The sequence below is a fragment of the Phyllostomus hastatus genome, unplaced genomic scaffold, assembly GCF_019186645.2.
Source record: "Phyllostomus hastatus isolate PE091 unplaced genomic scaffold, TTU_PhHast_1.1 phas_scaffold_129, whole genome shotgun sequence".
NCBI classification, from domain to species: Eukaryota; Metazoa; Chordata; class Mammalia; order Chiroptera; family Phyllostomidae; genus Phyllostomus; species Phyllostomus hastatus.
The window spans coordinates 10091204-10156192 of NW_025334009.1; the positions used below are offsets into that span (position 1 = coordinate 10091204).

The 64989-nt window shown below is 45.4% G+C and overlaps 1 protein-coding gene across 3 annotated transcripts; it reads right to left on the minus strand.

Moving 5' to 3' along the window:
* Nucleotides 1-23080: 23080 nt before the first annotated feature.
* LOC123830872 (myelin associated oligodendrocyte basic protein) lies at nucleotides 23081-55573 on the minus strand. 3 transcript variants are annotated; one of them, XM_045857550.1, is made up of 6 exons: nucleotides 55491-55573; nucleotides 40267-40476; nucleotides 39721-39990; nucleotides 30930-31137; nucleotides 23283-23365; nucleotides 23081-23163 (listed from the first exon to the last, which is right to left on the minus strand). In XM_045857550.1, the coding sequence occupies exons 2-4, from the start codon at nucleotides 40470-40472 to the stop codon at nucleotides 31098-31100; spliced, it is 516 nt and encodes a 171-aa protein (XP_045713506.1). In that variant the 5' UTR covers nucleotides 40473-40476; nucleotides 55491-55573; the 3' UTR covers nucleotides 23081-23163; nucleotides 23283-23365; nucleotides 30930-31097. The 3 variants fall into 3 exon arrangements, with proteins under 3 accessions (XP_045713506.1, XP_045713507.1, XP_045713508.1); XM_045857551.1 differs by having other exon boundaries at nucleotides 39676-39990; XM_045857552.1 differs by lacking the exon at nucleotides 39721-39990.
* Between the last annotated feature and the right edge of the window lie 9416 nt (nucleotides 55574-64989).

Genomic DNA, 64989 nt, shown 5'->3' on the forward strand with positions numbered 1-64989 from the left:
AAGTTAGTACACAGTAAAATGCTCAGAGTATAAATAAGTAAACCTATGAGTTTTGCCACAGGTCCATGCTCATGCCACTAACAGCTAAAAAGTTTTGGTTATTTAATGCTGAAGGTCTTGGGACTTCCTACACAGACAATCAAGTCATCTGTAAATAGGGGCATTTTTATTCTTTTTTTTTCCTATCTGCATGCTTTTCACTTATTTTCCTTGCCTTGATGAGCCAGCTAAGACTTCCAGTGTGATGATGAGTAGAAGCAGTAAGAATAGACATATTTGCATTGCTCCTAATCTTGTGGGGAAAGCATCCAGTCTTTCACTATTAAGTGTTAGGTGTAGCTGTTGGGTAGATGCCCTTTATTAGGTTAATAAAACTCCTTCTAATAAAAGTCCCTGAGAGTTTGTATAGTGAATAGACATTTATTTTGTGAAATGCTTTTTGCACTAATTGCTATGATTTTGTGCTTTTTCTTCTTTAGACTATTAATATGGTAGAACATATTGATTTTCAAATATTGAACCAGGCTGGAAATCCCAGCCTGATTTGTTAACGTTTTATTAAGAATCTTGGCATGTCTGATCACAAGAGATATTGGTCAACAGATTTTTCATACTATTTGCTTTGGTTTTGGTTCCAGAATAATGCTGTATCTCATGGGATGAGTGAAAATTGTTTCTTCCTCTTGGGTGAGTTTGATAATTTGTGGCTTTTGACTAAAGGCTCATTTTCATCTAGGTTGCCAAATTTATGTGCGTGACATTTTTCATAATATTTCCTTAGCATTATTCTCATAGCTATAGGATCTTTAATGAAATCTTACCTTTCAGTTTTCCTAAAGGTTTATTGATTTTATTGACTTTTCAAAGAATCAGCTTTTGGTTTCATTGGTCTTTCTGGGTTTTTTTATTGTTTATCTTTTTCAAATTTCATTGATTTGAACTTTTATCTTTATTTTTTTCCTAATTTTTTAACTTGATTTCATTTTGTTCTTTGTCTCCTAATTCTTTCAGCTAGACCCTTAAATTGTTGTTCTTAGCTTTCCTTCTTTTTTTAAGATTTTAATTTATCTTTAGACAGAAGGAAAGGGAGGGAGAAAAAGAGGGAGAGAAACATCAGTGTGTGGTTTCCTCTCACGCGCCCCCTACTGGAGGCCTGGCCCACAGCCTAGGCATGTGCCCTGACTGGGAATTGAACCAGTGGCCCTTTAGTTCACAGTCTGGCACTCAATCCACTGAGCAAGACTAGCCAGGGCATCTTCTTTTCTAATATAAGTAATTTAATGCTATAAATTTTCCTGTAAGCACTGCATTAGCTGTTTCCTACAAATTTTGACATGTTGTATTTTCATTTCTATTTAGTTCAAGGGATGGTCTAAACATGCTAGTTAAAAGAGATTACCGGGTTGAATAAAAAAGCAAGACTAGACTATATGCTGTCTATAAGAAAACCCACTTTAAATATGAGAGTGACATTGTGAGACATAAATAGATTAAAAGTAAAAGGGTGGAGAAATATACACTTTTTGTATGAACAAAAGAAAGCTAGAGTAGTTTTACTGATTTCAGACAAAGTAGATTTTAAATCAAGAAAGATTATCAGCAATTATATGAAACAAAATAATCAATGTTAAGCCTAATATTAAAATATATTAACAATATCACAGAAGAAAAAAAAAACATTAGTTTCAGGGAATCAATATTCAACTGAACTTTAATTTCATATATGCCTGGTACTTAGATTTTCTTACTATGTGCATACATTTATTAAATAATTACTGACATTTTGTCATCTAGAAATATTGACCAAGGTCGCATATCTTTTCAATTCCCACCAATAATTTGTCACTTTGCATAAAGACTTTGTCCTTGTAGGCAGACTGGTAGGGAAACACAGCACTACACTGAGAATGCTTTGGACTGTAGGCATCAATAGTGCTCTCTTTTCATTGATGCCTGAGAGAAGCACCAGTGGAAATCTAAGTAGAGCTGAACTCAATTACATTCTTTGGCTATTGGGAAAGCTGTTCATGCTTGTCTGAAGGCAGATAAGAGAAAAACCTCTAAGTGTGTGTCATTCTCACAGTGTTTTCTCCTGGGAGAGATATTAAACCTGGTGCAGGGGCATCGGGCCTATTTGTCAGTAGATTTCAAGTCCTTTGAGTCAGAGGGCAATACCACTTCATGAGCTTGTGTGGTATCAACTGACTAGAGTAAGCCTTGACTTCAAGGTTGGATTAATGATATATTTATAAGTATCTGTTATTGCCAATGTATACTAATATTCAAAGGGCTTGTGAATAATAAACAGACATTTGCAACCTAGGGCTATTATAATGCCTCAGCAACCACTTTTAACAATATGATTTAATTGCCTTTATGTTAAAAGTTTTAACATCCTTAATAAAGGGTCAAGAATAAAGGGTTCCCAAGGGTGGTAATGATTCTAATACGCTCACTAATCCATTTATAATGAAATAGTTATTGACTTGGCCTTATGAATGATTCAAGTACCTCAAGGCAAATAATGCATGTGGGCAGTCTGTTACTTTGAAGCACCTTAAAATAGACTTATGGTGCTGATAACATTAATATTAATGAGATTCATACAGGACCATATGCAAATACTACAAGTGGCACAGCATTTAATGGGTGTCCAGCCCCTCTGGGGAGGAGAAAAGCCACAGTGGCACTGGAGGGCCACGGGTTCTGGTTTTGCTGTTATCATATGGTACAACTGCGGGCAAGACACGACAGCTCCGCATGTGTGCCTCGGTGTCCTCAACTATAAACAGGTCTCAGACGGTTTCCCAAAGTGGTCTGTACGGTCAGATGAAATGAGGTGACTGATCAAAGAGTAACATTGCAAATGGGGGTGAAGGACATGGGGAAGTCACCTCATAATTCAGGAGCACGGATGCCTTAGCTTCCTTTATCTCACTGCTTGCCTAGGCAACATGGCTGTTCGGATGTCAGGTTTTTAAATAACCAATTGTCTTTTTCCCAAACCAGAAAAGACTTGACAAATGTCAATACACGATAGTGGTGCTCACGTCAATCCTTCCTCAACATAAGGTAACTTCTCTTGTTATTGCTGGGACTATGAGTAGACTATGAGTGAATCCAAAAGGGCGCCACTTGAGAAAGAAGAGTTGCAATGACACTGCAAAAATCAAAGAACTAAAGGGATTATTTTGTGTTTTTTTAAATAGATTTTACTTTAAATATAAAAGAAGATAAAGAAGCTGCCAAGGAAGAAATGAACATTCACTGACAACTTTGTGCTCGTCACCCTGGACTCCTACCATTGTTACCACCATTTTTACCATCCAGCAAAGTAAAATTCAAAGAGGGTAAAATCCATTTGTCTGAACTCCCTTGATTGGATCTCCCACTTGTTTTGACCAGCTCCAAGCTCATTCTTTTTCCAACATATCACAGCCTGCAAGAGAACCTAAAAAGACAACCAGAAACCCAGATTCCTTCAAAACCCATTTTTTTGGGCTTCAGAATTTCCTCTCCACGGCAGAGATTTGTCACTGAAAGTCAGATTCGGGCTCTGATTGGGGCTTGTCCCTCAGGTAACTCTGCTCCGTGGAAAAAGTTGACTTTGCCTCCAACAGTTGGCTTATGCCTCTGTTGGGTTCCCCAGAAGCAAACCCTAGTATGAGAACTGAAGTGAAAGCAGTTAGGAAGTGTCTCCAGGAAAAGCCTGCAGAGATGAAGGGCGAGTGCGATCAGAAAAGGAAAGGGCCAAGCAAAGTGTGATATCAAGCAAAGTCCTGCGGAGGGAACTCTGGCTCAACCTTGCAGGGGCTCTGGAGGCAGCTCAGGCGCACCTCTAGGACAGGGAGAGCGGAGTATTTACGCTGTTCCTCCTACCAACCATTGGTCAAGGGCTGACCCGAGGGGACAAAATTCTTAGGCAGTTCTGGCTCTTTACATGCACAGCCAAGCAGAACCCACAGCCCAGGCACAGACTGACTCTGGCTGCTGTGAGGGAAAGCACAAGGCAGCCAGTGCCCACACACAAATGCTGAGATCCAGCGGATCCAGACAGAGTGCACTAAGCGAGTCTGCCACAACCTTCCTGCAGAGCACTTCCAGCAGGAAGTGACGGGATTTCATGCGCAGAAGATCAACCCTGGCAGAATTATTCCTGGGGCAACTAACAAGCTGGGGACCCAGTAGCTCCAGAATCATGCAGAGATACAAACTGTTAGCCCCGCCACGACCTGGGCTGGGATTAAACTTCATAGAAGCAAAAGGGAAGACTGAATTGCCTGGCATTGCAGGGCCCCCAGAGTTTCAAGGAGCCTTTCGCAGGCAGACTCCCCACCACAAATCCTAGCCCTTGCTTTTGTGAATGTGACTCTTTCAGTTGGCAATGTTCTCATTCTCTGTTTACCCAAATCCCTACACATTTGTCTGGGCCCTGTTCAAATGCCTCCTCCCTCATGGAGCAAGCCCTTGTTCTGCCAGCTCTGGATGCCCCAGGACCTTGTCAAAATCTCTTCTGTGAAGCACATGGCTTTGTATTTTGCATGATGCTATTTATGTCCACGTCTCACCTACCTGGCTACACGAAGCTGCGAGGGAGCAGGAGCTGTGCTGCGTCAGCTCCGTGCCCAGCACCTGGCACGGGGCCTGAACGCAGTGGTGCTCAGTAGGCACCGCCTGACGGTCACCTGAGAGAAGCCTCCCCGCTCCCCGTCAGCACTTACACGGGGTTCGGGTGGGAAGATGTGAGCCCGCACCAGGCCTCAGGTCCCCATAGTGCCACTGGGATACACCCAGCTGTCTCCCTCTACCATCCTACCCATTGACAGCCTCGGTCCTGGCAGCAAAGCTGACTGTAGCAATTTGTCTGGCTTCCTGTGATTACTCATAATTCTGGATTTTCTGCCCCGACCAACTAAATTTCATCAACTGCATTTCTACATTTCCAGCAGTTTTGGTTTCCAGAAAGCAAACTAAGGACACAGCAGAGAAGTGTTTCGTGTCTCTAACATCCTCAGCAGCATCTGGAAGGGGCAGCCCTCTTTCACTGTCAAGTACTGTTGACAGAGTGAGGCCAGGGCACACCTCACACCCAAGTTCCAGGCTCTCCTTCACTCTCCCACTCCCCAGGCCCCCTAGGCTATGAGCATGAGCATCGGGCAGCAGAGGCTCCCCTGGCCTTCCATATCCTGTTGCCTGAGCTACTCTGAGGAGCAAGCATTCCACTGAGCAAGGGAACCGAACCCGTCCTACTTTGTCTGAGGCCAAATTGAGCCAAACTGGGCTGGGTGGACTTCGAAGTCCTCACTCTCCTGCCTCAGCTCTGCCTGTGTTCCTGTCCACCTTGGTAACTCTGGGAGAATTACTTAGCTTCTCTACGTCTGCAAAAAAAAGAGACTCAGCTGCCAAAAGGAAGTTCTCGAGGGTGTTCATTCATCTGGGGCAATGGGAGGCTCAGCTGAAATATCTGATATATGCACGTGTTGAAAGCTGTTGGTACGGCACATGTTAAGAAAGTTATTCCAGCCTCAAGTTCAAAGAGAAACAGCCCTAGAGTCATTTCCTGGATCCCTGGACCTGAATGGGGTGGTAGTTGGGGGAGATGGGGAGGCAGAGCAGAGGAATAGGGGAAGGGCAATATTCAAACAGAGGAGATTCCTTTCAACGTGGCTGAGTTGCACACTCACTCATTTATGTACACTCATCGATTCACTCACCCAGTCTGCAATTATTGAGCGCTTGCTGCATGCCAGACACTTTTCTAGGTGCCAGGGGCAAATCTGAAGGTAGAAAAACTCCAAAGGATGTGACTTCTGTAGTTCAGGCAAGACATGATGATACCCTGAGGTAGGGGCAGCAGAAATGAAAAGTGCACAGATTTCATTGATATTTGGGAAGTTGAAGTAACAGAATACAATATTTTGGATACATGAGGGGGACTGTGTAACAGAGGAGATGAAGTGGAGGATAATGCCCATTTTTTGACTTGAGCAAAGGAGCAGGTGATGAGGTAGGGACCCTGGAAGAGGAGCAGTTGCGGGGAGGGGACATGGTAAGTTAAAGTTCGGTCACATTGAGCTGAAGTCCCTATGAGACATCAGGTGAAACACAGTCATTACACACTACTGGAAAAGAAAGCTGCGTTCAGCAGACAGACTTGGGGAACACCAACACACAGAGCAGAATGGATGGAGCCATCCACTGAGCATCTACCACACATCGAGGTACAGAGCTGGAGGGGGTCTGCCCTCCGGAAGTTCCCGGTCCAAAGGAGACAGACGCCACAGAGTTGATTCTGACATGATAACTGCATCGTGCACAGAGAGTGGGCAAAGGACTGTGGAAACCCAGAGGAGGGTGATATTGGCTCTGCCTGGAAAAGCTGCAGAACGCTTCCAACAGAGCCGACACGGGCTCTGGATCCAAAGGGTGTGCAGGAGACGCAGAGTCCAGGAGGTGGTGTAGAAGTGGGGCAAAGAGCTGAAGGAGGGTCTGAGAACACAAGATGGAAGGAGGGAAGGAGCGCTGAGCTGTGATGGGGTCTGTGGGGGGTGTCGGGGAGGTTGCCCAGCGGGGAAGGGAGAAAAGAGGCTGGAAGGTGTAGGGAAGCCCAGTCAGAGGGCAAAGGGGCCCTCTGTGACCACTGGAGACTTTGCTAACTTCTTTGTATTTGTTCGTTTGTCTGTTTTATAGAAAATAAACACACGGAGTCTGCATTTTCAAAGTGGTGACCTACTTCCTTCCAAGCAATCACTGTTTCTGGGAATTGTCATTAGTGTGATTGGAAAATGCTGTATCTTATTTCCTACTTAAAGCACACCTCATGCAGGTATTTGGAAGATAAGCGGGAAATTGCTCTTCTAGCACAGAGAAGTCAGTTCACGTATATTTATTTCAGGAACTAGAAACTGCTGCGTCAGCAGCTGGAGAAAGTGCTGGGAGGGTCTCACCCAACACCACTTCGGCTCACAGGCTGAACTAGTTACAGATCTGGGGAACTCCGGTAACACATAATTAGCCATGCCGCAACCAGCCAGAACAGCCCCCATTTCACAGACAGGGGACTGGAGAATATGGGGGAGCTGCGGATACTGGATGAGCGGCAAACATTTCAGCCACAACTTTCAATCAGTGATAACCCATCAACTCTTGTTTTTATATATAATAAAACGCTCTGGAGAAGGTTAACAGGAAAACTGGAAATAGCACTAGGACCTAGCCTTGGTATTATAGATGCAAAACATTTCATACCTCGTATTCAGTTTGTTACCACACCTAACCTGCCCTTTTCCTTTCCGTATTGTAAATTTTAAGCTTCTTGGGTCTGTTTTTATTTTTGCTTTTCTTGCTACAAACTAATGGAATTCTAGCATGTGGCCTTGGTATTTACAAGCTTTTCTAACAACTAGTGGAACAAATCTCAATGAGAAGGAAAACATGACCATCGCATTTTAAAGCTGCCGAAAAGCAACAGCGCCTTGCTTCATGGGTCTTGCAGACGCTTTTTCTGACAAAGGAGACTTGTACATTTTTGACCTTTAGTACTTTGGTCTATGAAAACTGTCTCTCACCTCTGAAAAGTCTGCAAGTAGGATGTATGGGCTTAATATTTGTTGCCTTGATAGGAATATTTAAGTTGACATGTTGGGGGAGAGGGGTTTCTTACAAAGATGTCGCCCAGGGAACACTTTAGAGTATATGGTATGGCGCTGGTCCAGAGACCTAGACTGTGATTTGAACCACAGGAAGGTGGTAGGTTTATCACTGAACAAATAAAAAAATAAATAAAAGTCCGTATTGACTCAGAAGTGGAAGCAGAAGTCATGCCAATAGGCCATTCAGCCCTGTGCGGAGGGAAGTAGCCACGAAGAGGTTTCCCTAAACAAGGTAAGAAGGACTGAGCAGTGCCATCGGTAAACATACCTGAATCTTACAAAACAAAGCAACAAAAGCAGGAATGTGTGAAATTCCCTTTTCTAAGAAAATACGTGATAACTGGATTTTACCTGCATATACTGTGAACTTAACATCGCAACTAACTCCTAGCAGAGTGCTTCTGGAGACAGAACTCAAGTTCACAGACCGGGGGCCCATATCTGGGGGCCAACAAGGAGACAGAAAAAAACAGAGAAAAGAAATCTCTCTGCTCTTCAGTCTCGCTGGGATACCAGGCCATCTCGCATCCTTTAAAATAGAATAGAGACAGCCCTGGCTGGCGTAGCTCAGTGGATTGAGGACGGGCTGCAAGCCAAGGCATCCGAGGTTCGATTCCCAGTCAGGGCACATGTCTGGGTTGCAGACCACAGCCCCCAGCAACCACACATTGATGTTTCTCTCTTTCTTTCTCCCTCCCTTCCCTCTCTAAAAAATAAAATAAAAATAAAATCTTTAAAAAAAATAGAATAGATACTAATATAACCATCTCTTATTCCCTTCACTCATCATTATGTTGGTGATAATCAACCACCATTGATCAACCCACAGTTAATTTATTCTTACTTCTGCTGCGGAGTAACCGTCAACTTATTTCCAGTTTGGGGCTATCGCGAGCAATACTGTTCACGCGCATTCTGCTACTTGTCTCTTGGCACATCATGTTTTCGAGGATAGGTACTGACTTGTGACATTGCTGAGTCACAGCGTTTGTCCCTCTTCACGTCCACCCGAGAATGCCACACTGCTGCGAAGGGGTGGTGTCAACTCGCACTCCCTTCCACAGCAAGTCCTCCCTGCTGCACACTGACGCCAGCGCTGGATACTGTCCTGTCACCAGTCTGCCGCCTATGTGATGGGCAACTGCATGGTTGACGGTACCTATGACAGTTTCATGTGTCATAGAACTAGTTTAAGGTTGAGAGACTTCTCATACGTTTATTGGCCATTTTCATTGCCTCTTTTTGGAAGTGTCTATCTAAGACTTCTGCCCGTTCTTTATTAGGCCATCTGGTTTGCGACAGGCCTTTATACATCTCTGAGAGCAGCCCTTTTTAGTCACATGCCTCTCTTACTCGGTGTCTCAAACATGCTCACTCTTTAGAGTGACTGGTGAACAGAAGCTCGGTAGTTTAAATGTAGTCAAATGTATGAATCATTACATGGTTGGATCGCACTTTTGTATTTTGTATCGCACTCATATTAAAATCTTTCTTTATACAAGGCCATTAAAATATTCTCATATGTTATCTTATAAAATCATCACAGTTTGCACTGTAATCCATTTGGAATTGACTTTTGTATATGGTATCAAATGTATCAGACTCCTTTTTATTTGATTATATGAATGAGACACTATGTATTGAAAAGTCTTTTTTCGCCGTGATCTTCAGTGCCTCCTTCCTTATAAATAAAAGGTTCATATAGGAATGGGTCTGCCTTCGGACTCTCTGTTCAGTTCCAGTAGAATGAGTTTCTAACCTTGTTCCAGTACCAAACTGTCTTGACTGCTAAAGCCTTGTATCAATCATGACATCCGGGAGGGCAACTCCTGTACCTCATTCCTCTCCTTCGAGACTGTCTCGACTATTCTAAGCCCTTTGGAATGCCATATGAACTTGGAAGTCAGTTTGTCAAGTGTCACTGAATAGATCTGTTGGAATGTGTGTGTGTGTGTGTGTGTGTGTGTGTGTGTATAAAAATCTCCAGCAAATTGCAATGCTTGCTTATTAATTCTAATCTATCTATAGAGTCCTCAGGGAACATATCTTTTAAAATGTCAATGTTACTTCTTTATTTTCATTTTTGGCTAAGACCTCCGAAATACTGTCAGAGTACAATGATGATGGGCGGGGCGGGGGGGGCCTCCTTGTCTTGTTCTGGGCCTCACAGGTAAAGCTTTTAGCCTTTCACCATTGATATAAGCATTTGCTGTGGGTTATTCATAGATACCTTTTATCAGATTAAGAAAGTTATTTCTAGTAAGGATTTGCTAATTCTCAAGTCACAAGTCAATGCTGAATTTCATCAGATGCTTGTTCTGTATTAAATAAAACAATCTTATGATTATTCTTCTTTAATCTACTCATGGGGTGGAACACACGTGAATGTTCTTGTGTTAAACCAACATTTCCCTCCTGATTTAACCCTAAATTGTTATGTCTCGAGCCTTTCATACATTGCTGGATTTAGTTTGCTAATAATTTCAATCCATGGTCATGAGTGATACTTAGGCTGAAATTGTCCTTTCCATTGCTGGACTGAGAGATACTGAGGTTAAGCTACCTCCTTAAAATGAGTTGGGAAGTAAGTCCTTTTTATAGAGATTTTATCTCAAAGAGATTTTATAGACTGGAAGTATTCATTCCTTGACTGGTAGAAGCTATTGAAGGAGTCCTTTGAACACCTACTTTCTGTCGTTATAGGACTATCTGTGGGTATTTGCTACCATATTTGAATAATGTATCTACCCTACCGATTCTTCATATATCCATCTTGAGTGCCATGCTCTAACTTCCTTTTAAGGAATTTGAGGCCTTAGTACTTCCATGCCTCAATCTCACCCCCACCACACTCTTCTGTCTTCCCAAAACAATTCTATTACAAATTGTTCATGTTTTTATAAAAACAAATTTCTCAAATACATTATTATTTCTGCAGCAAAAGACATGAACATGCACATTTAATGAAAAAACTAAAGGCTGTAAATAGCCTTATGTCATTTCAAGTCAGGTTCCTCCCAAATGAGTTTGGTCAGACCATGTTATGCAGCTAAATGAGCATGCAAAAAAATTTTTTTCAGCTTTCCAACCTTTATGGATTTTTTCATTACAGGTATCCCCAAGTGTTAAACCCCCAGAGGGGATCTGATGTCAGTCTGGCTTACCTTTAACAGTAGCTACCCTATGCATCTTGCCCACCCCCAAGGTCTCAGTGCTATGGATAGAGTGAATGGTATAGTAGAAAAGTGAAGGAAGACCCAGAGTAGGTTGATTCTGCACAGAGAAATGAGTGTGTTGAGGTGTTCCTGCATGCAAGTTTTTGAGTTGGCTTTTTTTCCCAAGTTTATGAGGAGAATTGTGATTAACCCTTTATGGATTAAAGTCTTATTTCCCATCAATTTCTTGGTAGGTTCTCAGGAAATGGCAGCTAGATTTATCTATGAGAAAGCAGGGTTCAACCCAATTCAATTTCAGCAAATGTTGGTTGTTCGCACAGAATGTGCACAGTTCTGGGTTTGATCGGTGGGGAATTAAGAAGTGAACCTCATATGAGTCTTGCCCTTTGTCCTGGAGCTCGGTCTAAATAGGGAGAGACATGCAGGAATATTTGACCTAGTTGACCAAGGGGTCTGCACCCATCTGGCCAGATGATCTGGAAGCCTAGGACAGGGCAATTATGCAAAACACAAGGAAATGGGATCTACCTTGGCAATCCCCCTTATACGGGGTCACCCCAATTGTACAAGTATGGGGGAAAAGTAAAGACAAACCATCTTTATGGGGTCACCTCTAATTTGAAATTTCTCACTCTAGCCCCACCCCATCTGCCAAGAAGGGCAAATTCAAAGTAAGCAAAAGTGAAGAAGATTTGGGAGTCCATGAATGCTGCCTTTAAAATGTGCAATTTTACCCTGGCTGGTGTGGCTCAGTGGACTGAGTGCCAGCCTGTGAAACTAAAAGTCACCAGTTAGATTCCCAGTCAGGGCACATGCCTCAGTTGCCAGGTCCCCAGATAGGAGCATGTGAGGAGCAATCAATTAATGTATCTCTTGCATGTCAATGTTTCTTTCCCTTTTTGACTCCCTCCCTTTCCCCTCTCTATTAATTAATTAATTAATTAATATTTTAAAATAAAATGTGCATTTTATGATGGTGGAAAGTCCTCCCAGGTGCAAATGTTTTAAAGTGAATAAAATCAGAATTCATGTTGTAGATAACTTTTGAGTAATACATAGTTGGGTTCATTTTTTTAATTTTTATTTATTGATTTTAGAGAGAGGAAAAAGGAGAGAGAGCAACATCAATCTGTTTTTCCACTTGTCTGTGCATTCATTGGTTGACTCTTATATGTGCCCTGACTGGGGATCGACCCCAGAACCTTGGCATATCAGGATGATGCTCTAACCATCTTTATACTAGGAAAGACACCGAAACACCCCAACCTCTGTTTTTTTATCTGTAAAATGGGGGAAATAAAAATGAATCTCACAAGATTAAATGAGAATTAAGTCATTAAATGAATTAAATAAGACCTTGTGTCTGTAACCTAAGTGTCTAGAAGTCTTCCAGCCACAAACTTACACAGTAAAGGTGGATGAGAACTACCACTTATTTCAAATTTTTCCTATTGATAACCTTGTTTTCTTGCCTCCTCTCTCCACCTCTTTACCCCTAACAAGGGATAGCTATTCATAGGATCGTTAGCCCAAACAGGTGTGTATAATGGGTCTTTACTACCTTACTGAAGATTCTGGAGTTACGGTGGGTAAGGAGTCAGAGAGAGAAAGTTTACCGCAGAGCCTGTTCTGTTGACTCATCGTCACCCTGCCTCCTCCCCACTTGTGGCCTCTCCTCCCTGCTTTGTTCTTAGTGTGGAAAAGCCCCTACCCCTTCCTTTCCCCAAGGGCCAAGAACAACCTAATATGTATTTCAGACTTTAAGAGGTTAATTGGGAAAAATGAAAGATGACTCAAGCAGGGGACAGGAAACATCAAAAATAAAATATTTGACCTTGCACTGTCCTCACTCATCCCCCCACAGAGATTCCCCTGACTCATGCCTTTTGCCTGAGGCAGTACTTACCAGTGTCCTTCTTGTCAATATTTTCTCTATCCACTTCCGGCCAAGACGGAGGCGTAGGTGGATGCACTGTGCCTCCTCACACAACCAAAAGAAGGACAATAACAAATTTAAAAACAAAAAACAATCAGAACTGCCAGAAAATTGAACTCTATGGAAGTCCGACAACCAAGAATTTAAAGAAACATTCATCCAGACTGGTAGAAGGGGCAGAGATGGGCAGCCGAGGTGGAGAGGACTCCTGGCAAGGTGGCAGCTGGATGACCTGGGCAGACGAGGTGGTGGCTGGCAGACCAGGCAGTCCCATATTTGCATGTCGATAAATCAGGAAGAACAACAGGGGAGTGAGACAGACCGCACAATCCCAGGTTCCATTGCAGGGAAATAAAGCCTCAAAACCTCTGACTGAAAACACCTGTGGGGGTTGTAGCAGTGGGAGAAACTCCCAGCCTCACAGGAGAGATGATTGGAGAGATCCACAGGGTCCTAGAATGTGTACAAACCCACCCACCTGGGAATCAGCACCAGAAGGGCCCAATTTGCTTATGGGTAGGGGAGGAAATTACTGAAAGCCGGTTGACAGCCAAGCAAGCATCATAGTTCCCTCTCAGACCCCTCTTCCACATACAGCACCACAACGCAGTGACGTGGGTTGTTCCACCCTGGTGAATACCTAAGATTCTGCCCCTTACTATGTAACAGCCTGCCAGGACAAAAACGCATGGCCCAAATGAAAAAACAGATTAAAGTTCTAGAAAAAAATGCAACTAAATGATGAAGAGAGAGCCAACCTATCAGATGCACAGTTGAAAACACTGGTAATCAGGATGCTCACCGAAATGGCTGAATATGGTCACAAAATAGAGGAAAAAGTGTAGGCTATGAAAAGTGAAATAAAGGAAAATGTAGAGAGAACCAATAGTGAAGGGAAGGAAACTGGGACTCAAATCAACAATCTGAAGCAAAAGGAAGAAATAAACATTCAATCAAACAAGAAGGAAGAAACAAGAATTCAGAAAAATGAGGAGAGGCTTAGGAACCTCCAGGACATCTTTAAACATTCCAACATCTGAATCATAGAGGCACCAAAAGGAGAAGAGGAAGAGGAAGAAATTGAAAACTCATTTGAACAAATAATGAAGGAGACCTTCCCCAATCTGGTAAAGGAAATAGACTTCCAGGAAGTCCAGGAAGCTCAGAGAGTCCCAAAAAAGTTGGACCCAAGGAAGCACACACCAAGGCACATCATCATTACATTACCCAAGATTAAAGAGAAAGAGAGAATCTTAAAAGCAGCAAGAGGAAAGGAAAGAGTTACCTACAAAGGAGTTCCCATAAGTCTATCAGCTGATTTCTTGAAAGAAACCTTGCAGGCAAGAAGGTGCTGGAAAGAAGTATTCCAAGTCATGAAAGGCAAGGACCTACATCCAAGATTATTCTATTCAGCAAAGCTATCATTTAGAATGGAAAAGCAGATAAACTGCTTCCCAGATAAGGTCAAGTTAAAGGAGTTCATCATTACCAAGCCCTTATTATATGAAATGTTAAAGCAACCTATCTAAGAAAGAGAAGATCAAAAATATGAACAGTAAAATGACAACAAACTCACAACTATCAACAACCAAACCTTAAAAAAAAATAAGCAAGAACAAAAACAAACTAAGCAAACAACTAGAACAGGAACAGAATCACAGAAATGGAGATCACATGGAGGGTTATCAGCGGGAAAGGAGAGTGGGGGGAAAGGGGAAAAAGGTACAGGGAATAAGTAGTATAGATGGTAGGTACAAAATAGATGGGGGGAGCTAAGAATAGAATAGGAAATGTAGAAGCCAAGGAACTTATATGTGCGCCCATGGACATAAACTAAGGGGAGGTGGAATGCAGGTGGGAGGGGGGCTCAGGGTGGAAGGAAATAAAGGGGGGGAAATGGGACAACTGTAATAGCATAATCAATAAAATATATTTTAAAAAAATAAAATAAAATAAAAGATTTTATCTATCCCAGCACTTCCTGTCTGCAGGAGCCCCCATCCTCCCTGTCAGAGGTCAGTTCCTAAATCTGTTGCTGTATTTTTCAGAGCAATTAATTTTCCTTCTGTTTTATTTATCCTGTTTCACAACCCTAAAAATCATCTAGACAGTTTTTAAACGTTTTTTTGTTTGTTTGTTTTTAAAGATTTTATTTATTTATTTTTAGAGGGGGAAGGGAGGGAGAAAGAGAGAGAGAGAGAGAGAAACATCAATGTACGGTTGCTGGGGGCCATGGCCTGCAACCCAGGCATGTGCCCTGACTGGGAATCGAACCTGCAACACTTTGGTTCGCAGCCCACGCTCAATCCACTGAGCTACGCCAGCCAGGGCTCAACATTTTTTTTCTAAACATAGGAGTTGCTTCGTTTATACGCATTTTATTAATTATTCTTTTATAGTCCTTTTCCTAGGGCTTCCTGGGGGAATGGAGCTAAACACGTGTGTTCGGTCTGCCATATTTCACCAAAAGCCTTCAACTTCATTTTTCTAGATCCCTTGTATATTACCAGAAATCTGAAATAATATTTGATCACCTCCTGGAAGTCCTAAAGGCTTTGGCGATCCCAGCATATTTGATGTCATTGAGACACAGAAGAATCTACTTTATTCCTCTATGCAGACATCTCCAAATCATATTATAAGACAGAGTGGCTTTCCCCTGCCCGGGGGGGCTCTGGCTCTTGTCAGCTCAGCCACAGAGTCCGCTGCTTGCTTCCCTGCCATGTGACATGGGGCGAGCTTCATTTCTGAGCCTGGGAGCCTGTGATTCCTGCTTCCTGCCAGTCAGCAGCAGTTAGGGGCATTGCCGTTCCCGTCTTCTCTGGGATGAACTTCCACGAGGACCTGCCCACTAGTATGAAGAGGGCCGGCCTGAAGCCGAAAGACTGGGGTTCAAGTTCCAGCCTTGGCACCCACCACGTGTGGGGACTGAAGCAAGTCGCTTTGCTTCTCTCTGCTTTGGTTTCCTTATTGCCAACAGAGGCTTATGGGTCTCACAAGGATTGCGTGAGGGATACATGAGATGACATGTGTGCCCGGCAACTAGAAGGCGTTCAATGAATAGTTATCTAAGCATTCTGTATGCAAGGCTGCTAAAACCCGCAACAGCCTTGAGCCCTTTGATGAAAACGAATCCACTCCATTGTACTCCTTAATTGATATGGTAAGCTTGTTCGTGGATGGTCTTTTTTATTCTTCAAATAAGTTGATGTTAGAAGCCTAAAATGTGTATCACCCCAGAATAGGTTACCTGAGTAGGTGTGAACAGACTTCTCAAATTTTAATGCTCAGACCATCCACCCAGGGACCTTGCTAACAAGAAGATTCTGATTCGTAGGCGTGGGGCGGGGCTGAACATGGCACTGTAGATGGGCAGGCATGGCATCATCTCCCAGGCACAGAGTTTCAGGCTGTGCCCAACCTCTGCCTTTCTTACATGGGCCCCGTCCATCAGAATGAATCCACGTGACCGGGAGTGGGGCGGGGGGAGGCAGATAGAGAGCTCAGAGTCACAGGTAGAGGAGAGAAAAGGCAGGGTGGTCCAGTGAAAAGAGCAACAGCTCAGGTGACAGACAGATTTGGGACTGAAGTCTAGCCCTGTCACTGCTAGCTGTGGGACCCTTGGCAAATCACCCAGCTTCTTCGAGGCTCAGTTTCCTCAGCTCTAGAGTGAGCACGACCATCCCCACCTCACAGCTGCTGGGAAACGGACGTAACTCCACATTCCCACAACTCTGTCACCGGGTCCCAAGAGTTCCACTCTCACGCGAATGCCCTCAGCGTCCGGAAGATGGAGCAAGGCGTTCTTTACTGTTCTCTCCTGGCCACGTTCAATTCATCCAGAGCCCGTCTCAGATGGGTACCCAAAGTCTCTTCTTCCTTGGTTTCCTCCTACTTTCCTTATCGTTATTTTTTTTAATTTTTTTATTGACTATATTGGGATGACATTGACTAATAAAATTGTATAGTTATACAATTCAACGATATGTCATCTGAGCATTACCACCCCACATCAAGTCCCCTTCCATCACCATTCATCCCCCCTTCACCCTCTTCTACCTCCCCCCAAACCCCTTTCCTGTGGCAAACACCGTACTCATGTCTGTATCCATGAGTCTTTCTTTTTTTTTCTTTGCTTAATCCCTTCACCCTTCTAACCCAGCCCCAAACCCCTTCCCCTCTGACCACTGTCAGTCTATTCTCTGTATCCATGAGTCTGTCTCCACTTTGTTAGTTTATTTTGTTCATTAGATTCCACATATCAGTTTTCCTACTTTTTTTTTACTACCTAGCTGCTCCCTCCCCGGGGACCCAGTTCCATCCTCCCCCCACCCCCCCAGTGCTTGGTGCGGGCTGGGAAGACAGACTCTCAACTTCTTTCTGTGAGGGGTAGAGTCTAGATTCCGTGAGACAAATAAAAAGTCTTCATAAGACTGACTGCCTCTCTTACCAGGAGCTCAATATAAGGGTTTTCAACAAGGGTTAGAATGGGAAGGGATAGTGGTGGCGAGAGGCAGGAGACGCAAATGCCACTGCACACGGGAAGCCCCAGTAGACGGTGGCCCCTGGGCTTGTCTTCTCTTAGTCCCAAACCATGAACACACTTAACAACGTGGCATGCAAACCTCTTTCTGTAATTCTAAGGTTTGCTTCACACCTTCCTGAATATCCTCTCCTTGGCATGTTTTTGCGAGTCCTGACTCGGTTGAGTTAGGGCCAAGCTAGCAAAAGGAGCTCAACGCTGTGCTACTTGCCAGCCAGCCTCCTTCGGAGGCCGTCTCTGGAATCCTGCGCTTCAGCGGGAGCTACCAGAATGCCAGCTTAGCACAGTGCCGTGCATTCCCAGTGATGTGTGAATGGATGAACCGCTTGGTGTTCAGTAGAACTTCCCTGCTGGGCCCAGTGCTTCCTCTTCTCCCACGGTCCAGCCAGGTTCTCGGACTGGCAGGGACAAGGAGAGCGCTAAGACCAGGGAGCAGGGGCTGCCCAAGGTCTTGCCTAGTGGACTCTCAAAGGGCAACAAAAGGAGACCTGACATGTGAAAATATGAAAATAAAGATCTGATTCACACTCGCCTTTTGACAGGATGCACTTTCTGGATCACTCTAGAAGCAAAACCCCAAAAGTGCTTTCATTCAACGTAACATGCTTAATATCACGGATGATGCTGTTTTGCTAAACTAAAACATTTACACGGGCTTCATAACTGAGAGATGTGTTTAGAGATTGTTTAGGGATGCTTTTTATTTGTTGATGTACTTTCATTTTATTTTCGAGCATGCTGACTCATTGCTATTATTTCATTTAACAATGACCCATTATTATAATGGACCAATTAATAAAATTATGCAGTCAAAATAATGAGAATGTACTGACAATCTTCACAGCGACTGCCACTAAACCATTTTGAGTTAATGGCACAGAAACGACGAGATCCACGCGAGGCATTTACTTTCCGTGAGTGTATTCAGCACTTCTGCCTGCCGGGACCTAAGGCCTTTTGACCCCAGTTTGACTATCACACAGGTGTCGAGTGAGGACTCAATTCTCCCACCTCTCTTCCTTCTGCAAACCACCACACAACGCTTTACTGTATGCGGCTTCCTCAGCCCAATGTACTGCCATGCAGCTGCCACTTGCATGGATGTGTTGGTTATGTAATATCGTTCTGTTCTCTCCTCATTAGCCTGAGAAGTGAAAGAAATGAAATGAGAGTAGTAAGCCCCTTCCTGTTTTGCAGCAATTTTTAGGATGCCAGATCAGAATCTCAGTTTGCAGAATGACCTGGGACTCCAAAGCCTTCTCCTGTGACAATGCTTTCAGCGCATACTCTCTCTGCTGAGGAGAAAATGAGTCTTTAACGCAACGTGAGTACAATGGCAATTAGAAGTCAACAGTTGTCATTCTGACACCACCACCCTCAAGTCATCCGGAGAGGCTCAGCTTCACATTCAAAGCCCAGCACCGTCACTGCAAGGCTGGGATCACTCAGTACCTACATCCCTGTTCACGCAGGGATGCGAAACTGCGCGGCGGAAGCTGATTTTGAGTGTGAGCGTCTCACCCACGTGACCGAGAATATGGTTAAAATAATCCTTTTAAGACCATATCAGCTTCTGAGAATGTAACATTTGCAGGAAGGTTGCCTTTGGAAAAAAAGAAAAACATTTAAATTTGTCTAGAATTCTCCCACCCACAGACACCAGTGTGTGATAAACACTCGTCTGTCATCTTCTTCAATGTTCAGAAGAGGAGCGAGGCGGGGAGAGACGGGGAGCCGCTGATCCCAGGGCGCGCAGCTGGGTCAGGACGCGGCTGGACCACAAACCCGGCGCCTTTCCCGTTCCCAGTGTAGCGTCTCGGCTCTGGCAGCCCACGAAGCAACTTCAGATACACCAAATGCTGATGTTAAAGGAGGCTTATTGTTTTTTAGTTTATTTTCTTCCTTTTTCATTGTGCTTTTTCCATTACCATCTATCTCCCCATACCCTCTTCCACTTCTCACCCCCAATCACCACACTGTTGTCTGTCCGTGTCCATGAGTTCTTTCTCTTTTTTGCCTTTTCTGCTCCATCCCTCCAGCCCCCCAACCCCCGCCACCCTCCCAGACCTGCCAACCTGCTCTCTATCCATGATTCTGTAAATATATATTCTCTGTGTCTCCATTAAAAGATAGAAACTTGGAGGTCCGAGTTCATGTTATCAATTCCTGAAAAACACGATAATTTTGTTTCTTAGCTGGAGCAAGGGCTCCCCCTAATGGCTGCCGACAGCACTTCGGAAAGACTACAATTGACCGCTGGGAAGATGAGAAAAGCAACTCCTAAGGGTCACCCCTGGCATCACCAAAAACCCTGATTCTCTCCCATCTGCGAGCATCCTTTTCTCTCCAATAAGGCACATCCCAGGGATCTTTGGAGTATCAATAATGTCCTGTGATACCCCTTCCGACAGCGCCCTGCTACGGATCCACCCCCTGACAGGCAATGACAGCACCTGCATTTTCCAACTGTAGGTTCTAAAAACTCCAGCGTGGGCCTCATGTGACTTGTGTTATTCAATCTGCAGTCTTCTCAGTAAACAGTTGCAGAAATCAGGTGTGTTTTGCAGGCAATTCTGTTTTATCTTCTTGTTTCCATCATGGCTTCACGTGACGGAAATATCTCTTCTGATACCCTAATGCAATCGCATTTCCTTTCAACACCTGGAATTCACAAACTGATCCTGAGCTTTCTCCCTGCCCAGAAAGGGGGGACCAACTGTCCGCCGAGGGGCTGTGTCCCTTTCCTAGGAGAATAGTTTTAGAAGCCACAGGTGCTCATTCTACAAATAAGCTTTTCTGCGTTTTGACTGGAATTTGATGGCACAAAATCTCTAATAGTATAAATCACAGAGGGGCAGAACAGATAACACCCCCTTTAAAAAATATCCGTGGGTCCTTGCAATTTCCAGTTCGCCTCTATTGTAATGACTTCTTCTTGACTTACTCAGATGGAACAGTTAATGAATCCATTTTTTTCCAGTTTTTGAACAACTACTTTTTCTTGTTCTCATTAATGTCGGTGTTAAAAGCTTTATATTCCCGTACCAAACCGCAGTTCTACATTTCATCGCTGCCTCCCCAATATTCAGGAGACCCCATATCTTTTTTTTCCCTTGACCCTCGCGTCAGCCACCCCGAAACTGGCTTCACAGTGTGCAAGTCCCATTGATTCTCCGGTGGGCATCGCCTCAGCACCGGCATCTGACCAGGAAGAAGCCACAGCACTCTTCTGGGTGGAGCTGGTGAGCAGTGGGGGGGTGGGGGGCACCGAAGAAACGAAGAGCTCAGTACGCTCAGTGGGATAGCATGTTTGTGGAGTGAAACAGGAAAATGAAATGTACCTTACAGACAAATATCCCTTCCCAAAGTTTTAAAAAAAAAACCTACCCATTTTCTACATTTGAACTCCCCAATCTGAATTGATTTTATTTCCCCTTCATATTTTTTTCTTTCACTGATGCCTTTGTGTCTTGATAGCACAGAACTTTAAGTAGAAAACTGTAATTTCGCAGAGGCCCATAGGTATACACGGTGGCCTGTCCCAACTCAAAAGAGTCAACTATGTACATCTCTTCCCAGGTCTGCACTCAGTCGTGTCGTGTTCGTAGCTTGCAGTCAGCCACCGTGGGAGTATTGACACCATGGAAATTGGCCAACACTAGAAATCAGGACTTTGCACCCAGAGGGCCAATTATTAAGCATTTAAAACAACTCTGGGCACACACCTCCGTTTTCCCAGAGCCAGTCACTATGTCAGAACATAAAGTCAATTAACATCCAGGACTATCAGAGCCATCTGCCAAACACCATGGTTGAGAATTCCCACTCAAGAAGTTTACACAGAATAGCTTTTGCAGCTTTATGTAATTTCTGCAACATTCACTTCATTACGCTCCCCAGAACCAACCCTTATAAGACAAAAAAAAAAAACACAGTTAGATTATAGTACGTTTTAGTTATAATATCCGAGGCACATTACATTTAGTTATTTACCAGTTTCCAGAGGGTTTTATTCCACAACAGACAAACAGAGAATTCAGTAATTTCTAGTTATTAACAGTTCTGTGCTGACACCCCATTTTTACATGAATTAATACGCACTGTGCTCTCCCCTCCCCAGTTTTGCTCTCTGCCGTAACTGTGTGTCTCTGGATGACATGGAGGACAGAGCCCAGCAAGCTCTGAGTACGAGGTCTGCCTTTGCCCAAATCTAAAGTGGACTGAAGAAATATTCAGTTTCCCTACTGGGTCTGAGTGGGGTTAGCCCACTAATTTCTTCTCTCTAGGAGTCTGTCATGGCGCCCCTGGTGTCACTCCCAGGAATGTTAATGGCCTCAGATAACTCATCGCTGGAAATTGTTCATCGTAGAGGTTCTCACTTTGTTGTTCATTTAGCACCTGAATGGAGGCAGGGGAAACATTTCTACCTGGAGGCTCTGTGTATCTGAGTTCCCCTGCCTTTTTGTTGCCACTGCCACAGACAGTGACGGCCTCCCCACGCGAGGAGGCCAGGACACTCGGGCCTCGCCCTCCGGCTGCCATGGGACAGCGCTTGGCCCGAGTCCTCTTTCTGGGGGCTGGTGTTCTGAGCTGTGTCTCGTATGAGTCTAGTACCCTTCCTCCCCACTCCCCAGCGTTTCTTCTCACCCCAGCCACACACCTTGAATGAGACTTCTTCCTCTGGCATTGGCTTCATAGTCTTACTTGCCACTTACACTTGGCTGGGTCTGGCTGTGCTCGCTCAAGGACACAGAGCCTTGCCTCGGTAGGGCTGCAGGCACCCGCCTGCGCCGGGCCACCCAGGCTCCCAGCACAGGCCTGCTCTGAATGCCCCCTTTACTCTGAGTTCCCCTCTACCTGACATCCCTCAACATTCTACAACATTCTATTATCTTCTGTGTTTTCCTACCTATTCCTAAAGAAGGGTTGGGAGAGGGGGGGGGTATTCTAATTTTTCCCCTTTTTCCCCATGTCAGAAACCTGCAGGAGTCACAATACAGTCAACATCCAAAAGTGACTCAGACCAGATGGGTTTGTTTTCTGAGACTTGTAACCTTGGAGAGACCCCAGGCTTCTTAGTCACCCATTATCTCTCCAAAAACATTTGTGTAGGGCTAATGCTGTTGACCATTTCTAGACAGCTTTTAATTTTTATTATTTCTTCAAACCAGGAATTATTTCAAATCGTTTTGATTTCCAAAAGGATTGACATTTCTTGGATAGCCTTTTATTTTGTTATCATTTTAAGAATTCTGTTGCATCAGAGAGAAAGTGCGAGATCTTATGGTTTCTGTTTATTGGGCAATTATAGTATTGCAGGTTGTTCAAATTTTTGCAGCATCATAGTGCACTTACCATCTGCCATTTGATTTTTTTATTTTGTTTTCCAAATTTATTTACCTGGTATAGGTATATAGGATGCACTTGTTTTAACTGCTGTTTAGGATTTTATTTATGAATATACTATTATTGACTTGTTCCTTCTTTTATTGGTGGATATTGGGATCAATTTCTTTCTATGTCTCTCTCTTCCTCTTTCTTTTCCAATGGCCTCACTAAACAGATTTATACGTACCTCCTTTTTCTATGGACACAAGTGTTCTCTAGGATGGATGCCTAAATCATAATTGTTTGATCATAGTCTATACAATATGCTGCTTTGCTAGGATCCCCAAATTTTACACCAAAGATGTTGTAGTCGTTTACAAATTCTCATTAGTAGTTTATGAGAATTTCCCCCACATCCTTGCCAACACTTGATAATTTTTACTTGTTGCCATTACGATGGTTGTACAATATCTTTTTTGCATATCCCTGAAGAAAGATATACGTCTTCATTCTGAAGAAACTTGAGTCCTAAGAAAAATAAATAAAAATAAGCCTGTGCTTAGTCATATCATACTGAAACTTTAGAATTCCAAAGCCAAAGGAAAACAACTTAAAAAACAACCAAAGGGAAGATACAATTTACTTACAATGGAAGGCAAGTAGAATGACAGCGGATTTCTCACTGACAATTACAGAGGTCAGAAGATAACAGGATGATATCTTCAAAATGCTGTGGGGAGGGAAAAAAACCTGTCAAACTAGAATTCTGTGTTATTCTCCCAGTGGTTTTATCTGTGAACTCTCAGTTGGCCTCCCCCACCTTCCTTAGAAATAGATACTGTCCCCTGACATAAGGGGTGGGTAGGTGTCCGAAGCTGGGCAAGTCCTAGAAATCTGTGCCCTCGGGTCACAGGATCAGCACATGAAGGCGCATAAACCAAGAGCTCTGGACACTCAGCCCTTCCATATACATGCTTTGAATATGTATTTTCTTTGCATTGGCCCCCTGCATCTGAGAGTCCCGGGAGGAAGCTTTTCGTGCAAGAAAGAAAAATGTTGGTGCTCAAGGCCCCCAGCTCTTCCTTTGGACTCCAGCTATTCTATTATCAGGACGCCAGTAGCTCTCCAAAGGGACACTGACACCAGAAAAACAAGGAAGGTGTCACATGAGAAGCTAGATTCGAGTATTTGGCTGAGGACTTTTGGAGACCTGAGACAATGCAAGTAACAGCAAATTAACACTGTAGGTTGAAAGCAAGTTAAGGAGGTAGATTCAGCAATGATACAACCATCCTAAGGCAGGTGAACATATTGGCAAGGCATAAGGGTATCTTGGCACCAGGCCATTTGGGGAAGTGAAGAAAACCAGGATTGGAAAGAGCTGGAGTCAGAATGCATCTGGCTGGGGGTCAGCAGCCCTATCAGGGGCCAGTCTTAGTCACCTGTCCGTGGGTTCTGCATGAGTCAAAGTGGAGCTGGCTTGAGCAGAATCTGTTAGCACCTGGGGATAAGATCTGGAGAAGGCAGTGAAGATGCTGTGAAGCCCAGAGCAATGAAAGTGCAGAAAGATTGATAGTAGCTGTACCAGAAATCTGAAAACCAAGATCTTCTGTGAATTTAAACTGTATAAGTACAGATGAGTGAGGGAAAGGGATCGAAGACCAGGGCTGAAAGAAGGGTGGCAGCTGGAGGGCACCCAGGAGCCTGGAGTGAAGAGAGAGCTGTGGTGTCCTTCCGCCCCTAGCTCTTCCTGTCCTCCCAGCACTTCCTGCTGAGATCAGTGAGCAAATCGGAAAAGATCTCAAGGCTCAGAAGATGTGGCTTAGAAAAATAATGAAGTTGACATTCTGAATAAGTATGTTATGCAGCTGAAACCACTTGATCTTGATCTTTGCATTAGAGGAGGAAAATTTTAGAAGGAAAAATGGACAGGATTGTTTTAAAAATAGTTAGTTGGCAGATCAGCATAGTAAGAAGATGAGAAAGCAGAGAAGTCAGATGGTAGCAAAATCCTCATCACCAAGAGTTAAAGAGAATACGTAGACGTCATTTACATTCCAAGCCTTCCAAGCCAGATAATGAGGTGTCAGCAAGACATCAGCTGGGGGAAGCGGGGTGGAGTTGGGAAATGATTCTTTTTTTTTTTTTACTGTTTGCAGCCAAAGCTCTGGTTGAAAGTAAATGTAAAACCTTGCAGCTGGCAGTAAAGATCCTTAATGATCTCCATCAGTTGAAAACTAAGACTATTAAAGGGCCAGACTCAGAAAGCTTACAAGACAGAAGAGAAAGAATAAAAGCTGTCGGCTGCAGAAGGCGCTGTTCACAGAGAACTTAAGAAATTGGGGGCAAATTATAGTGAAAACAGATTATGTAAAACTCTGTTGCATCACCGTGCTGAAAAAAGAAATCCCAGAACACCAGGCTTTATCTTGTTGATGCATCAAGATTTCTTCCTACAGAGAAGAGAGATGCAGCCTTCCTGAGACAGAAATTGCAGGTAGCAAGCTCGAAGAGTACTGTATTTCAGAGATCTTAGAAATAAAGCCAAACCCAGAGAGATGTACTAAATAACTCCCATCGGTAAGACGTCCTGGAAGTCAGACTGGCTCCCATGGAATACTCCTGGTGCATGCTGGACACTGGACCTATCACCTTTCTTCTATGAAAGAGGCATGCTTAGCAGTGAATTAGTTGTCAGTGGGCTTGCACATAGGTACAGAGACATATGGGGTATCAGAAAAAAAAACCTTACTCTCTAATCTGCATGCAAACTTGATTTAATTGAGGAAAAGTTGCCAGAATGTCTTTTGGGTCCCCTAGCCTCTGATGACAGACTACCCAACCCTCTTTGATGGTGGACCCAAGAAGGGTATCTCCATTTTATCATTAATCAAATAAATTTTCCTGGAGGTTAACGTAGGGCTGTTCATGGACCACCAACTGGGCCAAGGGACTTTTTCAATCTGATAAAATTATCTGCCTCTAATATTGGCCCCCATGTGGTTTCATTAATAAAGAATGGCCCAGCCCTGGCCAGGTGGCTCAGTTCGTTGGAGTGTCATCCTGGTACACCAAAAGGTTGCAGATTGGATTGCTGGTCAGGGCACATACCTAGGTTATGATTTCAGTACCCGGTCAGGGGCGTGCAGGATACAGCCGATTGGTGTTTCCCTATTACATGAATGTTTCTCTCTCCCTTCCCCTCTCCCTATAATCAACAAGCATATCCTCAGGTGAGGAATTTTTTTTAAATGGCCTGAAAAGCTTGCTTGCCCTTTCTGCAGCAAGGGCCGGTTTGGCTAATGCTGATGCCAACAGCTTCCTCTTTATCAGGAACACCTGTCATCAGCTCTGCACAGAAAGGACCCCTATTATAGCCATCAGTCACTTCTGAAACATGGACCCAGACACTCCACCCCACTGCTCCTTCCTGGTGAACTCACATCTCCTCTAAAGAGGAAACTTTAGAAACATAGACCCTCTTCCCATAAGAGAGTACCTTTCTCCTGGATTAGTTGAGATCATCTTTCTTTCTACAAAACACTTCCATCTTCGGGGTCTAGAGAGAAGGCCTCCAGCCTCTGGAGGTGCCACCCCTAGGTCCCACTGGCCCCCAGCCGCGGGTTATAAGGAAGCTGCTGGGACAGTTTATGTGCTTCAAAATCCAATGTGAATGTTACTTTGGTCATTAGATTTAACACTTTTTTAGAACTTAGTTTTATTGGTTAAGAGATCTTTTTTTTTTGAGCCAAATGGTTCAAATCTGCTACTTTATTTGCTATGAAGTCTACCACTTTAGCTGTGGTCTTGCATTTTCTCCACTCTCCTCAAACCTATTGTATGCATTATCAATGTAGCTCATATAGTTAATGTAGCATAAGCAACAGGAATGGATTTTTAGTAGCATGTTGAGTGTGGTATACTTTTATGTAAATTTGTTTAAAAGTAAAAGTATAAATGTACTTATCAGGAGTGATTGTTAATCTATGCTCTTTTGCTCAGTCGTACTTTGAATAAACCTAGCTGGTGAATTGAAAATCAAAACACCCACTTTGTGGCAGGCGAATTGTTTCCTAAGAGGAAAATAAGTACTCAGTGAAGAATTACCAATCAACGAAACCCAGATGTGTGACGTAACGCCAAATAGCATGCTCTTCAATGCAATAAGTCACTTAGAAGATCACTAACGTGTTCTATTGGTATTTGCTTCCAGCCATGAAGGTGCAGACTATCAGATTCTCCTCCCCCCGCGGAACCGCTGATCTCTACTAAACTAGAGATTAACGCAGACCCTAAAAACTGCCTTAGATGGTGTGAAATTGCGGCCAGGGGCCTGCTGGCTTCTCCTCCCTCTCCTATCATAAGGTGGCATCTCCAAGTATTCCAGAGCTCCACCAGTTCTGATTGGAAACTTCTAGATCACAACATTATGGCAACAAGGTCAAGGTCATGGTTTCCATGGCCATGGGAGCCATGACCAACCTCTCCCATTTACAAATGGGAAACAGTCTGTGGTATAGGATGGACGCACAGTTCATGCTCCATAAAAAAGAAGCTATTGTTATCACTCTCCTTACTCAACAACCCCACAGGTGTGTACCTGTTGTACAAACAAGAAGAGTGAGTATGAAAAACCCCTAAAAATCACAACGCTATACCCTACTGTTGGGTTGACAGAATCGTCCTGGTCCATCAAGAACACTTCATTGTGTTCAAGCAGAAGTAGTTAAGTACCATTTAATGGTGTTATTAATGGGACTGAGACATGTGCTGTGGAGTCAGGGAAGGCGCCCTTCCAGGACCTTCCAGGACTGAGTCTGCCCATCTCCCTAACGTTAGAACAGCAGCTCAGATGACGTTCTGCAAACGACTCTCTCAGCACAGCCCCGCCTCTCAGTGAACGGTTGGAAATTTTGCAGCTTCCCATAGTGAAAGCTTCCTCGTGATTCTTTATTCCCTGGGAATGTTAGATTCTGCCTTTCTTTCTCCAACTCTTTCATCTTCCGTCTGAGTGAGCACATATGTGTCTCAAGTTAAATCTGATATTTACATCTAAATATGAAGTTGCAGACAAGGACTTAGTGGCAAAATATTGCCTCAAATTGTACATGCATTAATTAGCTACTTAATTAAATTCCTCTGGAAAAGGTTTTTTTAAGTAGATTTCAAAGACCTGGGAGGAAGCAATTTCCCTATAATCCTCTCCACCGTTCTCATCTCTGACCCCAGCACCCATGGCCCCCATCGTGAACCGGCCACTCTCCCACTTCAAGAGAAAATCAAAGCCCCAGGTAGGGATGGACTCAAGTTCCTGCCGCTGACCCTGCAAACCCCCCTGAGTCCACGCTCCTTTTCTTCTTCCCTTTTTTTCCAATGAAAAGCGACTCCCCCGATCCATGCCAAATCCGCTCATCTGTTCCCTGGATGCCCCTTCCACATCCTCGGTTCTTGACTCCATCAGAGAATCTCCCCCTCATTCTTTTTTTTTTTTAGTAAAGATTTTATTTATTTCTTTTTAGAGGAGAAGGGAGAGAGAAAGAGAGGGAAACATCAATGTGTGGCTGTCTCTCACACGCCCCCTACTGGGGACCTGGCCCGCAACCCAGGCATGTGCCCTGACTGGGAACTGAACCGGTGACCCTTTGGTTCGCAAGCCCGCGCTCAATCCACTGAGCCACACCAGCCGGAGCTCTTTTTCCTTCTTTATCCACCTTCTCTGCTGCCTTCTTCCCAGCAGCCTTCACCACGCTCAAGTGTCTCCTGAGCTCATGGAAAACTCCAGCTCTTGCCATAGTCTCAGCTTCCCTTCACAGCCAGCCTTAGTTGAAGGGGTTGCATCAACCTTCAGGAATTCCTGTTCCTCGCCTTCCATTTGCTCCATGCAGAGGGCGGCCTACAACGTCACTAAATGTCCCTTACTACTAAATAAAGTAGATACGTTTGACTCTCTAAAAGTCTCTCAATGTCTGAAAAATTACTTCTATTTTTTTAAAAAACAACAAACAAGCATCTCTTCAGTCAACAAGTATTTATTGAGGTCTTACTAGTGCCGGGAACTGAGGGTGTAACAGGAAACAGATGTTGGCCATTCTGACGTTCACATTAGGGGGGGAAGGGGAGACAAGCAATAAACGAGGGCGGAACCAAACAAGAGAGTTCCAGAGGGTGATCAGTGCTGTGACGATAAACAAACTAGAGTGATGGGCTTGAGAGTAACCATGGAAACCACTCTGGGTTTCCAAGGGAAGCGGCTCTGAGGTGATACATGAGCTGAAGGCACCGATGCAAAGATCTCAGGCCGGACCGTGACAGGCAGAATGAACAACAGCAGAGCCCCGAGGCGGGCACAAGCACCAAGTAGACACGACAACATCTTGTTTGCAAGCACGAAAGGAGAGAACAGAAAGAAGGCAAGAAAGTGTGGCCTCGCTGGGTAGGGAAAGGGCACCTGGGTCACAAGAGAGTGAACCAAGCCTGCGAGAACTCCATGCGCCTTTTACCCTCACGGCCCCGCATCCCCTCCAGCCCTGAGTAGGAAAGCGTTGGAGGAGGTGGGAAGGAGTAGGGGAAGTAGCAGTTGCCTGCATCTTTCACCCTTCAACCCCAACAAACACATCAGCCACGCTTGAGCTTACGTAAGCTGGGACGGCTTCTGGGAGGGGCCCTGCCGCAGCCTGAAGAGAGATGGATTCACTCCAACCCCTCTCCTTCCAGCCCCTGCCTCTGCGCTGAATAAGGAAAAGGGGCTCCCACAAGGCTACTGCTGGGCACATAATGCAACCCTAAGTCAAGGGCGGGCCCAGAGGGGAGTGTGTTAGAGTTCAGTTTTTTCTGGTGGCCAGCTGAAGTGCTCAGGGTTCTCGGCGGGCAGGGAACTGACATGGGACTTGGCGGGACTCTCCAGTATTCGTGTGTGGCAGAGAAAACTGAAACAGCGAAGATGTTCTCCCAAAGCCAAGTTTCATAACCTAGTACACAGCTAACACACACACACACACACATCGATCCACAAGACGACCTGAGAGTCCTCCTTTCACCTGTGGGCAAACTCCCTCCCTGCCGCATGTCTATCTGTGTAGGGGGTGGGGGAACCAGGGTAGACAGGAGGTGGGAAAGGAGTTTCTATGCGGTGATAGAGAGCCTATACCAAGACCAAAGTCCTTCCCAGGAGTCCAGGGCTCCTATAGTGGGAGTACAACAGGGGGCAGAGATGGGAAGCCATCCCCCAATCCTGTACCATAATGATGGCGACCAGTCCTGCATACACCCTTGAAAGGCCTCCTACCCAGAGAGAGAAGTCTTGGGCTGCGTAATCTCCCCTAACTCACCCCTCCCGCCCACTTAATCCTCCTCTCCCCAAGGCCAGGCTCTGCTTACTTTCCTTCCCGATCCCACTACTGTATCAGAAGGCGATGTGAAGGGGTCCAGCAGGGGAGAGCATGGAGCGGCCAGGCCTCCATCCTCCCCGAGGGACTGGCTACTGTGGCTTGGAAACAGCCATTCTCTGAGCTCGCCTTCAGGTCCCGTGAGAGAGCCCAGGGGCCATCTGCCCGCTTAGCGGAGTGAGGAGGGGGGAAAGCGGTATGTCCTGCTTCGTGGAGGGCCCATCTCCACAGCCCTGTTTCCAGGACCCCCCGGGAGAGTGGGTGGGGGCAGGGCATCACGACTGAGGCCAATAACCTGCCCAAAGCAATGAATTCTGGAGCTGAGACCATCCACATGGGCTGGACAAGCTCAAAAGCAGAGCCTTACTTAGAGTATCTGCTGTCTGTCACTCAGGCTGAGACGACAAGGAGACAGTCACAAATCCCTGTGAGAGGCTGGAGACAGGGGCCTGGGGAGTGGGACAGGGCTGCTTGCTCATGCATTTTCTCCTAGCCTCTGACACAGTCCACTGGCTACATCTGACATGTGGATTTAAACAATGCTGACCCTCCCTGGGAATATCTTCGCATTTCTGGATCATGTGACAGCCTATTATCTTGCTCAGAAAAGAACATGGGTCTTCTCCAGAGCCAAGCGTGCCTCAGACCGTGGGCTAGTACAGGGAACTCATTACAAAGAAGAAGGTCAAGGATCTAAACGATGTGGAGGGTCTGCAACAGGAAGCCAGGGACAGAAAGGAAGAGAGCTCGGGGAACACGGAGGCTGGCGGTGGGGCCACCCTGATCCAAAGACTCGGGAAGAGGAAGGGCTGCAGGTGACTTGGAACAAGCCACGCGCTGAGTTCTGGAGCCCGAGGGGCGCTGCTGGGACCCACCAGCTGAAGCCTAACACAGAGATGCCCCTCTCACCTCCAGGCAGGCTGCCCGGCGGCCCCCATGCCGTGGAGACCTTGGGCATCAGCGGGCATCTGCCTCTGCACCATGTTGGAAACCGGACAGCTCGCCCAAGGGCGCAGGGGTCAGGAAGCAGGGGGTCCAGGAGCTGAGGCCATCCACTCAGTTGAAACTCCTCCTCGGTTACTTCTTCCGTGGGGTTGGCTTGATCCTCCTTTTCAATCTGGTTTGCAAAGAGAAACATAAACATCCGTGACACTGGTAAGTGATGCGCTCTCTCTTCTTGCTGAGTTAGTATTAACTGTGCACGTGTGAACTGCCTTTGAGGTTATCCTTCTTCTGGGAAGTCCTTAGGATTCCTCTCTTTCATTTCTCAATGCTGGCAGTATCTGGCCAAAATAATATCATATTTTCCTGACCTGTTCCTAGCAAACATATTCTTTAAAAGTCCATCTATTTTTATGTGCATTAATTTGTGCTTTTCTCTTTCATCATTGTAGATAATTTTTAAACACAGGAAAACACACAGGAAATCGAAGTACCACCTCCATTCTTATTTTTTTAAAAAACTAGTCATACTGCCCATGAATGTAAAGACACAGACGTACACACATATACGTATAGGTTTGCACCCGCATTATGAAACTGACCATATTGACAAGTTCCCCTTTTGACAGAGAGCAGACTGTATTCAGAAAGGAAATAAACACCACCCAGGAAAGATGTTATAAAAAGGTGGCCCCGAATGGACATTGCTTGCAAGGTTATTCTCCATATTATATTAACTGCAATTTATTTAGACAGCAGAACTTTATGTGGCCACCTTTGAAATGAGGTTCTGTCAAGTAGTTTCAGACATCATCAAAGTTCTTAATTTTAAAAAAATAAGGAAAAAAAAGCCAAAGATGCATATATTAAAAATGTGCCATATTTTATACTAAGGACTGAACTTATGGGCATCACAGCTTTTCCTATAATTAGCAGAGAAGAGTAAAAATTAGCAATAAAAATTCATATTCAGGTATTAACAACAGCATTTTCCAAAACCCCAAATCATACACCAAGCTAACAATGCGGGCGTCCTTCAGAGGGGATCGAGGATAAATGAAGAAACAATTTAGTGACATTTGCAGAGTGAACTGTAGCCTGGAAGGTTGGAGCGCACCCCCATCCTGTCCTGGATTGTCTCTGTGACCTCCCGACATGAGGCAGCCTGTTCCTATTAGAGCCCCACGTAGATCCTGCTGGATACAAAACCCTGGGTGGTGACAGTCACACAGAAGCCACTGGTTCCAGGCCTCACCCTGTGTCAGGCACCACTGCCATCAGCCACTGCGGCATCTAAGATAACATGAGCACCTAGTTAACTAATCATCACTTCGAGGGCCATGGCAGCCACATTGATGGCCCTGGGGACGGCCGGCCACGTGGTGCAGCAACAGCCCCCAAATTCCATTTCGACAAGTGGAAGCAACTGCCTTGGGGAGACTCTGCCAGTCATTAGGGTTAGACGGCACAGTGAACCCATTAAATAACAGTTCCAATAACATCCACTTACCTAGAATGATAAAATGATAAACTAAGTACTTCACAATGGTAAATAATGAGGTACATAACATCCTTATTTTACAGATGGGAAAAAGTACGGTTTGGAGAGAATAAGTAACTAGGACTGGCAGAGCTCAGACTCCAACCTGAAGCCAGAGTCCTTGCCCTTCCCACCTGGCCAGACTAGGTGTATTGATAGGTCTCATCCAGCCAGTAACATCGGCCAAGCCCAGAGTCAGGCCCTGGAGACGGGAGCATAAGACAGAGTTCCTGCTCCTGACTCGTGTGCACTCCAACAAGGTGTCTGCAACGTAGCAGTGGAGACACCCAAGGAGTGCTGGGAGGAGGTGGGCATGTGCTCAGCAAGAAGGATGAAGGCTCCTAAGTCACAGAGCTATGCCAGAGCTCTGAACCACTGACAATAATGATGAATCTGAGGGCACAGGAGAGAAGTTCTCTGCTTACATGAAATATTCCGCACATCATCCCCACTGACCCACTCACATAGGAAAATAAGTCAGTATGATGCGAAAATCAAGCCCTGTATAAAACATGCTCATCATCTTCTCATAGCGCATCTCGGAAGGGTGGAAGTTTTAAAGACTGCCCACATGGCAGAGCAGACGAGACAAACAGCGCAGACCCATGTGGGGTCGGGAGAGGAAGCGGCAGGAGTCTGCAGCCCACATACGGCAGCCGCAGCCGGCAGCCGTCTCAAGATGGCTCTTCAGGGCCCTAGTTCCCTTCCAGAAGAGCGTGGCCCTGACTGTAAATCCAGTCCCTAGAGTGTCCGTAATAATCACCTATAAGCCTCAGGGAGACACCAGTACCTGGTGATCTTGGCAATTACCACCATAGTAATTCTAGTAGTGATGAGAACTTCAATTTTTTAAAATCCAGAATGCATTCATGCCCGTTCATTAGTTTAAAGATAGAGCATGTCCATCAGTGAACCAGAAGGAAAGATGAACCACATCTTGAAATATGAATTTGAAGAAAGCACAGGTATAAACCCACAACCCAACCCAAAGGTCCTCCCCCTTTTAGTGATCCAGAAAACCAGTTTATCAAGGACTTAATTTGTTGAAACATTTCTCTAAGAAGCAAATGTTCTAAGTGAAATAGGTTTTTAAACCACATGCAAACCTAAGCATACAGATTAAAAGTAAAAAAATTAAATTGCCTCTATTCTTAGATGACATGAATGTCAATGTAGAAAATCCCAGTCTACCCCCCAAAAAATGGTAGAATAAGTGAACATGATCTTTAGCAAGATCACAGGACACATGAGCACTATACGAAAATCAATTGTTTTCACATACTAACAATGAACAATGAAAAATTAGGAGTGTGCTATTTCAATAGCATTTTTATAGAATACTGAGGTATAAAGCAAACAAAATATGTGCAAGATCTATGTAATGAAAATTACAAAACAAACAAAAAAGAACTAAATGAATAAAGAGATATACTACATTAATAGACTCAACAGTGTTACAGTTCTTCCCCAAAATTATCTATAAAATCAATACAACCTCATTCCAAACCCTATCAAAGATAATGTAGAAATTGACACACTGACACTACAATTTATAAGGAAAAATAGAGGAACTAGAATAGCCAAAAATAATTTCAAATATAAGGAACAATGCCGGGGCCCTGGCTGGTGTGGCTCAGTGGACTGAGCACCAGCCTGCGATCCAAAAGGTCGCCAGTTTGATTCCCAGTCAGGGCACATGGCTGGGTTGTGGGCCAGGTCCATGATTGGCTGCGTGAGAGAGTCAACCATCTACCTTTTTGTCCCTCTCTTTCTCCTTCCCTCCCACCCTCTCTAGAAATAAATAAATAAATAAATAAATAAATAAATAAATAAATAAATAAAACCTTTTTTAAAAAAAGGACAATGCGCCTGGCTGGCGTAGCTCAGTGGATTGAGCACAGGCTGCGAGCCAAAGCATCGCAGGTTCGATTCCCAGTCAGGGCACATGCCTGGGTTGCAGGCCACGGCCCCCAGCAACTGCACATTGATGTTTTCTCTCTCTCTCTTTCTCCCTCCCTTCCCTGTCTAAAAAATAAATAAATAAAATCTTAAAAAAAAACTACTTGAACAATTAAAATTTTAAAAAAAAGAACAATGCTGGGGAATTCACGCTAATTGATTTTAATACTTTAAGGCTACATTAATTAAGTGTTGTATTATTAAAAGGCAAAAATATATAAATTCGCAGAACAAAATAGAAATTCCAGAAACAAACTTGCACATTATGGTCAACAGATTTTCAACAAAATTGCAAAAGTAATTCAGTGGAGAATCTTTGAAACAAAAGGTGCTGGAACAATTGAAAATGTATATGAAAAAATATTGAATCTCAACTTATGCTTCATACCATTTATAAAAAATAACTCAAAATGGATAATAATGTAATTGCAAAACCTAAATTTTAAAATTTCTAGAATCACCCATAAGGAGAAAATTTTTGTGACCTTGGGTTAGGCAAAAAATTCTGACATAAAATACGAAAAGTATAACCCATTTAAAAAATGATAAGTTGGACTTTGTCAAAATTTGAAACTGACTCAACACAAGACATGTTAAGAAAATGAGAGAGCAAGCCACAGGCTGGGAGGCAATATTTGCAAAACAGATATTTGTATTCAATTTTATAAACTCTCAAAATACAATAATAAGAAAATAATAACCCACTTTTTAAAATGGGCAAAAGATTGAGCATATACTTCACCAATAAATGTCTTTGATGGATGGTATACAAGCTCATTAAGAGATTCTCAACATCATGAGTCATTAGGAAAATGCAAAATTAAAACTACAGTGAGATATCATTGCACACCTATTAGAACGGGTAAAATTGTAAAAGCTGGCAATACCAACTGATGACAAGAAGGCAGAACATCGGACATTGCTGGTCAGAGTACAAAATGATACAACCACGCTGGAAAACAATTCAGCATGTTCTTATGCATTTAGATATATCACTGCCATATGTCTCAGTCATACCAGTTCCACTTATTTACTCAAGAGAAAAGAAAACTTATGCTCAAGTGAATGTTTATAGCAGTTTTATTCATCATCAGCAAAAACTGGAAAAAAACCTAAATCTCCTTTAAATGGCAAATGGAAAATTGTGATTGGTACATCCATACAGAGGAATACTACTCAGCAATAAAAATGAAAGAACTACTTGTTCATGCATCGACGTGGTTTACTCTCAAATGCATTACGCTAAGTGAAAGAAGCCGGACTCAGAAGGCTCCACAGGGCATGATTCCACTTATATGACATTTGGGGTGAGACAAACGATAGGGACAGAAAACAGATCAGCGGTTTTCCGGAGCCTGCGGGTTGACTGCAAAGAAGTATGAGAGAAATCTAGGGGGTGATGAAAATATTCTATATCTCGATTGTGGTGGTGGTTATGTACATAGAGCTATTTGCTGAAAAGGTTGGATTTTACTGCATGCAAATTATATCTTAATAAACCTAATATATGTGGGGTGTGTTTGTCTGTTTGTGAGAAAGGGTAGTGTATATTACACATACATGTACATGCCAGACCCTGGAGGAGACAGGAGTGGAGGAAGGAAGATCATAGGTGTGGTTGACCCAATCAGAAAACCATGCTTTGTCTCAGAGGCAGAAGGATTTAAAGACAGATGTAGCTCTGGTTGGCGTAGCTCAGTGGATTGAGCGCAGGCTGCGAACCAAAGTGTCGCAAGTTCAATTCCCAGTCAGGGCACATGCCTGGGTTGCAGGCCATGACCCCCAGCAACCACACATTGATGTTTCTCTTTCTCTCTCTTTCTCCCTCCCTTCCCTCTCTAAAAATAAATAAATAAAATCTTTTAAAAAAATAAATAAAGACAGATGTATATCCTGATAAATGTGTGAGGGCTGGTGGGGCAGGCAAGTCTGGAGAGGGGCTGAGGCTCATCCCTTTGTGGTGTCACCAACCCGTAAGGCTAGAAGGCCCTTCCTAGCTGTGCTCAGCACCCATGGGCTCAGCAGTTGGGAGAGCGCAGTAGTGCAGGTGAGTCATCAGCCTGATGCAGGATCAGGGATTTGTGAGATGGGGGTAAGAGGAGGATGGGCGACAATGGGATGAAGGCTATTGGAGAGCAACTGATTAACCATGAGGTCTAGGTTAAGGACATGCGACGGGGGAGGAGCTGTCAGACTGGGAGAACATGCACCGCTCACAGGACTGGAGGCCTCTCTGGCTAACCCAGGCCTCTGCACAGGTCGTGTGCTCCCGGGACCACCATGATATAGGAAGGCCTGCTCCCAAATGCGCAGGAATTCACGACTTACGGAGACCAATACTCCGGAGTTCAGTCACCACCCTGACCAGCATGGCTCAGTTGGTTGGGCATCATCCCACAAAGCACAAGGTGACTGGTTCAGTTCCCAGTCAGGATATATGCCTGGGTGGGGCGCGTGCGAGAGTGTTTCTCTCATGCATCGATGTTTCTCTCCCTCACTTCCTCCCTACCTTCCCCTCTCTCTAAAATAAATAAATAAACTGGTGGAAAGGAGGGGGAGGGACTAGTCAAATAACATATAGGAATGACCCATGTACACCAACAATGGTGGGGGGTTGCCTGAGGGTTTGGGGGCTGCTGTGTGGAGGGGGGGAATGGGGAAAAAGTAGGACAACTGTAACAATGTAAACAATAAAATATTTACATTTAAAAATAAATAAATAAAAATTAAATTAAATTAAATTAATGAAATCATAACAGAGAGAGAGTCTGGTCACCCAAACTCACAAAAGCAGTACCGCCCCCTGAGAGGCAGGCCGGGCCAGAGGCTGATTGGAGAGCAGGGTGCTCAGGCCCCTCTCCAAACTCTGCTGTGACCTGGAAAATGATCGGGGAATTTCTGATTTTGTTGGGCTGATGAGACCAAAAACAGATGACCAGAGCATAACCACTGAGATGAAATTAAGCATAACATATGCTTAGATGCAACTTTTCCACAAACATGTAAGAAAGTTCTTTTTCTTTTAATTTTTTATTTTTATTTATTTTTTAGAGAGGGAAGGGAGGGAGAAAGAGAGAGAGAGAAACATCAATGTGTGGTTGCTGGGGGTCATGGCCTGCAACCCGAGCATGTACCCTGACTGGGAATCGAACCTGCAAGACTTTGGTTCGCAGCCCGCGCTCAATCCACTGAGCTACGCCAGCCAGGGCAGAAAGAAGTTCTTTGGAAGGCCTGCCCACAAAGTCAGTGTTTGGTGCCTGGGGAAACAGAGGGAGGGCTCAGGAAAGGGACTGGAGGGGCTGGCTCACCCAATCCCGAATAAAAGAAAGAATGCTCCCCAGTTTTCTAGAAGGAGGAAATTCAGAGCATATGCCTTGGCATCAGGAAGGATAAAAGGAAGACAAGGCATGTAGTAGAAAGTGTCTGGGATAAGTTGGTGTCCATGTGCCTGAAAAGCAGGCAGGCTGCCTCTGCCTAACAGCCTGAATGTTAGCAGCCAGCCCAATGCCTGGTTTTACCGGTGCACACCAACCAGCCCGTTACAGTGATTGCTCATGGGTCAGCGTGCTTCGGAAGTCAATTCTAGCTTGTCAAGGATCTGTGTTGATATTGCATTATATTCTTTGGCAGTGCTGATGATTGCAAACAAACTGAAAACAATGCACAAATAGGAACCTCCTTCTACAGTTACAAAGGAAAGTGTTTGTATTCTCTTCCCAGTGTGACCAACACGTAGTCATTCAATTGGTATGTTTGTCCTAAACCCTAGAAGTCACGAGCTGCCATGCCCAGCCCAGGGTGGTGGGTGGTCAGGGACACACTGAACCTGGCTTGCTTCAGTTTCAGACTCAAAACCAGAGCCATCTCGGTCTCCTCCAGACCAAGTGCCGTGGAGAACCTGACACCACCTGAGAATCTTTACCTTCTAACAATCAGTTATCTTTCCTTGACTTTGATTTTGTCATCTGCTGAAGTGAGACAAGGGAGTGGAGGAGAGGGATCGGGCAGGGGGGACCACTGAACGTGGGCTGAGGTGGGAGGCAGCCGAGCTCAGGGTTGTCCCTGGAGGGAACAGCAGCATCATGGAGGGATGGGTCACTCGTCTGAGCATCTGGCCCAGGAGCGTGCATCATTTCCCTCGATTGCCCGGAGCCTGGCCCTGTGCTGTGCCCTAGGTCTGGATGAATAAGCTTGGAAACACATGTGGAAATAAATGGGTCCTCTGGGCTTCTGGTGTGCAAGGCTCAGTTTGGTGCAAGATATGCTGTGGCCCTGGCTGGTGTGGCTCAGTGGATTGAGCACCAGCCTGCAAACCAAAGGGTCACTGGTTCAATTCCCAGTCAGGGCACATGCCTGGGTTAAAGGCCAGGTCCCCAGCAGGGGGCACTCAAGAGGCAACCACACATTGATGCTTCTCTCCCTCTCTTTCTCCCTCCCTTCCCCTCTCTCTAAAAATACATAAATACGATCTTTTTTTTAATTCACCAATTGTAAATATATAATTTTTCAAAAAACATTTGACCTTGCTAAGATGGCGTGGATGAACAGATGCCTCTCTGGCTCACCTTTCCTCTCTACATGGACCCCCACCCCCAACCTGCCTCTTACCCCCTACTCCTGAAGCCTATCCAACTCTGTGAGGCCTCGGTGAAGCAGCACCCTGCTCCAGCACATGCTCATTGTGACAATATGAGGACATCTACACCCTGCACTCTGACGAGTTGTTTTCTTGTCTGAGCCTAGTGAAGCACAAAAAACCTGGCTGGCTCACTGCCCTCCTCCTCCCTGCACTCTGTAGGTATGGAATCAAGTGTGTTAGATGGCCGAGCAAGTGAACGAATGAGATTGACGCCAGAGGACAAAAGTGGGAGGACCAAAGGGCTGACCCTCTGCTTCTACGGGTGCACAGATATTTCTTACAGCGGCCACTTCCCCTTTCTCCCAGGCACAGGAATCTTCACTTATCGGACCCGTTACCGTGGTCGGCACTCCGAACTGATCAATTAACCACCCCGGTCCTACTCGACAAAGGAAACCACGGGAGCTGCCACCCGGGGAACCGTGCTGATGGCACGTGCGAGGAAAACAGGAGCCACACCAGGGGTTTCAGACACAGGGGGTTTCATGCGGGGAGCTGGCACCGGGTTTGGCAAGGCTGAGAGAGGGTCCTTGAGGTGCCCCAGGTGTTAGTAAACACAGGAAGCAGCTACTAACCTTAGGGCTGGGGGAACGAAAGGGAAGAGTTGGTGTTACCAGAACCTAGAAGCTTTGACGGGGGACCCCCCACGGCTGGTGCCTGGCCCTCTCTGGGGGCTGCTGCGCGGCTGCTGCTTGGACTTCTGAGGGGGGCGCTGCTTGGCTGGTGGTGGTCGGACCTCTGGGCGGGGTCGTGGCTGACGCTCAGACCTCGGAGGGGACCGTGGCTCAGACCTCGGAGGGGACCGTGGCTTGGCCGGTGCTCTGACCACCGCGGGGGGTGCAGCTGGCTGGTGCTTGGGCCTCTGAGGGGACGTTGGACGGCGCCTGGTTCTGAGAGGGGCCAAAAGAAGCTGGAGGCGGGAGCCATGGCTCTCCTCTGCTGCCGAAGGGAGGCTGGCGGGAGCTGGAAACAGGGGGGCAGGCCCTGCTCCCCCTCCCACCCGCAGGCTCCCTCCAGCACCTTCCAGTGGCAGCACCTACCAGGGAGCGCTCGGTCGGGGGGACTGGGGGAAGCGCAGCGTGCAGAGCCCCAGGCCAGCAGCACAGAGGACAGCAGAAAGGGCCGCCGCCCGGCGCAGGGGCTGGGCGGGCAGCGCGGAGCCGTACCTGGTCTTCTGGCAGGCGCAGCAGATCCAGTCCTCCTCCTTCCTCTGGTAGAAGCAGCCGCTCTTGCAGATGCTGTACTTCCGGTCCACGATCTCCCGTTTGGAGTTGAGGAAGGTGAAGGGCGGGCAGCAGTGGATGCTGAAGTGCTCGGAAAACTTCTGGTTCTTGGAGAGCCTGGGACCCTCCTTGCCCGTTTTCTGACTCATCTCACTGGGAATCATCGGCGCAGGGGGAGGTGGGGAGACACAACACAGCAGGTCAGGTGCGAGAGCCTTCTCTACCCAAGCAACGTGCTCACCCAGAATAGCAATTCCCTGCCCAGCGACACGGAAAACAACTAAATGAAGGGTTGACTCATGTTCGTGTGATTTTTAATATTTTCTGGAAATGGACTTTTGCCCCCCTTTATGTTTAGTGATCCGTTTAAGATAGACAAAAATATTACAAAGCCAAGCATTAATGAGCACCTAGAGCTGGTGGTTGTTTTATATACTCCGTCTCATGTTTTTGGCATTATCAGCAAACCACAGATGACAGAAGCTAGGAAACGTGGCCAAGTCCATCAAGCCCAGAAGAGGCAGACAGAGGATTCGAATCCATGTCCGTGGGACTCCATGGGACTCCCGGGCCCTCTGACCAGATCCAGCACACCTGTGCCCCGGTGCTCAGCCCCACTCTCCCCAGAGCGGGGGCCAGGCACTGGGCCCAGACTGGACTTCGGGGAACTGGAGGTGGGCCCGGCAAAGGGCTAAGCCCGCAGAGATGCATGGGCCTATGTCTCAGGATGAAAAAGGCTGAAAGTTGGGGGGAGAGCTCCCGGAAGAAGGGAAGGCAGAGAATGGTGTTGGGAGTCCTCACACAGCATGGCGGTGAGGGATCCCCTGAGCAAGCAAGAAAGGCCACAATGGGGACTAGAGTGTAAACTCAGAGGGGGTCCTGGAGGGGGGATGACAGGCGGGTAGGTGCTTCCCTCTGTTCCTGCCCTACCTGGCCTTCCCAGGTTTTCCGATCCACATTCACTGTTGAATATTTTAAAATCTGATGAATGGAAATACTAAAACTTCCTAAGTTCTTATTCTATAATCAACCACTCATAAAATATTTGAGAATATTTGAGAATATTTACAGGTAAATATATACTTAACAAAAAATAGGACCATACTTTATGAACTGTTGAAATTTTTATGCTTGAAAAATCATTTGTTTTTAAAGTTTTATAGATATGGACGTAATGTTATTCCTATTATTCTCTCATGCAGAGGTGTCCAAACTTTTGGCATCTCTGCACCACACCGAAGGAAGAGCTGTCTTGGGCCACATATTAAAATACACTGCAACAAGTAATCACACAAAATCTCATAATGTTTTGAGTAAATTTACAGTTTTGTGTTGGGCTGCATTCACAGCCATCCTGGGCTGCATGCTGCCCACACAGGCTGTGGGTTGGACACCCCCATAATAGCCTTAAAATCTGTAGTAAATGTATACTTACAGCCCCCTTTATAGTTTATATATTTACATGTTCTCTCATTTTTCCTGATTAATCTTGCCAGAAGTCATCTACTTTACATTCTTTTCAAAAGCAAGCTCTTGGTTTTCTCACTTGTCTTTGCTCACTGGTTTCTAGCTCATTCATTTCTGCGTGCATTTATTCTTTCTTTTCTTCAGTTGCCTTTAAGTTTCCTTTCTTATTCTCTTTCTCTATCCTTGAGTCCAATGCTTCTCACATGTGCATTTATGACTGTGCCTTTTCCACCAGGCACAACCTTAGCTGCATACCACAAGTATTAAAATAAATCATTTTCACTTTATTTTAGATGCGAATGAATTCTTCCTTGACTCATCAATTCTTCTTAAAAATCTGTCGTAAAAGTTCCAAGTGTATGGGGTTATTTCTGTTATACTGGCTTCTAATTCTAATGCACCACGACTCTTTGACATTTGCTGAGATTTGCTTTATGATGGCCCAGCACATAGTCAATACTGTTACGTGTTCCACCTGTGCTTGGAAAGCTGTGCAGTTTTAGAAACAGTTTGGAGTTGTACAGCACAGATAAAATGGACACAAACCACACTCAAGCAGTCTGTTCTTGGGCACAGCGGCCACCAGGGTGGTGGCCCAGCTCTGCGGGCAAAGCCTTCTGGTGGAGCACAAGCATGGAGGAGCCTGAGCCCTGGGGGCTGCCTGTCTAGGCCTTGACTCTTGAACACTGAATGCCTATACATGAGACACGGCCAAACCCCCACCTTGTTTAAACCTCTGTGGCTTCGGTGACAAGTGACCAAACAGAATTCCACATTAATATATACTGTTTCCTCATCTAAAAGAGGGTTTCTTAATCTGTTTGGGCTAGTATCACAAAAATGCCACAAGCTGGGCAGCTTGTAAACAACAGAAATTTATTTCTTACAGTCCTGGAGGCTGGGAAGTCCAAGATCAAGACCCTGGAAGCTTCAGCATCTGGTCTGGGGAGCCCAGTTCCTGGTCTGTGGGACAGCAGCATGAGCAAGGGGCTCTCAGAGGCCTCCTGTCTATGGGCACTGAGATCCCCACTCAGGAGATCCTCGCCCTTGTGGCCTAGTCAGCTCCCAGAGGCCCCACAGTTCAACCCCATCAGGTTGGGGATTAGATTTCAGCATATGACTGTTTGGGGGACCCAAACATTGCATCCATAACAGAGGGGACCAACAAATAATAATACTTAACTCAGCAGGTCTTTAAATCTCTTTCCCTTTCACTAAGCATTCACTCAAATGACCTAATTCCATTGAGATCTTCAGCCATGTTCTTTACATATCATCTATATCTCCAATGACATTTAATTCAAGCATTAATGATGTGTTTATTTACTTTGGTGGCTAAACACAAATCATGATGTTTTCATGGAAAAATACCACGTAATTACAGAGCAAAGATAATTATGAACTGTCTGGCAGGATAAAGAGAAAAATAACTGATTTTGAAATTGTACAATAGCATCTTCTCTAAGCTTTCCAGATGTTTCCATATACCCGTATTTTTTGGACCATACAATGCACCTAGGTTTTAGAGGAGGAAAATAGGAAAAGAAATTTTGAAGCAAAAACTGTGGTAAGATATTTAATAACATAAATAACATAATATTTCACCAATGTAAATGTAAACAAAACTCAATAGCAGCATTAACAACCATTATTCCTCCCAAATTGGGGGGAAAAGGGTGCCTTATAGTCCCAAAAATACGGTGCTCTAAAACTAAAGAGGGGGAGAAAATGAGGCAAGTATTTGAAGAGGAGGGAAAGGAAGTGAGAGGAACCAAAGGGAGGAAAACAAGAACCTCCGCCCACTATTTATTGAGTACCTACTCCAGATGCTTTATATTTATCATCTCTTCATTCCCAAAATAACTCCTCAAAGTCATCTCTCCTGTCCTCATTTCAGAGATGAGGAGAAGAGGCCCGAAGAAGTTAAGTGAACTCTCCAAGAGAATATAATAATTAATAATAATAATATCAAACTCATAATGGTCAATATGTCAAGGTGAATACCCAATACTCACTCACCCTTCTTCAATAACCAACCTTTCGTGTGGCAAAGTGATATGCCCAGTTAAATATATGCAGCTCCTCATGTGACCACATTCTGGCCAATGAAATGTAGGCAAAAGTCCACGGGGAAGATAAGGCTCTTTAATAATAAGGCTGTCATTCAAGAAGAGACCCTCCCCTGGTGAGTGCGTTCAGCCCAGCTGTTCCCGGCCCCCAAGAGGTAGAATTATTTCAAGCCTTCAGTCCTAGTCCCATGGGGCTCCTCCCCTCTACTCCCTTCCTGCCCAACGAAGACACAGCAAATACCTCCACCCCCTTGCAGCTCAGCGCAAAGCCACACCACTTCTTCAGGAGACTTTCTGGAGTCCCCCCTTCTCCCGAGGAGAAATGACACTCCTCCCTCTTTTGTGCTCTGACCTTGTCTGCCGTGCATGACTCCAGGAGAGCATCTGGAGGCTTTGGAGTCAGCCTTACAGTGCCATTGTCTCCTTGAATCCTCTGTCCTCCGAGCCTTGTACAATGTCATGTTTACGACAGATGCTCAGTAGATGCTTGATTAAGATGAGAGAATGAACAATGGGCGCCTCACCACAGCTGCAGGGCCCTCAGCCTGTCCCTGCCTGTCCCCAGATGCTCTCTAGCAGTCCCAGGGCCCCTCAGGGACCTCAGCTCTGGCTCAGGCAACAGTGTCTGTTCGGTGAAACAGGCAACACGGAAAGGGACCTTTCCAACTGACCTGGAAATGTATAAAATGCTGCTCCTTGGAAAAAAAAAATGTTAAAAGACTTTGTGAACCCGCTCCACCTTTTCCTAATTCATGCAAATTAGAAAGCATTAATCAACACGCACATTTATTTATGCATCCTAGAGATGGCGCTAGCGTCTCTATGTGACCACCAGTGTTGTCGATATCGACTTTACTGGTCCCTAAGGCGACCGCAGGTGGAGATCAGAACCCCGAACCTAAAATGGATTTTTTCCCTTCCTTTCTACCACCTTTTCTTAAAAGGCAGTTGGGACATGTGGTAACTACTTAATAGAAGTGACGTGTGACCCTCAGTCCTGGGTGGTCCTCTGGGAAGACAATGCAGGTAGTAAAGTGACATGTTGCCATTGCAGCCCACATGTTCCCACACGTCTGCATGGACCACATGTCAGAGATCTGACATGGAAATGGGCACGGGCTCTGCAAAGTGAAGGGCGAGTGCAGGTCAGTGTGTGCAAAACAGAACAGTTCCTCGATTCTGGTCCCTCAGGTCCCTCAGGACCACGAGCGAGGGAGGGCCTGCCCTTGTCCTGTGTTGGGAATTCGTCCGGGGAAGGACCGGACACGAGCCTCGGCTCTGACCAGCCGGGCCCTGAGCCGTGTGTGAGGACGACACTCTGGCTTCAGATGTCGGAACTCCAAAGGAAGACCATGGCCAGGCCCCAGACCTCTTAGTATGTGATATGGGTTAAGGAATGGGATGTTTCATACATCCTCAGGAAAAAAAAAATTTAAGTTAACAAACAAAGCAAGAAATTTCCAACTTATTTCAACTCAATTCAGGTGTACTGTCCCCAAATCACAGCTTTTTCATTCTCTTTAATTGTATCATTGATGCAATATTACGAGCCATCCCTTGCTAAATATTGGCTGGGGAAGACAGGGAGAAGACCTCAGAAAGTGAACTCCTGAGTTCAGACTGCCTGGATCACTTCTGGTGTAAACTCTCTCTTCCTAATAAACGTTCGGTTCTCTGGCAGGACTGCTCTTCACCTTTTTCAATTCGTTCCCAAGGTGAGTAAGAGTCTAGGGAGCCCAAAAGTCCTCATGGCAAGGAGGGAAAGGGTGGCTGGTCTGGGTCATGTCCTCTTCTGCTGGATACTGCCATAGGGTGCCTTGTGTGGCCTCACCTGGCCCCTAGCATGAGTGACACCTGTCACTGCTGACCACTTGACCCCACCAAAGCCACTGGTCCCTACTCAGCAGCTCCCCATTCTGATCCAGCTGTCCTCTCCACTCCTCCACATCCGCCCAGGTAACTCCCAGTTCCCATGCAGGCCATGCACTACGTATAGGGGGTCAAGAGCCCTTTCTTGGGGCCACTGTCCCAGACAGCTCCCCAGCCAAAGCTGTACACTCACTCCTGGGCCACCACGGATGAGGGCAGGCTTCTCCCAAGGGCTGGCAATCTGTCCCCATGATTTCTGTTGAAGTGTGTCAGGAGGAACCACCATCCCCGCCCCCCCAACACACACACAATTTCAAACCTGTCTGGACATTCCTTCCACACCATACCATGCCCCTGCCGTGATGCTGAGGTGTCATCCGAAGAAGAGAGAGAACAGGGGTGCCTGCCCCCTTAGCTCGTCTTCTCTCTCTCTCCCCCTTGAACGTGCTCCACAGCCCACGGAATTCACCCGTGGGATCACCAGGCACAGAAGGCCTAGCAAAGGAGGAAGGGCTCCTTCCCAGGTCTTCTCTTTCCTTTTCCCAACGCCTTCATACGCACGGCTGTAATTTCTCGTTAAAACCCACACTGCCACCCTCTCTTCCTTCAAGTGATTAGGAATAATTGTAAGGGAAAGATGAAGTAACCAGGAATTGTAATTTGCATAGAACAAGATGGATTTGAGAACAAGATGAAAAGTAGAGCATTTAAAACACTATTACTTTGAAACATGAAGAATCAGCTTCAAGTGCTTAAAATATTTATAAATTTTAAATGAATTTCTGTTACGCTCTCCCTCCATTCCACGATTTAATATTCATTCTCTGAAAATCAAAGCCCTCAAGAGCAATAAAAAATATTAACCTCTCATTCCATGAGAGGAGACAGAAATAAAATATAATTTCAGTAATAATGTGTGAATATGGGTTAAAAATAGCAAATGGAATTGTACTTACTGGTAGGGGCATAGGGGCAGGTGGGGTAAGTGGTAGGAATCCAAAACTTAATTTTGCATATTACCCAGAATCAGGGGGTGGTCTTTCAAGAAATTGCCAGAACTGAAAGTGTGAAGCATTCAAAATTCTATACATTTTAAAAAATCAGACTAGCTTATTAAAAGCAAGAAGATGGGCAAGGGAATCCTAGCATTTTTATAAAAAATACAACATAAGCGGTAAGCCTTTGATTCTGTTTAATTATTGATGTTTTTATACTTAATGAATCATGGACATATTAGGTAGCTACTTGAAGAACCATTGACAGTTACGCAGCCACTTTAGAAGGGGCTGGTGAAGAGATGCGCTGACGTAAGGAAAGAATTCCGCACTATCAAGTGAAGGCGGCAGGCTACACTGCTTATGTGCGGCACCAGCTCCAGGCGGCCAGCCATCCCAGCTGCAGCCGGCTGAGAGTCAGAGGGGCAGACTACATCCGGGCACTCACAGTTCCTCGTGACCCCTTAGACACCTGCGGGGGCAGTGCTCTCTGCAGGGGACTAGGGTGGCCTCAGCAGGAGAGAGACACACAGGTGGACCCTGCCTGGAGTAGCTGAGAGACTGATGTGCTGGTGACGTCGAGCGACCTTAGGGCTAATGTTCAGGCCGGCGAGGACTCTCTGCACTGGTGGTGGGAGCTTTTAAGACTGTGACCGCAGTGAACCCCACCGGCAGAGGAGGCCGGGTGACATGTGCAAAAAGTACACACAGGAAAAGACGGAAGGCAGATACAGCCAAATACAACAGTAACACTCAGCCACTCATTCAAATATTGCTCCTTATGGAGTGCCTACTCAGTGCCAGTGGTGAGCCAGACAGAGAAGGTGCTGATACTCACAGAGTGGTGGGTACTGTAAAAGGGGCCTGAACAGATCATATTATGAGCAATGTAGCCAATGTCTAATTGAAATGTGATCACACTCCTGGGTTCTAAGAGAGAGTATAACAGAGAGATAAATTTAGATTAAGGGGCAAAGGAAGGATTCCTGAAGAAGAAACATTTAATCTGAGATCTGCAGGACAAGAGGCAGCCATCCGTGTGTAGGGGAGGAGAGAGCTCCAGACGGAAGGCCCCGAGACTAGATGTGCTCAAGACACCGCAGAAGGGGATGGGGCTGAATATCGCGAGGCTGGAGGGTGACATGTGGGCAAGATGGCCCAGGGCCTTGAAGGCGAGCTGGAGAACAGGAAGCATCAGAAGGCACTGCAAGATCCTGGCTAGAGGAGGCACACGTCCCTCTTCGTGTTGCATGGGGGTCACTCAGGCTTCCGGCAATACCGGCCAGAAGGAGGCAGGGGTGGAAGCGAGGAAGCCGGTGAGAGCGGACAGAAGCTTCACACAGGGCAGTGGCAGTGAAGGTAGATCTTGGAGGCAAAATTACCAGGACTTGAGGACAGGGTGGATGTGGGGTTCACAGGAAGTGCCAGGGCAAGGAGACTGCCAGGCTCGCAGCCAGGGCGAATGCCCAACAGAGCGGTTTGTGGAGGTGGGGAGGGTGGCAGGGGTTCAGGTACAGCTGGACATGCATCTATTCAACAAATATTAACTGAGCGCTCACTCTGTGCCAGACATGTTCAATCTGAGGTGCTTTTGAGGATCTAGTGCTGATGACGCTGCACAGTAGACTGGTCTGTAGTAGAAGCATTGGCCCAGGCCTCAAAATTGCTAAGGACCGCAGCATAAAATGAGCAAGAAACGAGGCAGGAAGAGCAACACTGAATAGGACATGCAGATGGATCAATGAAGGCCGGAAAGAAGAACAAACAGGATTTCTCCAAGGGAAACTAGGTTAGATGATGATTCATTTTACCGTGATGAGACAGGTTTAAGAAGGGAGGGAGGGAGGAAACTCAATTCAAGAGTTCAGTCTCGGGCACGTCCAGTCGGAGAAACTTGTGAGGTCCCCAAACAGCTGTGGAAAGAAGGGGTTGGCCACCTGGGTCGGGAGATTGTAGAGAGAGAGAGAGAGAGAGGATGAGAAGTAAATGTAAGTGTATCTGATACACAGATCAGATTTACCACCAGGCAAACATGGAAAAATACCCAGGCAGAGAGGGGGTAGGGAAAAGAATAACTGAAAACACTTTTTATCTACAATAGCAACAAGAAAGTTGAGATGTTTAGAAATAAAGCAAAAGCTAAAATCTGTAAATCCTTGTGGGGGGAAAACTTCAACACTTTAGGTGAAAGTATAAGTGAGCATGTGAATAAATAAAAGATGTTTATAGATGGAAAAGATCTATATCATCAGGATGCAATATTTGCCAAAATTAATTCATAAATTCTATGCATTTCTTATTCAAATTACCAGTGATCTTCTTTGGAACATGACACACTGATCTGATGAAACGGCAAAGAACCAAAAATCACCTAGATTATTCTGAAAGAATAACAGGACTTTTTATACCAGATATCAAAACGTATTACTAAGACACAGTAATTAAAATAGTGGGCACTGCCCAGAAATGGACAAATAGACCAGTGAGGAACAAAACAGAACTCAGAAACCAATCCAGCTATACAGAGAACTTGATGTATGATAGGGATGTTATTACAAATCGGCAGGGAGAAATGGATATGTCCACAAATAATGCTGATGTAATTAACTTTCCAGATGATACAATTGATGACATCAAGATGAAAAACCACTGTACATCAAGAGAACCATAAGCATGGTCAAAAAATTAGCAACACTGGCAGAACACAACTCATAGAGCACACAAAGAATTACTGTTCGGAATCTTGAAACAACTACAAAGCAATAAGAAAAAGACAACCCAGTACAAAATGAGGCAAATGATATGAACGGGAAATTTATAGAAGAGGAAGCGATAGATGACCCATAAGCGCATCAACATGCATTCAAACTCAGCAATTATCAGAAAGATACAAATTAAAACAGTTAGGTATTATTCCACAAGAGTACCACATCGGTAGAAGTTAAATAGCCTGGCATGAAATGAATGAGGGTGCAGGCAGACAGGACCGCTCACGCACAGTGGGTGGGGCTGTAACTCAGAAGAACCACTCGGGAGGGCCAACCCACGGTAGGTAGCCAAACTGCACGTGCCTGTGTAAAGGCCCGGACATGCCACTCCTGAGTATATATATCTTAGAGACGTCATCGCGCATCTGCACAGAGAGGTATACACAGCAATGCTCACCACGGCTTCATGTGAAACATAAACACAAGTCACAAAACGTGAGCCAGCCGTGCATTGGAGAAATGGATAAAGTGTGGCAAATTCACGCAACGGGATTCTGTGTGGCCATTTAAGAGAGTTAACTAGATCTCTATTTGAGGACCTGAACCCTCTAGAAAAGGATACTTTTGAATGAGAAACAGTTGAAGAAACGAACAGGGGACAAAATAGAGACTGTGTGTAGGTACATCTTTGATAATACCAATTCTATAAACAAGAACTCTATTATTTATTATTTATTTTTCTCTCCAAGCATGAAAGTATAAGCGTCTTGAGGGCAGGGACTTAGTTTTCCTTCTACTTCAGTACTGAACAGGTAGCAAGACCCTCAACAAACATTAGTTACCGCTGTGTTTTTGTTTGTAGAGAGATACAGGTTTACAGTTGTTCATATGGAAAATAATACATTAATTAATAAAGAATAATACAAGAAAAAACTCTGTGTTTCCTGTACTCACAACTGTCATATGATACAAAGTATGATAACTATCATATTTTCAGGTAATTGATAAGATGACCCATACTTCTTCCGGAAGTATAAAGGACCAAGATGGACCAAGGCTCTTGAGAAAAAATAAAGCCTTGTCCTACCAGGTACACGTGCTCACTCGGCATAAACTATACTAATTAGCACAGTAGAGTAGTCGCTAGGAAATGGACCAGATACATCAAAGAGACAGAATAAGATCTCAGAAACAGGCTCAAGTGCATACAGTTGCATGATTTATAACAGAAGAGGCATTTTTTAATAGAAAATAGATGAACTACTCAAAAGAGAAACAAAATGAGAATAAACCAAAGTCCCCAGTAAGAAGAATAACAGCAAACACATACCAGGAGATACAAGCCAGGCACAATTCAAGGGCTTTCTATGTTTAATTCATTTAATCCTCACAACCTCACGAGAGCCCCGTTTTGCAAAAGAGAAATCTGAGGACTATAGCTGGGAAGCAGGGGCCCCATGATCTCCATCAAGGTAGACGAGTCTGCATTCCTGACCTTGACACGATGAGGTTCCTAATAGCAGATGCAAGAATGAATCTCTGAAAGCCAGTAATCGTATACCAATATGCTTAGCTCTGTAAGATTAAAGGAAAGAAAAACAACAGCAAAGAAATGTCAATTTATGCCCATTCCAGTTGGCCCAATAAAGGGGGGTGGATAGCAAAAAAAAGGGAAAAATCTGCCAATCAGAATGCTTGGGAGGGGTGCAGGGGGCAAGAACATTCAGCAAACCAGGACTGGGCTGGAGCTGGGCTCAATGGACCTTCCCGGGCTGTGAGCCCTGGGCTGTCAGAAGGATGCCCACGGCTTCCTGCAAGTGAGGGGTGCACCCCAGGTCTTGTCCAAGAGCTGTTTCTGGAATCAGAATTGGGGGTTCAAAGGTTCCACTTCCAGCCCAGGACTATTTCACTGACCACGTCTTCCCTCAGGCCACTCAACCCCAACTCCTCTGCTCTGAAAAACATTATCGCTGCAGAGTAAATTCATTCCACATTCACCACCCCCCTTAGTGACCTTGAACGGCTTCTAAGGCCTCGCTAATTCTCTCTCAGGCCAGGAGCTAATGCTGTCCTCCGGCTGGCTGGAGATCTACACAGCAGAAGACGGGGGCAGGGGGCCGTGTTGAAGAGTCCACAGCGGCAAAAACACGCGTGGGAAGCACACTTCCTAACTACCACATGCAGTCTGGGAGGACAGCTTTATCTATTTATCCTTGTTTATCCACGGGTGTCCTTGGCAACCGAAATGTTTACGGATTAGTACAGTGAACAGCAGATTCTTTTGGGGAACCAGTTCCGGGTAAGGAAAACGCCATACAGATGTTTGTTTTGAATCAAGAGTGCTTTTTCCCAGAGATCAGCCTCCTGCCAAAACCCGGTACCGATCTGAGGACCCGCGGAGGCTGCGGAAACATGCAGCATCGCAGGGCTCTGACCGTCACAGAGGGAACCACCCGCCTGGGAGACAACACAAAGCCTTGACGGCTTCCTTTTCTCTGGCAACAAGGACAGAGCAAAGCCATCCGAAGACCACACGGCCCACGGACCACTGTCTCGGGGACTTGTGCAAAGCCCTTTCTGGTCGCACAAACACACTGCCTGACCCTGGCTGTTCTAGGAGGGGAACAAGTGTGACCCCGGGTTGGTGCCCTGAGCACACAGACAATATATTTAGCAAATATTTTAGGAGTAAAACCCTTGCTTAGTAGAGTGAAGCCAGGTAAACATGTCAGAAGGAAAGTAATTTTCTGAATGCAATTTTAATAACGTGACTTTTTTTGTTACATCTAAAATTATACAATACATTGTTTTACCCAACAAACACAGGAATTTACACTAGAATTGTACGTGGATAAATAAGTCCATGATTTTCTACACGTGGGGCAAATGGGTCCAGGACAAGCAGCCAGAGGTATCAGTGTGCCTCCTTGTTTTTCGTTTCCCTCACTTAGAAGTTTCAGAGGCTCTCCCCGGTTACGGAGCAAAGTCCTTGCTTCTTAGTTAATACAGCACACAGGCTCCCCCTGTCCACCTTGCCCCTTTGTCTCCTTCCACCACCGCTCACTGCTGTAGATCAGAAACATTCTATATATGATCCAAAGATGCACCTTCGAACACACTGTTCCCTTCCCCTGGAATGCCTTTTCCCCATCCTGTTCATGTGCTGAACTCCTGTTCATCCTCAACAACCTAGCTAAGGTCTCACCGCATTCAAGGGCGCACCCCACCTTTGGGCCATCTCTGTAATTTTCACATACTTCTCCTGGTGGACACGTTGCCCTGTGTGTGGCTGTACGTCTGTGATCCCAGCCTGAACTTGGGGAGAGAGGGGCTTCTGTCTGAGTCCCAGGGTTCTGCCATGCCCTCCACCACAAAGTGAGTGTCTTTGAAAATCCCGAGGTGCTTCTGTGTCCTGGGGTGTCGTGTAGGACTGAGGTAGCTTATGTCAGATTCCCAGCATAGTTATTTTAAGAATTCCAGTTTTTATCCTGGCTGGCATAAATCAGTGGATTGAGCGCAGGCTGCGAACCAAAGTGTCGCAGGTTCGATTCCAAGTCAGGGCACATGCCTGGGTTGTAGGCCATGACCCCCAGCAACCGCACATTGATGTCTCTCTCTCTCTCTCTCTCTCTCTTTCTCCCTCCCTTCCCTCTCTAAAAATAAATAAATAAAATCTTTAAAAATATATCCTTTAAAAAAAAGAATTCCAGTTTTAACATAAAATGTCTCTCTCTATAGAAAACAGATTATTTTTCCAAGGTATGCTTAGTTTTATAATTATGTGCCTTTCTTAATCTGTTTGTAATTTTAAAAAAATAAGAATTACGTTTCTCCTTCTCTATAAAAATGACGGGATTTTTAATGTACAATATGAAAGTAAAACAAATACTCTCCCATAATTTTTCCTGGCTGAAGGAGAAGGCAACCAGTCTTCCAGATTTGCATTTGCTCATAGAAAAACCTAAGTGTTCATTTGGCCTCTGGTCCTAGCAGGCGGTAAGGGCATCAGTCTCGGGAAGACGAAGAGGCCAGGCCAGGGAGCAGCCATAATAAGCACTGGACTGTTGCCCACCTCTTTTCATGAACTGCGTGTCCAAGGCCACCATCCGAGCCACCAATGGCAGTCACACTTGTAGACTTCCTCGGTTGGATGAAATGCCCCTTATCTGTGTTGCAGTTTGTAATTTATATGCCTCCGTCTTGATATTTACCATATTATGTTGAAAGTATTCCTCTATTCAAAGAACAAGAGGAGGAGTCCAGGGTGTCTCCAGGGTACACGGTTGGAGCACCCGGGTCGGTGGGGGAAGCATCTGCTGCAAGAGAAGGCTCGGGGCCTGAGGCACGATCAGGAGTCCAGCTTCAGATGCACTCGTGCTGAGCAGTCAGAGGGGCGGCGAGGTGGAGCTGTCAAGCGGGAAGTTCAGGGCAGAAGTCTGGGCGGGGGACAGAATTTGAAAGTCGTTGGAGTACAGGTGGCAATTGAAGCCACGGGGTGGATGGAATGGCCTTGGTGGCAGGATGTCTGATGAGAAGAGGGCATGACGGAGCCCTGGGGCACTCCCACGCGTACAGGGTAGGTGGAGGAGGAGGGTCAGCCGAAGGATAAAGAGGGGAGTGGAGACGAAGGAGGGGAACTGGAGTGCATGGAACGTGGGAACCTAAGGGAAGGAGTGTTTCGAAAGAGGGAGTGGTCAGCTTTGCAGAGTGACTCTGAGAGGTCACATGATAGGGGGCTATGAAGAGTACATGAGATTAAATGACATGAAAATAACTGGTGACTTTAACAAGAAGTGTTCCCAAGGAATGTGTGAGACAGAAATTGAGATTGGAGGGTTTGTGGAGGGAACAGGGGCTGAGGATTAGGAGAAGCTACGGTCAGCACAGGCCCGAGGTCTGGGAATGAAGGGGAGGGGGTCATGGCAGCTGGAGAAGTAAGCGGGTTCCAGGGCTGTCCCTGTTCTCTCTGTCCCTGGCAGAGAGGTGATTGGTCAGTTTCTTAATTTGTTTTTTTGCCATGATTAGAGCGTGCATAAGAGCTTATGGGAAAGATCTAGGAGACAGGAAAAGATTGACATAAAATCAGGAAATGGAAACAATGAGTATTCTTGAAGAAAACCTGAGGAGTTGGGATGCAGAACACATGGTTAAGGTCGGCCTTGGCAGGAAAAGGGAAAACAGTCCGTGAATGAGGTTCCCACGTAATAGCTTTCGCTTTTCCAGCGAAGGGACAGATAACAGTGTCAGCTGAGAATGACAGTTGAAGTTTGGAGAATTGAATGCTTTAGAAGAGACTCTGCAGAAATTTGCGGACCAAGCTGCAGAGGACCTTGGACTGCTTCATTGAGATCCCTGACCGTGCATCTGTAGGGGGGCTGGTCTCCCCCACTGTGCTTTTCTCCAGCTGTACTCAGCAGCCTGGGCGCAGACATGGGGAAGATGGACCAGTCCATCCCGGGTTCGCCAGAGAATTTGCAAGAAAGTAATCGAAATGATTCCTAGAATCTATCCGCAATGGGAAAATAGAAGGTAGAAACGGGTGAGGATAAATGGGTAGTGAATGGATTCATAAATGAATGGGGAGGTGGGGGGACAAGTCAACTCCAAGGACCTAGCGGAAGAACGGTTGTAGGGTTGTAGGGGGTGCTTAACAAAGCCACTGGGAAGAAAGAAAGACCATAAATGAGATCCTAGGTGTTTGCACTATTTGAATCAGATGAGGTAGTTCCAAGTCATGGCAAATTCCACAGTGTGACGATGGATCAGTAAGGCAGTGTATGGTAGCAGTGGGTTTAACAAAGGCGGCAGACAAGTGGTGGCCTAGGTCATAGTGTCTCTGATGCACAGACCTGTTTTTTTTCCCTTCCAATTTTCTACTCCCAAAACCCAGAATATGAGGAAACACCTGGAATAGTTTTTAAAAAGTATTTAACTCTTATTAAAAGTTTGATTGCTCAGACTTTTTCTGATTCTGCATTCTACTTGAACTTTCTGAACCAGCAATCATTATACAGTAATTTAAACTCAGGTCCAAAAGAGTATAAGAGGCTCATTCGTACCTGTATTTTCATCCATACACATCTGGTGATGAGGTCCCTGTCAGGCGCTTGCCTTGGTATCATTTGCTTCTCTTTTTTTTTCCTGCAAGTGAAGCAGCAGAACGTGTTCTGGTTAATGATTTGGTGACTTAGATTGCAGTGCATTCCAGCGTGGTGTACACAGGGCTCCGCCCTCACAGCCCCAGGAAGGATCATGACGGTCCATCTGCAGCTCAGCGCCTTGGGGAGTGAGCGAGGGAAGACATGCAATCATCACAAAAGCCCACGCAAGCTTTGAAAGCCCATCTTATCATTACAGAGGAAAAAGACGCCGTGCCCAGTTAATGCACTGTCATTAAGTAAAAAATCTTCAGTCATTTCTCCGAGGAAATCTGAGCTCTGCAAACCCGACTTTTGCTTATAACGCTAATAAATGAAGTGTTTAAAAGAAAGGAAATCTCAGAGTCTGGCTCTAAAAACACGTATCTTCACAATCAAGCAAAGCATCTGAAGGAAGGAGATGAAGGACTGTCTTCTCCCCTAGAGCCCTGGAAGAGAAATGTGTTTCTAGCATTATAAACTCGATGACGGAATGCAGTTTGATAAAGCATTTGCTGTTTTAAAATATCCATCTGGATTTCCCACGCAATATGAAATTGATGTGACTATTGACAACTATTTGTCCCATTCTTTTTTAATATATGTCAAATCTTGCAAGCGTTGTTTGAACAAAAGGGTCTTATAAGATTATGAAGATTCTAGACGCAAGAAAATTACATCGAAATAAAACCTGTAATGTCTTAGCTGATCATTTGTTTTCCTAGAAATAATAAGGCAATTGACAATTCCCTGTAAATAACTTCATAAATCTCTATAAAATGTCTCCACCAAATCAGCTGAGCACATACCTCTCCCTCTACCTGCTTGACAGAATAATTGAAATCCTCTAATTCTGCAAGCACTTTTACTTAAATAAAAAAAAATTGATCAATCATAGTGCAGTAGCAAGTACTGAATTTACGCTCTCATTGGAAACAACTACAAAAGCTGAACAAATAGATAAAGTAATTGTTTGCAGGCACTGGATGGCAAACATCTCCAGGCTATGATCCTCGAGGGAGAGAAAGTAGAAAAGGTGAATCCCACTTTTATCCTGGTTTTCTCCCTGAAGATACTGCTCAAACTGCTACACAGGGGAGAGAGCTCAAGCAGAGAGAGGAAGGAGCAGAGACCAGAGGTAGGCGTTGCTGAAACTGCGGGTATTTGGAAAGAGGTGGAGGGAGGAGTAATGTAGGGAACTACTGAGAAGATGCAATCTCAGGGTGAGACTATGGGAAGCCCAAGGGGGGAAAATAGTCGCTAAGAGGCTGATAACTGGGAAGAGATGTCAGAGCTCACACATTACTGGGGAGACATTGGGACACCTTAGTGAGCACCCCAAGCTTTCAGCTGAGACCAAAAAGACTCTCACCCTATGGTAGGGACCATGCCTAGGAGTAAGGGCAAAGACGGAATAGGTCTGCCCCAGCAAGACCTAAAACCAAGTCTCAACAGCAATGAAACATGGCCCAGAACCTCTACCATGTGTCATCTCTGACGCTCAGCACGCAGTAACAATTCCCAGACAAGAACAGGAGCAGGAGACTGAAACCCAGAAGAAAGGAAGGTCAATAGAAGCAGACTTAGAAACGACCATTAAACAAAGTGGGGGAAAGATGAACAGAGGATGCATTTTAAAAATAACTTTTAAAGTTCTTAAAAATCAAACAAAAACATCAATCTGAACATGGGGAACGAGAGGGAACCCAGGGTGGGACTCAGTCAGACAGGGACGGATGAATCTGACTGATCACAAGTTAGTCACGTAAGCACGCTGAGGGGACAGGGAAGAGAGGAGGGGACCTGAACAACTTTGGAAAATAACGTTTTAAGTGGATAACGTGAGTCTAAAGACAAGAATAAGGAATTGCTGGTAAGTTTGTTTCTCACAGGAGTACAGATTGGCAGCTCTAAATCTACTTCGCATGTAAACTAGGGTTGAGCAAATAAGTACATACACTGTCGATCATGAGAATCAGGTTTCTTCCTATCCGAGAATGAAGCCACAAATAAGGAGAAGAGGAGTGCTGGACTGAAGCTTGGACTGCGCTGGGTGGGAGATACAGCGATCAACACAGATGTGAGTCTGTATACATTAGCATACACATATACATGTCCCGGCTGTGTCCACACGGAGGGTTTAGCGATGGGACACCCCACTAGCAGAGAATGCACCTAGTACTCAGTGGCTTCTAAATACCATTGTCGAATAAGAGGAACCAGGGCTCTTGGAAAAAGTGGCTGATGTCAGGCTAAGGCAGAGAAAATGAAGCTGACCTTGGAGTAAACTGTAATGCAAACAGAAGGTGAGAGAGAGCTCATAACAGGCAAGCACATGTCCAAAGTGTGGCGGGGCCAACCCAGAGGAGCTCGCAGTGGCCAAAGCCACTGGGGCAAGAAACTAAATAACAATAGTATTGGATTATAAACCGAAGAATAAAACAACTGCCACTGGACTCAAACTGGTATAAATAAATAACTGAATACACAGAGAAATGGGAAGAAAGACAGTCCTCCTTGAAGAATAATTCCACTTAAAAGCAGCAGCAGCAAGGGCAGGAGTAGAAAGTCAGTGTTAGAAAACGCTGCCGTGATCAATTCTGCAAGCAACATCCACTGATGGGTGTGAAAATTAGTATGTGAAAAGTTTCAGGAGAAACAAGGTATTTGCGTAGTCTCAAAATATGCCCCCCATACATATTTATTCATTAAAAAGAAAAACAGCAATTTCATAATGGAATTGACATCTGGCAAATACTACCTTAACCAAGTGCTCAGCATTTACATTAATCATAACCCCCCGTGGCAGGCAAAATGCGCCCCCCAATCCATTTCCAAATCGTAGTTGCTGAAACCAATGACTTTGTACATGGCAAAAGGAATTTTGCGGATGTAATTAAGGTTGTAGGCCTTAAAATGCGGAGATTATCCTGGATTATTTGGTTGGGCCCGATCTAATCATATGAGCCCTTAAAAGTGAAGAACTTTCTCCAGCTGGAATGAGAGAAGCTTGACAGAGGCCTGGGAGCAGGAATAGAGCTCCACCCACCACTGCTGGCTGGAAGAGGAGGGGCCAAGGGGCCGGGGACCTGAATCCCACAGCCGCTGGAAATGAATCCCCCAACAACACCCTGAATGAGCCTGGAGGTAGCATCTCCTCCAGAGCCTCCAGAGGAGAGCCCCGCCGACCAATGCCTTGATTTCAGCCTTGTGGCATGCTCAGCAGAGCACCAAGCCTCCCGGACTTGGTGCAGAATTGTGGGAGCACACATGGGTGCGGTTTCAAGGCACTAAGTGTGCAGTCATTTGTTACACATCAACATAACACTAACATACCCACTGCACTGGATCCCTGAAGATCCATTCCTCTATTTGTATCATCAGTGTGTGGACTCCCATTAGAAACAGATACACATTCCATGAACCTGTCTGAATGAGATGTCTTGACTTTTAAAGGCTATTGTTCCAGAGTCTAAATACTGCTTCCCTTTCCCCGGGGCCATTCATTCCGTGTGCGGACACTGACTATGGGTTAGCTGCATTTTCTGTACTTTTGACGCCCTGGCATCTGGGGTCTTGCTGATCCTGGAGAGGCTGCCCTCTCCCAAAGCTAATCAATTCCGAGAAACAGCCCATAACTCCCTTTTGAGTGTGCCTTTTGTAAGCAGACCAACTAATCCAGAGCCTGAACTCACCAACTATCTTCTTTATCAGTCTCCTGTAGATTGAGCCAACATTCCTCCATTCTACTCACCCGAGGTCAGGACAGGCCTGCCACGCCAGAGCCCACTGAACTTGTTTAAACTCGCCCATCCTAACCCCGCCTCCCTGCTCCCCCTGCCAGGCTCCCGTGTCCCTGCACAGGCATGACAGTCTGCTGCCCCTGCTCTCCTCGGTCCTTCTGGCTCCCCGCTGACTCTGACTCTACCGCTTCCCCATCGGGCCCCGCCTAGTCTGGCTTACCCTCTCCTCCTGGGAACTTGGAGTAACAAACTGTATTTCCAGTGGCAGTCACCTGATTGCTGGCTGCACCACGCTTAAATAAAAACAAACTGCGAGGTACCGTTTAAAACATATCCATCCCTTAACCACCAGGCACCGCTAACACCCCGTTTGTACCTAGTGCATTATAGCAGAAGCACCAGAATCCAGAGGGGCCTTCACAGCCCGTCTAAGAGGTGCCTCCTGGGGTCCACACGATGGAACCTAAGCCGACTTTCGGGTTGTGAAAAGCAGCTCAACTCCATCCACAGGACTCTCCTGGCCCTCCGACACTGCCATTCCCTGACCCCCAATTCTATTGACTGAGTGAGAGAAGGGGGGCCTTATGTTCACCCTGGGAGGGCTCGTCATAGGAACACATAATCCTTCAAGCAGGGAACACTATCTCAAACTCCAGGTGACTCCTACGGCCCAGGTAAGGCAATCGTAACAGCTGATACTGCATCTTCCCAAAAGCTGAGTTCCTCAACATTACAGAGCACCCTGTGCCGAACTTCTAATCCAATTTCATATTTAGGAAAGAAAATATTGATCTGCCTCATGCAGGGAACAGTCCTATTAAAGTCATAACACATTCACTTAACTACAAAGATCACATAACAAATGAATCAACTCCCCCTTATTTGGATTTATGGTGACTTCAGCATTTTCTCTGGGGAAAAAAAGATGGATGCTTTGTGTTTGCATATCTAAAGAACCCATTTAAGAATTATAAAATTGCTAGCCACCTCCAAACAGAAGTTTTCCCACTAAGAAGCAAACAAAATGGAAGTTCTTTCTACCAGGCGCCCTGTCAGCACGCCAAAGGTAGCCAGAGAGCCCGGAGTGGCAGTTCGGGACAGCTCTTTATCGAAGCGTGCCTGTTTTCAGCAGATGGTCTTGCTTGGAAAGAAATGATCACACTCATGCCACGAATACTCATGGAGTAGTGGACAAGAATCCCCACACACACAAAGAAACTAGCTTACATACCTCCCTATACACCGATCAAGTTCATGTACATATCGTTGTAATTACCAATTATAAGTAAAGGACAGCACTTACTTTTGGTGACTATTTGAGAAGTATTAGGAAAAAGCTCTAGATTTTTTAATGTTTTATACTTCCTTGCAAGATTTTAGGTACTGATTTAAAATCCTAGTTACATTAGATAAACTAGACCTTGAATTAATTCAAAGTTTGTACAATCAGATTCAGTTATGACTTTGGATATGTATAATCTAAAACGTAAGCGTATTCCTTCTAAAACTGCATAATCTGGACCTAATCATGAGAAAGCATCACGCCAAACCCAAACTGAGGGGCCATTTAACAAAGTAACTCTTCAAAAACTGTCAAGGTGAGAAAGAGAATGGCTAACTCAGGTGCTGTTCCAGATTAACAGAGACTGGAGAGATATCACCTCTAATGGAGATGCATGATCCTGGGTCTATTTCTGGGATCATTGGTGAAATCCAGTTGTCTGTAGATTAGATGAGAGTATTTTCTTTATGTTAATTTTCTGATTTTGATCATGCCCATCATTTAATTTCAAATGGCTCAGAAAAAAATAATATGCATATGTGTATACAGAAAGAGAAAGGATAATAAAGCAAATGTAGGGACACATCAGAGTTTGAGTAACCTGGATGCATCTGGAATTTGTGACTGCTTACAATTTTTCTGTAACTATAACATAATTCTGCAATGCACTCACCAAGGCATTCTCCTGCTCTGCTGAATGCACATGAACTTGCCCAGCTGCACCTCAGGCAGTGGTCTGCTTCCTGCCTCCCTGATTTGCTCACAAAACATTAAAAAGTCTTTTCCCCATTTTCTTCCTATTGCTTCAGCAACATTCATGACTTTATTCCCCTGAGACATTATCTTTTCTTTCCTTTCTCCATCAGCCACAAAACTGAGAACAAACCAACCAACCAACGACCAAAAACCTCTAATTTCTGAGCATCTGTTCAAGACAAAGCATGAATGTCTTTCCATTTATGGTCTCAAGGGAGCAAAAATTCTTTCAGGATTGGGGCTGTGTTGTCCCATTAGTATTCCCCACACACAAACCCAGCTGTGTGAAGGGAGGCGCTGTTCCTAGGTAAGAAAAAATGCATTTTCAAATCATGATAAATAATAAGAGAGAAAGAGAGGGAAAAAAAGAAACCAATAGTGCCATTGATCTAGCTGCTGGAACAGGGGCTTTACACTGGAATCTAGGTTAGGGTTTGGAGCCCTTTCCTGGGCTCAGAGGATTTCCAGAACATTCCAGGAGGGCCCTCCACCTTCGTCAGAATCAGGCTTGGCGTCCTCTGTTCTTGCTTTCTCCGTCCTTTTAGGTCCCCCCAACCTGGGCTGCTATGACAGCAGTTTCCCCTGGGACACACTGAAATGGCCCACACTCGAGTGTGCACTTGCCACTTGGAGACGAATCGCAACGTGAAGCGAGAGGAAAACCGACGGAGTCCCCTTACCGTCGAGCAGCGGTTGTGTGAAACTGGTTCTGCGGCGGTACCAGGTCCCTGGGGAGCTTGAAGCTACTCAGTGTGAGCGGAATATATAGGGAGAGGTTGTATATCCCGGTTTTTCATTACACAAGGTGTTTTTGGTGGGTCCTCAGCCAAGATTCACTTAAAAACAAAAGCCACACAAAGATGACAAAAAGGCCACACAAAGTTTAAACAAAAGGCTAAAGAAAGACCAAACAAAAGCCACAGAAAGTTTAAACAAAGAGTGAAACAAAGACAAAAACAAAGGCCAAACAATGACCAAGACAAAGGGCAAAAGAAAATCTAAACAAAAGCTAAGTGACAACCACATTACACACACACACACACACACACACACACACACACACACACGCAAACCGTAGCGACACGAAAACCCACATTCTCCTGTATTCCAGTCTCCCACCTCTCGCACCCCACTTACTGGAGTTTTGCTCTGTGCCATGCGCACGCACGTTTTTGTGCACATCGTGCATGGGGTTATGTGCCCATTATACCTGTGTATAAGGCACATCCTTATTTTTCCCTCAAAAGTTTGGGCAAAAAAAAGTGTGCATTATACACAGCAAAATATGGTAATTAATGCCCCGTGCCAACCCCTTCCCCGAGGCCCTTTCCCCACCCTGCATCAAACCACATCCCGGCTCACGCCACCAAACCACACACTCTTCTGCCAATGAGGCACCCACCACAGCCACCATCCCACCTCCATCACGCCGCTACACACCAGCCAACCCCACACGCCATGAACAGAGTCGGAATCACATTGGCAAATTCCTCCCTTTGGGATTCTGTTTCCGTACCCTACGCAGAGTAGCACCCATCCTCCCTAATGGCCCTCCGTGCACACACACACGCACGCACACACACGCCCCAGGCTAACATTCACACGTGTGTCCTCCCCCGATATAACGAGGGTACCTGTCTAGTTACCACTGAGATGACACGGGGACAATTCTATGACAGTTACCATTACATTTGCATTTGTGAAAACTGCTAAAAACCACCTCTTATGGCAGGTGACTTCTGTAAAGTGTGAATCACATTTAATTAACATGGTAATATTGGCTTCAGTCTTAGACATGGCATTTTCTTATCATTATCCTAGAATGTGGGGGTCACACCATTGAGCCCAATAGTTCTGTGCCTCTGTTAAACTTCCTGGTCCTGCGACCCAGTGTTTTCTGCTCAGTTTTGTTGCATGTGCATAGAACTACATACTAGTGACCGGACAGATGAAAGGATATTTCTGAAACCGCTCCAACCCACAGCAGCCTTGCCTCTTTCATCCGCATAGCTCCCTGCGTGATGGGGAGACATTAATGCCAACATTGTCGTAAAGCTTCCTTTTAGGCTCTTTGTCGCAGTACATGCAAAAAAGAATCATCCTAGAGGACTTTGAGGAGGCGACCTAAGGAAATTGAAAACATCCAATATAAATCTCACCATGCACTAACTTCGTGGCTAATCAAACAGCCTTGATCTGGGTAACGAGTTCTACCTACAGCCTGCCGGTTGGCTCGCTCCGGCTGTGAGGCGGTGCCCTGCCTGTGCTGCTGTATGACCATGCACCAGGGCGAGGGAGCAGAGCAAGGGGGCTCATAGCACCGGCTCTGGAGGTCTCGGGCAGAGTCGCTAAGGCAGCTAGGATGTCACCCTGGTTGCCACTGTGCCTGGCACACAGCACAGCGCTGCATCAATGTTAGCTATTGTGGTTCTGGCCCTAAAGAAGCTTGCAAAACATTTGTAAGGACACACTTCCTATTTAGAAAACAACTGGAGATGAAGACAGGCGTGGTTTTCTTGCATTTCATTTTTTAATTGAATGTATTGGGGTGACATGGGTTAATAAAATTACATAGGCTTCAGATGCACAAGTCTGTAACACATCCTCTGTATATTGCACTGTGTGTTCACCACCCCAAGTCAAGCCTCCCTCCATCACCATCTATCTCCCCTCGACCCTCTTCCACCTCCCCCACCCTCTTTCCCTCTGGTGGATTCGGGTTATTTAAAAAGTGCAAGATAGAGTGGGTAGATTATAAAGATTCATCTTCACCCAAGGACTCCTTTGCTTTTCAAACCTTTCCACAACGGTCCTTAATGGCCAATTTTGTGAAGTCCCACCTTCAAGGGTGTCCAACATTTTGGCATCTCTGAGCCACACTGGAAGAAGAAGACTTGTCTTGGGCCATGCATTAAATACACTGTGACATGGAATCACAAAAACATCTGATAATGTTTTAAGTAACTTAATGATTTTGTGATGGGCAGCCATGCGGCCTGTACTTGGGCAGACCTCACCGTCCAAGTAGCTGAAAGATTCTCCCCCAACTGCTCCCTGTGTTGAGGGAAGAGCAGTCCGCTTCCAGCACGGCAGGGGCAGGGGAGGTGAGGGAGTTTGAATTCCTCGCTAGTGGTATTCTGTGGTCAGGGTAGACAAGGGACCCACATGAATATGCGGGTGTCCCTTTTCTACGTCCTGCCCATCACCCTGGACCTCCAGTTCCCGAGTCTGGAAACGACTTCAGAATGGACTTCCAGTGGCCAGGGCAAGGGGGTGCACTGCACCCGAGAATCTGTGCAGCACATGCAGCTTCCCCGGGCCGCAGCCCCGTTTCCCGCTCTACCTGGCACTCCACGTGCGGCGCGCTAGGTGTTTCGACACAAGCTTTTCGCGTGCTTTTCTCAGGCATCACCTCTGCGAGGATGTAAACGGGAGCTTCCTCCACTCTGCCGGGTCAGTGACTGTCTTCTGCCCATCATCTTTCGGTGTCTCCTTTTCTTTGGGAGTTAAAAGCTTTTTCGGGTATTCTCGCCCAGGCCGGTGTGGCTCATTTGGTTGGAGCACTGTCCCATAACCAAACAGTTACAGGTTCAATTTCCAATCAGGGCACATCCCTAGATTGTGGGTTCAATCCCCAGTC

Excerpts from the sequence above, each read along its gene's own strand:
- LOC123830872 (XM_045857550.1), bottom strand. The coding sequence starts at position 40,472 with ATGAGTCAGAAAACGGGCAAGGAGGGTCCCAGGCTCTCCAAGAACCAG. Across the intron at positions 39,991-40,266 it reads TGCGCCTGCCAGAAGACCAG|AACCAGGCGCCGTCCAACGT; the intron begins GTACGGCTCCGC and ends GGCCCCTCTCAG. Across the intron at positions 31,138-39,720 it reads TCCCCCGTCAAAGCTTCTAG|ATTGAAAAGGAGGATCAAGC; the intron begins GTTCTGGTAACA and ends TTTGCAAACCAG.